Genomic DNA, 72,089 nt, shown 5'->3' with positions numbered 1-72,089 from the left:
GGAGAGGAGGCAGAGGCATAGGCGTGGGAGAAAGAGAGAACCAGAAAAAAAAAATGAGGGAAAACAAGAGGAGATAGGCGCGAAAAGGGAAGCGTGTGAGAGGGAAAGTGAAATGTATTAAACAAATCATTTTTTCTTTTACAATCTTGCTATAGTGAGCTACTAGAGCATTGATGGAGTATGTTTTTACAAACTTGATGCTAAAATTTAGCATTTATAGCATTTAACATTCTTAATGAGAATGCTCTTACAGATTATAAGGCTCACATATAGTCACAATATTTGTACTTTGTGGGTAGCTTGCTTCATGGAGGGAAGAGCCTCATACGGGATGGGTAGCTTATTTGAGGTGTTTTTTATTTTATTATTAAAGGTTAATATTTTTTATTCATTATAGTTTAAAATTATTACATTTTTCAATCACAAAAATATCCAAGGATGTGATTGAATTTATGCCCAAATATTATTTCACCCACATTTCGAAGTCGCAATATTTTTCTACTTTTTTTTTGTTTGTTTATTTATATATTAGTATGTAGTCTTGTGCATATGCACGAATACAATTAAAAATAATCACAATTACATAGTTCAAATTATACGTGGTATTAGTTTACACTTTTTTTAAACCATTGATTTCTAATATATGTAATGATTTCTTATTTTATATATATACATATTTATATTATGGGATTTGTGAAGAGACTAAAATTATCTTATAAGAAATTCTCATGAAATTTCTTTTGCAAAATTTGTGTGGGCCTCCTATACCTAAATTAAAACCACCCAAAAAAGATATATAGTAAAAAGATAACAACAAATAATAATTCAACCTATAAACTAATCACATACATACAAAGAAAATACACAAATAAGTAAATTGCAAAAATGTACTAAAAAAATACTGAAAATTTCATAAAGAAAGAAATCCTTAAAAGACTTTGAAGATGAATTTCTATTACATTAATATTGTAAAATAGATAGAAGCAAACCCAACAAAAGAAAAAAGATATTAACAAAAAAAATTCATAAGTCTTCAAGCCTTGAAACCCACACAATAAAATAATCATAAAATTTGAGGCAATTACCCACAAAAATTTCATGATCTTATTGCTTTTTTTTTTCTTTTTTTCTTTTTTTTTTCTTTTTTTTGTGGAGAAACTTCATGAAAGATAGGAAATTTATTGACAAAAATCAAGATAACATAAAACAAAACCTTAATTTAATTATCATTTTGTTGAAACATAAGATGTTCAATGGCCTAGAAATCAAATAAGTAAATAACATGTACACAACAATATAGAGAAAATAGATAGAAATTGCATAAAATTACTAATTGCAAAAATAATCCTTGTTTGGTATAATCTACAACTTTCTTCCCATGAAGTACCTTCCTTCTCTTTATCAGAAGTTGATCATGGTTAGCATTAAAAACTATCATATTTTTATAGCAAATGATCATAGGAAGTTTTGAGTGTAACATGTACATGATAATTGATAAGCAGTTTTCATTATTATTTAGGGGAAATTACACTTTATCACCCTAAACTATGCATCAGATTACACTTTACACCCTAAACTATCCAAATAAACACTTAAAACCCTAAACTATCATACTTTGCACCCCTATGTTACTTTTACTGTTATTTCTCAAAAAAAAAAAAAAAAATGTTACTTTTACTATTATGTTTGATGGAATCCTACTGCACATGACAAGTATATACTTCTTGCTTAAGTGGAACAAACTTAAAAGATTGAAACACTCATCTTCAAAATCAATTAAAACAAAAGCCAATTTTTTCTACACCTCTGTCTTGTGTGTGTGCCTCTCCTAAATTCATATTCTTCTCTAAACCTCAGTTCCCACCTAACCCACCTCATCCATCGTCATGTCCCTCTCTCTGTCTTGCGTGGGTGGGACAATCCATTATATTTTTTCCCTTGTACTTGTATCGTGACAAAAGAAATTTAATGTAGAAAAACTTAAAAACTTGTTAAAGAAATGATTTTTGACAACCAAAATGTATTTTTAAAATAGAAAAGGCATTAAATAAGATTAAATCATTGCAAATCAGTATGCCAGACTGCCAGTAGCCAATTTTATCCACTGACCTTAAGAGAAAGGGAAAAAAACAACTTATAAAGTTAGATACTTGTAATTGTTGGTGGGACTTGAGGTTTTGAGAAGAATCTGAATTTGGGGAGAGGCATGCACGGGAGATAGAGAGATGTGGAAAAAATTGGCTCTTGTTTTAATTGATTTTGAAGATGGGTGTTTTAGTCTTTTAAGTTTGTTCCACCTAAGCAAGAAGCATGTGCTTGTCATGTGTAGTAAGATTCCGTCAAACATAACAGCAAAAGTAACACCAGGGTGCAAAGTGTAATATATATGATAGTTTAGGGTGCAATGTGTGCATTTGGATAATTTAGGGTGCAAAGTGTAATCAGGTGCATAGTTTAGGGTGGTAAAGTATAATTTTCCCTATTATTTAATATTGAAAAAGAATGTGAGTGAAAGATGTAAGTGAGTGGGATTTTAAAAAGTTTTGGATTTTAAAATGGAGCACAACTTTAGATATGTAATGAAAGTGAGTAGGAAGTAGGGATGTCAATGTTTGACCTAACTCGTGAACACGACTCGAACCCGACACGGGTTTTTGCGGGTTAGGGTTAGGCCATAATGGGTTTGGGTCATAAATGGGTCGACCCGAAAGCGACACAATAAGAAACATGTCATTAGCGGGTCAACCCGCATAACTCGTAATAAACACGTTTGACACGCCAATTTATTTGTGTCAACCTGAAATGACCCATTTAACACAACCCGTTTAACTCGTATAACAAATAAATATTATTTTATTTTAGATTTGTCAAAGACCTTTTATATCCAACATATATTTTAAATTTAAAAAGAAAAGTAAGTAATTACAAAAATTTACAAGGGATATAATTGGAAATTGAAACTTTACAAATCCTAGACCTCTAAACCCTACAAGCCCTAAATCTCTAAACCTTCTTACAAATATCTAATTTTAATTTTTATTTTTATTTTAACTGTACTACTCACACCCAATTCTCAAACTCAAAATCTCAAACTGGTTATTGCTCTCTCTCTCTCTCTCTCTCTCTCTCTCTCTCTCTCTCTCATGTCTTTAGTGAGTTTTAAAATTAAAGAAAACCGTTTTCTTGGTGTTTCAAAATTCTGCAGTAATTTTTTCTGCATAATGTTTTTGTTCTATAAACTTTAGACCCATGTGCCGTTATTAATATATAAGATATATTAATTGTTGATTAAGGCCACGGTTGTAGCTTTTGTCTTGTGCCAAGTGATTTTTTTGGTGTTTGTATTAGTGTTGGACACCGTCTGCATATCTTGCAAGTGAGTTTATCAAGATAGTTTAAAAACTAGATCTAATGGGTATTGCTTTTAAAACTATTGAGGCATGATCATGTTTTGTAACTACTAATACTTAGATATTTTTTTTGGCATAGAACTTGCACAAGTGAAATTGGATGAGCTTGTCGAAGATGTTATGAATATGGACATCAACAAAGAATCTATGGATGATAATCGTAGTCATAATTAGGATTAGTCTATTGTTTGCTCCAATTCTTTCAATATTGATACTTAGCATTTGGTGAGTTCCAAGGATATTATATTTTTGTTGAACTATGTTATTCCATTTTTGTTAAACTATGTTATTTTGAATTTTGGGTTGAAATGTATGCACTTCTTTTAGAGTGTAAAGAACTTAATTTTAGATGAATGTTATATTTTTGTTGAACTATATTATTTTGAATGTGGGTTAAAGACTTGAAGTGTATGCATTGCTTTTGAGATGTAAAAAAAATTATTTCTAGATGGATGTTATATTTAATATTATGTAGGTTGAAATTGGTTGTGTTACATTCGTGTCAACTCAACACGACTCGTTTATTAAGCGTGCCAAATAGGTTGGGTCAGGTCAACCCACCTTATTAACGGGTCGAGTTAGGGTTGAAGGATCATGACACGATTATTAAATGGGTTGGGTTAGGGTTGAGCCATTTAGTCGAATACCCTTACCTCGACACGACATGAACCAAACACACTAACCCGAATTGACACCCCTAGTAGAAAGTAGGATAGATATAGATAGATAGATAATCAACAAAATAAATGAAAAATAATTTTTTTTTTTATATAAAAAAAGATGTAAACTTGTGTTTTTTAATCTATATCTATCCTAAAAGAAAAAAAAAATCATTTCAATTTTCTAACTAAAAAAAAAAAAGTTCCTATATTTAAAAAAATAAAATAAAACCACGTTATTTAAAATAAAAAAAAAATCTTATCCCATATTTCCATGTAGTTTTTTTTTTTTATTTGTTATTTTTAAAAGATTGTCCCATGTAGTTAAAAGAATATCTAGTTATGCACTACTCTTTTTTTCATTTATCTAGTGGTGGAATTTTTTTTTTAATTTATCTAAAATTTAAGGTTTATTTTTTATTTTTTATTTAGAGTCCACAGCTTAAATGGCTTGAAAACCTCTTAAGGTGTGTTTGTTTAGAGGTGGAATAGGGTGGATGAAAAACTTTGGAGAGAAAATGGGAAGAAAAACTTTTTGGGAGTGTGTTTGGTTGGGTGAGAAGGAAGGAAAATAAATGGCAGGGCTCGGGTGTTTTCTTCCTAGGCCCATCAAAAAGTTTTCTCTCAAAAATGGAGAGAAAAATGAAGGGACAAAATGGGGCTACTTAATGGACAAAAATGCCCATGTGCACTTGCATATGGACAATTCGTCCAATTCCTTTCTTTTTGTTTTGTTTTTTTTTTTGTGCTTTCGTTGGCAGTTGCCTCTTCCCGCTTTCTTTTTTTTTTTTTTTTTTTTTTTTTTTTTTTTTTTTCTTGTGCTGTGGGTGTGATAGTTGTTTTGTTTTTCTTTCCTTTTTTTTTTTTTTTTTTTTTTTTTTTTTTTTGGGTTTAACTAGACATGATATATTTTTTTGGGACATGATTTTTATTTTTTAATAAATTGGGTGATTGCTTCTTCTTTTTTTTCTTTTTTCTTTTTTGGTTGTTTGTCACTTTTTTGTTTTAATTGACCATCATTTTTTAATAAGGGTGTATGAGTAAATTTATTCAAACTCACATTTTCCATCCCTCCACTTTTCCACTTCCAACCAAATAAAAATGAGAAAAATTAAAATCTTTTCCATCCTTCCACCAAACGAACTCTTAAATAGTAGTATAGAGTATAGATTAGGGTAAATTACAAAATTGGTAGTGCTTATATAGCTGATGTTACAACAAATAGGTCTAAAATCAATCGTGGTGGAGGGGTTAAAGACCTTAGGGATAAGGGTTTTAATAGTGGCATTCCTCATCCAATAATTTAGCTGAAGAGAAGAAAGAGTGTACAACTTATGTAGGGGTGTGCATGAGTTGGGTTAAGGATATTTTTCGACCCAACCCACAATGGTGGGTTAAAAAAAATCTAACTCAACTCAACCCATTACAAGAGTCCAACCCACCCCACACGGATTGAGTTGGGTTGGGTTGAACCCATGGGTTGGACGGTTTTTTATTTTTATATTACTATTATTATTAAATTGAGTAGAAATATATATATATATATCCCACTTGCCACCTAAGTTGATGTCAAAATATACATGAACTAGTATTATAACTCAATTATAAACAAAATATATTCATTTGAGTTGATAAACAAAATATACATGAACTAATATCCCAACTCAGTTATAAACAAATAGAAGTGGAGTGTGAGGCGGTAGAGAGAGAAACAAGATTGTTAGGGTTTGTGAGGTAATTGGATTTTATATAAGAAGAGCTAAATATAGGAAAATATTAAATAAAAAATTATTAATTATATAATATTTTTTAAAATATATATATTAAATATATATAATTTAAAATTTAAATATATAGGTAAGTTGGGTTGGGTTAGGTGGGTTTGTGATTGTTATGACTCGAACCCAACCTGATCCACTATTAAAAAAAAATTCATAACCCAACCCAACCTCTAAACACTGACACAACCCGGTGGGTTGGATTGGGTTGAGTTGGTTTTCGCGGGTTGGTTGCACATCCCTAAACTTATGAATTGTTTTTTACTAGAGTAGTTCTCCTTCCCCTGCACCCTTCTTATTGGATGGGTTTTTATATAAAAATTTGATGTCTTTCTTGTAGATTGTTGTTGAGTTTTATATGTTTATGTTGGTTATTGTTGATACTCATTTTTGCAACACATTTCTTACGAGCCCGATTTGGCCGAGCCTAACTTTCTTATGGTCTAATTCATATACTCCCTCCGTCCCACTTTTTTTATCTAGTTTGAAAAATCAAACTTTTTAAGGGAACATCATTTATTGTTTTGTCTACCTTTTAAAAATGTATAAGTTTCCAAAACTACCCTCGAAAAAATTTATAAAAAAACTGAATTAGTAAATTAATAGGGGTATAATAGGAATATTAGTAAATTAATGACTTTTATTTTTAAAAATATGACAATATTTTAGGACATCTTAAAATAGAATAGGGGACAAAAAAGTAGTACGGAGTGAGTATTATATTATATTTTATTTTTTTAAGCATGGCCCAAGCTCATGTGATATATTGGGTAAATTGAGGAAGTGTGGTTTGAAGAGCAATGGGTTGGTTTCTTTCAAACTTTTTGCATGAGCCCAGCTCATGCGCTCTACCAAAAGTGAGTAAGGGACACTAATAGCACTTCAAGCTCATAAAAGAGGTCTTGTACCCGAAATTTTCATCAAAAGTAAGCTTTGGTGGGTTTATTTAATATGAAGTGGGAAATTTCTGGTGCCTTTCTTTTAAGCCCTGTTCCATGCTTCTGCTGTAGGTGGATGTCATAAAATAAATGCTATATAGTTGTATATATGGGTAGTAGCCTCCAACACGTTAAGCCATATATATGGGTAGTAGTCTCCAACACGTTAAGCCATATGGTTTCAGTAGCTCGCCAAATTGATTGTTTTCACCTGAACTGATACGGTTTGTTGTGATAGAAACAATATCACTTTTATTTGTATCTAGCTAACACCATTTTATTATGCATAAATGACAATATTACAGCTATAAAAGAAAGTCATAAAAATGTTGTCTAAACATATTTGTACATGTTCAGTCTCTTTCTATACAGTTTAATTATCAAGTTGCTTATTCCATGCAAATGGTGTAATTGTAAGGTTGAATTTATTCAACCATCTAATTGGCTTTATTCCGTGCCAAATTTGCTTGTAATTCAGCATTTAGTAACCTTGTATTTAGGTGGGTTTGATGTAAGGGTAGTGAGTGAGATAGAGTGAAGATTGCTCAAGAGTGTGCAAGAAAACAGAGACTCGCGGCTGGGACTCGCGGGTGACTCGCGGCTGCAAGCCGCCAGACGTAGCACACGTGCCAAGCATGCTGGAAGGTGAACATTCATGCAAGCTGGAGCACTACAGGACAAAATAGGACAACTGGCCATACGGTTATCTCGCGACTGGATCTCGCGACTTAGTCAAGCCGCGAGGTCAAGCCGCGAGCCATCCCTGTTTTGTAAAACCTGACGTTTCACATTCCTCTCCCACTCCAGTATAAATACCCCTTTTACCCACGATTGTGAGAGAGCTTCCAGAGAGAATTTTGAGAGAGAAACCCTAAAGAAAAACAAGATTGATTCACCCACAATCTATACATTAGATCTCTTCAATTCCTCAACTCTCTTCCTCTCCATTGTCAAATCCTTGAGAGGCATTATACCAACCTGGTTCTCACCATCATCATCACTGTGAGACAGTGTTTGGATCTCTGGAAGCAGTTAGGAAGGAACCAATCTTCATTGGTTGATGCTACGGTCTAGTAGCAGAATCCGGGAAAGCTAGAAAAGAAAAAGGTTCGGCGCAACCTCGTTGGAGCAAGAAGCTTGGAGGGCTTAGGTGCACTGGGTAGATTAGGCTTGGAGGGTCTATTGCTGTCCATGTATCCCAACTGTATTTTCTAGTGGATTGTTTACCGCTTGGAGGGCGACGGAGAGGTTTTACACCGAGGGCTTCGGTTTCCTCTTCGATAACACATCGCGTGTTGTCTTTGTGTTTGCATCTTCCTTCCTCTCTATCTTTGCCTTTTTATTATCTGCTGTGGATTGTATTTTGTTTTGGCTTAGATAGTTTTTAACCAATTTCATATTGTAGCATATGTTAAGTTTCCGCACACTAGTTGTTTGACATATTGCTTTAATTGGTTAAGTTGTAATTTGGGGGTCTAAACGTTCAAAGGTGTTTATACACGTTTTTGAACTTTCAATTGGTATCAGAGCAGGTACACTGTTATTGGTTTCATTACCATTGTGTGATCCTTGACTCCTTTTTGAGATGGATAGGTCTCAATCCCTAAATGCACCTCCATATTTTAATGGTAGTAATTATGCTTTTTGGAAGGTTCGCATGAGAGCTTTTCTGTGTTCTATTGATGAATCTATTTGGGATGCTGTTGAGATTGGTTGGACCAGACCTGAGGCAGCCAAATCCACATGGGATAAGGCAGCACTTGCTGCATCTAATGCTAACAGTAAAGCACTCAATGCTATTTTCTGTGGTGTGTCTCCAGACGAATTTCACAGGATTTCTCATATTACCGTTGCCAAAGAAGCATGAGAGATTTTGGAAACCACCTATGAAGGCACGAAGAAAGTGAAAGATACCAAGTTGCAAATGCTGACCACTTGGTTTGAGGAGCTCAAAATGAGTGAGGATGAGTCTTTTGACTCTTTCTATGGGAAGCTAAATGAGGTGGTTGTCAGTAAGTTCAACTTGGGGGAGAAAACGGAGGATTCAAAAATTGTAAGGAAGATCCTTCGATTATTGCCGGAAAGTTTTCGTGCTAAAGTAACAGCGATTGAAGAGAGCAAGGACCTTGATGACATCAAAGTACAGGAGCTGGTTGGTTCTCTGCAGACTTATGAGATGTCGCTGCCCAATCAACGGAAGAGTAAATCTCTTACTCTAAAGACCATTAATGAGAAGGTGGAAGATCAAGACTCATCGGGAGAAGATGTAGTTGACAAAGATATTGCATACCTTGTCAAAAATTTCAGAAAGTTCTTGAAATTCAAAAATAATGGCAAATTTGATGATAAAAGAAAATTCCAAAGTTCTGGAAGGGAGAAAAGGGAATTCAAAAAGAAAGATGGAAAAGAATCCCAATCCCAACCCACACAAGGTGTCACTTGTTTCAAATGTAACGGGCATGGACACTTTAAGAAGGAATGTCCGAATTATTTGAAATCGAAATGTAAAGTGTATGCCACGACTTTGAGTGACTCGGATTCGTCTGACTCAGAATCTGAAGAGAGCTGTGATGGAGAGGGGAACTATTCAGCTTTTATGACTATTGCTCATGTTGAGTCTTCAGATGAGTTGAATCTGCTTGTACGAGACCTTGGAGAACATAGTGATGATGAATCACTAGGAATTGTTGAAGAATCAGATACTGAAGAAGATGAAAGCATAGCAAATCTTCAAGAGAATTATAACTCACTCTTGGAGAAGTCGGGTGAGTACACAAGGGTGGCCAAGGCTGCTGTGAGAAAAATGAAGAAGGCTGAGGAGGACTACAAAAGTCTCCTAATCCGATATAGGGAGGCCAAATGTGAGATAGAAACACTGACTGGTGAGTTGTCCGAAACTTACACAAAAGTGAGATTTCTTGAGAATGAGGTTGTGCAAGCAAATGCTAAAGTAGAGAGGGTCACCACCAAGAAGTTAGATGATATTATCTCATCTCATCTCAAAAGAGTTTTTCAGACAAATCCGGATTGGGATATACCGGAGGAGGTAGTTCATCTGGAAATGTCACTAAAGAAGTGAAGTTTATAAAGGCCAAAGATCCAGTTGTAGCTGACCTTACTGATGAGAAGCTCAAGGTGGAGGAGAAGAAGAATGTGGTGAACCAACGGATGTTGAATCCCCGTAATCAATCTGTGGGCAGGTCTGAATCTCGTGCCAAGTCACGCCCACGACCACAAAGAGGTCCTAGAGCAACTTTTGTGTGTCATTATTACGGACTTCAAGGGCATACTCGACCAAATTGCCAAAAGCTAAGAGCAAAGAATAGTGCAACTCCTCAAAGGTCAGGAGGACCTAGAAATGATAGAAGAAATCGGGTAGGTGATCAATCTAGAGATCAGAATGGTGATCCCGGAATGATGAACGTGATGAAGATGATTGGTGCATTCACCAACTGCCTGGAAAGCTTCTCACGAAGGTTTGAAAGCCCTAACTCTCGTACCCAATCCTATAAGGAAATCACCCCAAACGCAAGTGACGTGTGGGTGAAAAAGAGTACTCATGCATAAGCATTACAACATGTCCATGCATTAATACTTCCTATGCTTTGTGACGATGTTTGGTTGTTTGCGTGTTGTTTTTGCTGTTGGTTGTTTGCTTGTCTACTTGTGCATATTTCTAATTTTGTTTTAACAATCTTTTTGCTTTTTGTGTCAAAAATCCAAAAATCACATAAAAAATTAGAAAATCAAAAAGCTTGATTGACTTTGTTGAGTTTTTGTCTCAAAACTTGTTTTGCCTTGTACCTTTGTGCTAATGGCTTTGTGCATTTTCGAGCATTGCTTGTTTTCATGCACTCATATCACTATGGGAAAAATCTTGAAATCTATGTGATTGTGGTAAATAGATCTTCAAACTTGTCATGAATGATTAGTGAATGGTTATGTTGATCTTGAGACATGTATAGACTTGTGTCTATATATCTTCCCACTATTTATTTATGTTTTTGCTAAAAAGAGCTCACCAAATGTAAATTTCCAAATGAAAAGAGATATTGAGCTGCAAAAGCCTGTCGCACATTCTAGTATTCGACTAGGAAAAAGGGTAAGCGACTTTATATTAAAGAAAATGTTTATTCAAAAAGCCAAAGGCTTGTTCATTAAAGTGAAATGTCAAATATCACTCTCACAATGAGAGGTGATTGCCTCAAAAGATCAAAAAGGTCAAATGTTATGATTAAAAGTGGAATCAAATGTAAAGCTCCAAGTTAAGTTATCAAGTTATGTGGGAGGTCATATATACATATTTCTATAATTGAGATGGGTCACATGATCTAGTGCTAATTGTGTATGTCTTGGCTGAATTGATCATTGAAGCTTCACATTAGACTAAGGACTATCTCATTGTTGATATCCACACACAACACACAAGTTTATGTTCAATAAATGCCATATTCATTTGTGTGATTGTACTTGATGAAATGTGTTTTCACATGCTCAATCTTTGTTAATTCAAGCACAAAAAGATTTTTGAGTGTTTTAGGTGTTTTTGGAAAGTATTTTGTTTGAAAAATCTGAAAATTTCAAAGTTTCAGTTTTGCCCTGTTTTGGCAATTAAGTCGCGGGTATGTCAAGTCGCGAGCCTCAGTCGCGTCTTCGCGGGTCATTTTTGGCAACTTGTTCACGAGTGGAAGGTCCAGTCGCGAGGGTTACTCAGAGATTTTCGTGGCTCATTTCGCGACTCACTCGCGGGTAGACCTTCCAGTCGCGAAAAACACTTGAGTGTTTTGGCGGTTTGAACTGGCGACTGTGTGGCAACTTAATCAAGTCGCGAAAAACACGTGTTTGGCAGAAATAGGAGCAGTTTTTAAATCTTTTTCAGTTTTCCCTCGAACATTTGTGACTGTTCATCTTCTCTCTCCCAAACACTCCGTGCTCCCATTTCCAATCTCCATTGTTGCATATCTTCTGCTCAAATTCTTCAAGTCTCAGGTATGGGTTTTCAGTTTTGAACTCATTTCTACTTGATTTTGTGTTTTTCCCTTTGATTTTTCGCATCTGTTTATGTTTTAGAGATAGGTTTGTGTTTCGGATATTGCTCTTTGTTCATGCTTAGCTTGCAGATGCTGTTGCTAGAATTTGATTTGATCTTAGTTGTTTCCTGTTTGCTCTTCATCCTGTGCTTAGCTAAGTGTTTCTTTTATTATCTGAACTTGAGCTGTTGAGCTGTTTCAAAATGTTCCGTTTGAGGTTGTGAGTTTTACTGTGCTGAATGTGCATGCTCTATTGTGTAAATCCATTGGGAGCATCTGTTAGTTTCACAATGCTGTTTGTGAGTAATATCATTTTCCTTTATCTGTCTCATTGTCATATATCTGCCTTTAGGATAGTTTCTATATCTGATGATTTTATATGTGTTTCCTATCTTAGGCTTGTTTATCCATGTGATTGATCTAAGTAGCTTATTGTTTAAGTGTTCAAGTTCATTTGTATGGCTGAAATCTCTTTGCTAATTACATGGTACTGACTAGTTCTGCACATATATTGCTCTATGCTGTTGTGGCCTCTTCTGATTGTTCACAGATGGCTCCCTCACCTCTGAAAAAGAAAACTCCTGCAAAGAAGGCTGACAAAAGATTGAAAATGGATTCTAAACTGTTTAGGTCAGTTCATCACTTTGAGAGATACAAGGATATCTTCTTGTAAGCAGGAATTATTCAAGAAAGATTTGTAGATTTGGAGGACTTAAGACAATCCTTTATCCCCAGCTGTTTTGAAGGAAGAGGATGGGAAAAGCTTTTGAGTGATTTCCCTGTAGTGTGTGAACCCCTGATTAGGGAATTTTATTCAAATGCTGTGATAAAGGAGAATGAGTTAAGTTGCTGGGTTAGAGGTAAAGAATTCATTTTGGATGCACATGTCATAGATGATGTGCTAGGGCTTGAAGGATTAGAAGATGAGGAATTTATCAATTACAAGGATAGGAGTGTTTCTATTGAAACAGTTCAACAAAGGATAGGTGGGCAGAGAGAAGGGAAATGTTTGAATACCACTGCCTTTCCAGTGGACATGAGGTGTCTAACAATAATCATGATGTTTAACCTCTATCCCATAAAGAAGTTGACTACAATCAACTGTGCTAGAGCAATTTTTCTGATGGATCTCAAAGAAAAGAATTTCATTGACATAAGTTCCCACATATATGACACCATTGTGGATGAGACAAGAACAACCTCTAGGCCAAAATTGATCTTTCCCAGTTTGCTAATGAGGATTTTTAGAAGGAAGGGTGTTCCAATCCCTCAAGACATCAGTCCCATGTCCACACCCTCTGTAATTAACAAGCTTACCTGCAAAAGGATAAGTGTTAGGCTTCTAGGAGAAGAAGATGAAGATGATGAAGGAGAGGGTGTCCCAATGGAGACTGAAGCAGAGGCAGCAGGGCATGCATCAACCTCAACACCCAGGAGGAGTGGCAAAAGGACTAGAGCATCAACTTCTTCAGATACACCTCTAGATGCTTTCCAAATCATTTTGGAACGACTTGATGGGATCAGAGAAGTCCAGACTGAGCACTCTGAGAGGATGAGAGCCATGCAAGACCAGATTGATGTTTTGTCTGCAAAACTTGACAGCTTCACCACTCAGCATGAACAGTGACCCTTTGGCCATTCCGGTCAAAAAGGGGGAGATGACATTGATGATGAGAAGCAGAAAAGCAACTCTTAAGGGGGAGTAATGTGTTAAGGGGGAGTTGTCAAAGTTGTCAAAATCAGAGACTTTGTTTATATATGCTTATGTTTTGGGTATTTAATGTTTTTATGGGTTTGATACACTGTTTTTTTGGTGTATAGTTGTTTCTAACTCTTAACCTATACTCTTGGTTTAAACTTTAATATTTTTTGATGATGTTATTCAGGAAGTTTTGTGTTTGTACCCATGTGCTTTTGTAAGCTTTTAGGGTTAATGTTTTATGCATAGTTTGTAGGCTTTATGGTTTGTACCTTACTTATTGCAGCCTTTATGCTTTGTTGAAATTAGTACTTTAATCTAAATGTCTTGCATTTTGGTTTATGTACTGTCAATCTTGTGCCCTTGTAGGATTGTTCCTAGATGCATATTCCTTGAGTACTATGCACTGGTTGAGTGTTGTACATACAAGTGTCTTGCCTTGTGCTTGTTAACTTGTATGTCCTTGTGTTCATTCCAAGTGTGAATGAGCACTGTGATCACTACCTTGTGGTGTTCATTTGGTTGATCAAGCCATGGTTTGTTTCTTAACTCCATCTTTGCTTGATCACATATTGCCTGTTTCATATGCATTTTATAATTTTTTGCTTACAATGATCATGGTGTATTGTTGTGTTTCAGGAGTATTATGTTCATATGATTCAAGTGCTTCACAGCTTCTAGAGTTAGGTGTGAGTGAGTTTTGTTCAACTGTTCCCAACTCACATGTTAAGTCTAGAGTCTGTTTTAGGGTTTTGTCACGAAATAGCCAAAGGGGGAGATTGTAAGGTTGAATTTATTCAACCATCTAATTGGCTTTATTCCGTGCCAAATTTGCTTATAATTCAGCATTTAGTAACCCTGTATTTAGGTGGGTTTGATGTAAGGGTAGTGAGTGAGATAGAGTAAAGATTGCTCAAGAGTGTGCAAGAAAACAGAGACTCGCGGGTGACTCGCGACTGCAAGCCGCCAGACGCAGCACACGTGCCAAGCATGCTGGAAGGTGAACAATCATGCAAGCTGGAGCACTACAGGACAACTGGCCATACGGTTATCTCGCGACTGGATCTCGCGACTTAGTCAAGCCACGAGGTCAAGCCGCGAGCCACCCCTGTTTTGTAAAACCTGACGTTTCACATTCCTCTCCCACTCCAGTATAAATACCCCTTTTACCCACGATTGTGAGAGAGCTTCCAGAGAGAATTTTGAGAGAGAAACCCTAAAGAAAAACAAGATTGATTCACCCACAATCTATACATTAGAGTCTCTTCAAATTCCTCAACTCTCTTCCTCTCCATTGTCAAATCCTTGAGAGGCATTATACCAAACCTGGTTCTCACCATCATCATCACTGTGAGACAGCTGTTTGGATCTTTGGGAAGCAGTTAGGAAGGAACCAATCTTCATTGGTTGATGCTACGGTCTAGTAGCAGAATCCGGGAAGCTAGAAAAGAAAAAGGTTCGGCGCAACCTCGTTGGAGCAAGAAGCTTGGAGGGCTTAGGTGCACTGGGTAGATTAGGCTTGGAGGGTCTATTGCTGTCCATGTATCCCAACTGTATTTTCTAGTGGATTGTTTACCGCTTGGAGGGCGGCGGAGAGGTTTTACGCCGAGAGCTTCGGTTTCCTCTTCGATAACACATCGCGTGTTGTCTTTGTGTTTGCATCTTCATTCCTCTCTATCTTTGCCTTTTTATTATCTGCTGTGGATTGTATTTTGTTTTGGCTTAGATAGTTTTTAACCAATTTCATATTATAGCATATGTTAAGTTTCCACACACTAGTTGTTTGACATATTGCTTGAATTGGTTAAGTTGTAATTTGGGGGTCTAAACGTTCAAAGGTGTTTATACACGTTTTTGAACTTTCATTGGCCAATGATGTTATCACCACAAAGAAAGCTTGTCCCCACGACAAATTGAATTTTCGTTGAGACTGCTTGTCATCCTCAAAAATCACAAATGGCGACATGGGTTCTGTTCCTTAGTCATATTGAATTTGCTGATTCACGTACACATCCACTTGAAGGGTATAGAGTATAGACTAGTCTCTCCCACCTTTATAAGGGTTTATCACCTTTCTTTCCTCTACTTTAAAGGCACAATTTGCTGCGCTCTCACTGGTGAGCGTACCTGCAGCACACAAACGAAGATATTCTACTTTCAACTTTAAATCTAGTATTAGTTAGTTGTTTCTTGTCATTTCTTATCCTTCTCCTTTCTTTTTCATCATTTCCTGTCCCCCCAAAAGCCTATATACTTTAGGAAATCAATTACGAAGCTTCCTCTCACGTATAGCTTTGCAAATTCTTTGTGGTTTACTAATAAAGGCTTACAAACTAATATAATAATATAAAAATAAATGTAATTCACATTATATTAATACTAACATAAATTATTTGTCCTATTTTTTGTATTCTATTTTTTACTCTACCAACCCAGGTATGACGTGTTTGAATTCAATATAAGTTAAAATCTGAACCCTCATTTCTTTTGGAATATTTTCCCAATTTATACGAAGGGGTATCTTCCATACTTTTAATAATGAGTTGTGAATAAGGTGTTGATCGGCACATTAGTTTCCTAAATCGTGACTCTGATCGCTAAGAAGTTACGATTTTGGTTCATGGGCAAGCATCTATTTAAATCAATTATTCAAGCATTCCCTTGACTTTTTGAGTTACTTTTCAAGTGTTCGACTAAATCTTTTAGTGCTGTGGAGTCAAATGCTAGAAAATTCATTTCTACTAAATAATGCTCCCAAGAAAAAAGAAACTCAATACAATTGTTCCAAGCATTCCTTTAATTGGATTATTGGCTAAAGCAAAATTTGTAACACAGTAGGGCATTCAATTAGTAAGCTAACTCAGGGTAATTTATCGAATTATGAGGTTATCAATCAATTAGCCCTAGTTTTAGGGTTTTTTGAGCTTATTCCTATTTTAAATTATTTTAAGAGATAATTTGGTCCTTCTAGCATTTTTGGACTCTTTCTTAATTGTGTTCTCTCACCATTAAAGCCCTCTTTTAGTTAATTAAAATAAATATATTTCTAAAAAAAAATTAATGGTAAATTACAGTCTACTTCCTTGAGATTTGGAGGAATGACCCTCCACTCAAAACTTTAAGGGAAACAATGCTCCCTTTCATTGAGATTTGAGGATATTAACATAGTGTTTTTGTTAACAACATTAACATAATAATCCAATTCAAAAAAAGATTTTCTTGACTAAACCTTAACCACGGTTTGGTGACAAAGGAAAAATATGTAACCAAAAATAAATTCTCACTAATGATGTTAAGGTTTAGTAAAGGGAATCTTTATAAAATTGATAAACACTTTATTAATTTTATTAACAGAAGGACTAATATATTGATTTCCTCAAATCTCAAGGAAGGAGAGTGTCATTTCCCTTAAAGTTAGAGGTGGACTTACAAACCTCAAGAGAGAAGGGAATGTAATTTACCCAAAAAATTAATATTACCCACAAATTTTTTTCAATGTCTGCATGTCTACAAACTAAAATTCAAACCAATAAGATTTATCTTTTAATTAAAAAAAACTAGTCACTAACCCGTGCGATGCACGGAAAAACTATTAACACTGAAAAAAAAAAAGATCCAACAATGAGTAAATAGAAATTTTGAAAAAAAAAAATTAATTGAAATTAATCCAAACAAATAATTAATCAACCAAAAACATAGCTTTTAATAAGAAAACTAAAAATCACATGAACCTAAATAAAAAGCATTTGAGGTGAAGAATTAAGATCAACCTACTGAGATGCAAATACCAAAAACCCCAAGACTTAAAACTTTAAAATTTATAGAATCCCCAAATTCTTCTTCAGAACTAAACCAAATTTAACAAATTTATATATAACATACCAAATAAAAATTTATTGTTCCTTAGGCTGGAAGACATAGGTTGCATCTTTGATTTTTTTTCCAAAAAAATAACGATGCCTTATCTGCCATATACAATATATAAAAAAAAAAAAAAAAAAAAAAAAAAAAAAAAAAGTAGAAACTTCAACCCAAAAACCAAACCCACGATTATCAACGTGAGTCTCTTTTTTTTCAACGTTAGTCTTTTTTTTTTTTTTTTTTTTTTTTTGAGTCCTATCATAATTTTTGTTTTTATATAGATTATCAATGTTTGAGTTTGAGTTTAAATTAGACTTATTAGAGAGTTAGAGTTTCACTCCTTGTTAAGTTTTGATTAAACAAAAATAATCTTATTTAAAAAAAAAAATGATAATGATGAGTTTGAATTTAAGTTCGACTTATTAGAGAGATAGAGTTTCACTCCTGGTTAAGTTTAAACTAAAAATAATAATTTTATTTAAATATTTTGTTGACGTGGAAAATTGTGAGAGTTTCAGAGGTTTCGGTTTCTATCCATGCATATCTAAAGATCATTGATCAACCAATCATATTTAAGCTTTCATAAAACGCTGATCTTAAAAATATTTTCCAAAATATTTTGCATGTAGCTAGAAAAAACCAATTAATTCATTGTTAATTCTTTAATGCGCACTTGTGATGTGCATTTTAAGGTCAAGGTCATTTAAAGAATTTTCGCTTATGTAAATTTCCACTACCCTTATTGCTAAAAATGTTGTAAAAGTAAAATACAATGGTTAAGAAATGGAGTGACTATAAATGGCCCCCATTGATAGAACTTACAAAGCAAGTGGACACCAATGCCACAAGACGATACCACATTTTATACTAGTATGATGATTATTATATTTAGAAGTAGATAGATCTAGTGAATGGTAACCATTCAAGGAGTTGGTCCGGTTTGAATGATCGATAACCACTTAAGGTATTAGTTCGGTTTGAACGATAACCACTTAAAATGTTGGTTTGAAAAATTCTATAAAAATTTCAAATGAGCCTTGCCCAATATTTCTAAAGAATGAGCCTAGCCTTAAAAAAAAAAAAAATTCTAGCAAATCTCAAAGAATCCTCGCCCAATTTTTCTTAAGAATTTTAAAAATTGGGTTTTAAAAATATAGAAATTTCAAATAGGCATTGCCCAATATTTCCAAGGAATTTTGGGGTTTTTAAAATTTGGAAATTTAAAATGGGCCTTGCCCAATATTTCCAAGGAATTATGAAAATTGTGTTTTAAAATTTGGAAATTTCAAATGGGCTTAGCCTAATATTTCCAAAAAAAATTAAAATTGGGATTAAAATTTAAAAATTATGGAGATTTAAACTTTTATAATATCATGGTGTCAAAAGGATTCCTTGTGGGATTAAGCTAAAGGATGCCTCGTGGGACTTAATCTAAGCGATACATCGTGGTACTTAATCTAATGGATGTCTCATGGAACTTCATCTAAGAGGAGCCTCGTGAACTTAATCTAATGGATGTTTCATGGGACTTAATCTAAGGGGGGGGGGGGGGGGGGGGGGTTTATTCAATATATATATATATATATATTGGGGTGTGTGAATAAAATAGAAAACATTAAGGTCATTAGAAAATTACATTTAGCTCTTGTGTTGTACATGCGAGATTCCACTACCAACAAAGATACCTCATTAGCTAGATTGCTGGCCTTAATAATGGGTTTAATCCTTAGTCATATATGATATTTGCTGCTTTGCTATAATCCACTTAGAGGAGAGACCAATCCACCACCACAGGGTCTATCACTTTTTTTGGCTTCTATGCAAGGTCCAGCATTAACTACCACTTGTTTTCTTCTTTCTTTCATTATTAATTTCATGTGGAATGTTAGGACATATGTGAATCATGTTAAAAACATATGTCAATATTTTATATAATTGACTAATCCTTTGACAAAACGTATTTTACTTGTAATTGGGTAGATCTAGGATGAATTTAATACTTCAAGAAAAACAAGGTTTCAAGTTTAAGTGTTAAAGCCATGCAAGTTTGTCCAAGAAACAAGTGAAGAAATGCTAGATTTTAAAGCTCGATAGCTAGCTCGACAACTAGCATCTATCGAGGTTTAAAAACTATTTCAGCCCATGGCTCGATAACTAGCTCGATAGATGGCTATCTATCAAGGTTAATGAAACTCAGTTTTTTAGAGTTGATTTTCATCCAATCCATGAGTATGTGTTTAGGCTTTCTTTTCTCACAACCCTAAACATATATAAGGATTATTTTAAAGGCCGTCTAGGACGCGCAAGTGTGAAGCAAAGTTTTGTTCATGCAAATTGTGACCTGAGACAGAATTTTCCCTAGTTCATCTTGCTCTTGAAGGAGCTTCTTGATCTTCATCGTGTGATGAACTAAAGAACTTTGCAGCCAACATCCTTCTTAAGTTGGTGATTAAGTTGTGTACTGAGATCCGTGCATCTATTGGTTAGTCACGTACTGAGAGCCGTGCATTGAAATGAGATATTGTTACTACAGAATAAGTTCAATTAGGTATTGGGGTAAGGGTTCAACTGTAGGTTGGTATAAGGTATTGGGATTCCTTTACTTGTAACTGCTTGTTTTGATAATAGTGGATTCTCGGGAGTGGTGACCTTAAAATCATCCGATGGGGTTTTTGCCAAATAGATTTTCCCCATTCGCAAACAAACCACCGTGTCAATTTAATTTTCACTGCACTTTAGTTAATTGGTGATTTGTTTGTGCTACCATGTGCTTTGCATGTTAATTAACTTAATTAATTTACTTGGCTAAATTAATTGGTTAATTTATCATAAGGGATCAATACATTCTTGGCCTATCATGGAAGATACTAGTTGATTTGCTTGATTGCCCTTACATCCCAAGTTACATCACATTTGTTAATAATGATGCTTTCTCCTCCAATACTCCTTTTTATAGACTCAAATATAGCTTGCTAGCTAGCTTCATTCAATTTTCATCATTAAATTTTCGTGTGGTTCTTAGTGAGATTAAGCATGGTTGAGTCTTATTCCAATCACTAGAAATTCCCAAAAATCCAAACAAATAAGAATGGAGCACGATTGTTGTTATTATTATTTTGGTGAATTTTGTTATTTTAGCCTCTAAAAGTTTCATATCTCAATATTCTAATTGTCTCAAAAGATAATATCTCGTTTCTTGGGCCTTCCACCAGCAACCAAAAAGAGAACTATCTAATTAAAAGGTTATCAATTCAGTGATTAAAACAAAAATTTTATTTTCCTTCTTTTGAGGAAAAGGTAAGTAATTGAATCAAAAGTTAAATGAGGAAAACAAAAAAAAAAGAGCATGATTCATAAAACCTTTTAGGTGCAGTGAGTTTATACAATTTAAATACTCGATATATTTAAATTATTGAATCATGTAAATTTGTATTGCATATAGTTTTTTATTCTTTCTTTATGTGTCTCAAAGATGAAGAAAAATAGTCAATGGTAGTTCTTGTGTATGCAAAAGAGAAATTTTTTAAAATTCAATAAAAATTAATATTTTAATGAAATGTAGTATTGTGGGTTCTGATTTTTTTTACAGTGCCCAGGCCCAAATAGAAACAAGGATCTTGGGCCTTATACTTGTTGTTTGGTGGACTGGGCTTGGTTCATTGCAATTATATTGGGCTGATTATGAGCCAAGTTGTGCACAAAAACATAGGTCCTACAACGCATACATATCCATACATAAAAAAATATATACATACGCATTTTACAATAAGGAACAGTAAAGGAATAGTGAAAAAGGTAAATAAGACATTAGGGATCCTCAAAAAATAGAATGATATTTCATGGTTTTAAGTTTTGGTACATTAGGTTTTTCTCCACAGGGATATGTCATAAGGTCCAAATAAGTTCAAAAGTCACAGACTTAGATAGCTCTTTTTAGGCTTTTAAGACTTGTGAGGTTTGAATCCCCTTGAATCCAAGTACATCCTCTAGTGCTTGTCTCAAGATCCCTTACGGTGTTTTTCCTTTTTTCTCCTTTCTTGAATTCTAAAGGAGTTTTTCAAAGGATCTTTTGGCTCTGATTCACTATTACTGAATGGTTTTTATTGTTGGCTTCATCCTTTTTTGTAGTGCCTTCCTAGGGTTTTTGGTGTACCATTGATTCCCTCTATTTGTTACCCTGGGTACCAGAACCAATGTTGTGTCAACATTGGTGGCTAATCCCTTCCTTATTTTCCCATTATTTTCCCCTTTTGAGGTCCCCCCCCCCCCCAAAAAAAGTCCCTAGTTGACCTTCCTCTTTTGAGATGTTCTAAGGGCTGACTTTCAATTCTCCTTTTTCCAAAGCTTCTAGATGCTACTTTTCAGACCAACATTTTGGCTGCTTCACTCTTTGTCATTTTCTCTAAATGGGCAGATTCCTCTCTATCAAGCTGAAAGATCCCCAACCACCTTCCTTCACAGTCCATCTACTTGCGTTCCCCGAGGTACCAAACTTCTTTTCATGAAGTGTTGATTCCTAAGTCACCAGCCCTTTTTATGAACCATGGGCAGCTAATGGGACATATCCATCCTCATTCTTTGTGTTCATAGGCATGCTCCCTTGAGCTGTTCCATTCCCAGTCGATCTTCTTTTGCACACCCTGAGGATCCTAGGTTTCTAGGAATCCCCAAGTATCTTGGTTCAGCTCCCTTTCTGAGCTCCCCAGCAAATTTCTTTCTCAATGGCTTGGCTGAGCTTCCTTTCTCCTTTTTATTTATTTTCTAAGGCCCAAAACTTATCCATTCATGGGTTTGGACTTCTTCCTACTTATTTTAAGTAGTCCTTAGTTGGCGGGTTTGGGCCTTGCTCCTTCTTTGAAAGCCCAAATGGTTCTTAAATTTCAATTTTGTATTGTTTTTGGGCCTTGATACAATGCTTGTGATATTTTGGATCTCAACAAGTATAAAATAGATAATCTGATATGTGGTATTTTAAAAAGTGAATGTGTAAAATATATAATAAAAAAAAAAAGGTTCTTTTATTAAAACAGACAAAAAACTTTGCACAAATTTATGTGAATTCTCTAATGTATGAAATAAATCTTGGCGGTAAATTTTCATTACAAAAACATATATGTGTGTGTGTGTGTGTGACACCATTCTTTTAACTCATTAATCAACATTAATCCTCTCAACGGCTAGTGAGGGAAGCATTAAATGCTATTTGACATAAAGACATGCCTAGGCTAGGAGCAAGGAGACATCTTGGCTATTAGTCACCTCAACCGTAGCGAGTAACAACTCATTGACCTTTTCAGTTGATCAAGCGTAGAAAAGCAACTAGCAAAGGCCATCACTTCACTCCTAGGAAATGATCCTAAGCATTGTTTATAAAGAATAAAAACTTAGGAAGCCTTGTAGCAGTGCTTTGGGCTCTCATAAAAGGTGTAGGACCCACCTTTTTTGTGAGAGCTCGAAGCATTGCTCCTAAAATACCTAAGAATTTCCTATTTATAAATAACTCACTAATTCCACTAGTTAGGGGGTTGAGCATTCAATACTCTCAAAACTACTAAACTTCTATCATGCAAGCACACTATTTATTTGCCTTTACTGATCTTTGACTAAACCTTTGGAGAGTACAAGGTCAACCACTCTGATTGGCCTTGGACATAATAAGTAGGGTTGTTTTCTTGTCTACAATTGGAACACTCATGGCCTGCCCTAGTGCCAAAATTTGGTCTAACCAAGCCCTAAATAGTAATTTCCTATGTTACTAAAAAATAAATACCCACATACAAAAGTGTTTTTTTTTTTTTGGATAAAGGAGCAAACATTAGACAAAAGGTAAGGAAAGTGCTACAAACAGAGTTAGCCTAGATTAGGCCTATTGAGTTGTATAAAGTGCATAGGGAAGCTTGCAACACTGGTAGCTATATCTAAAACCTAAGCAATCACTACCCTAGGTACAACCAAAAATTGAGTGATCATGCCCTGCTGGTGAAAGTTGTTGAGATCCATAACAAAAGCTTGGTCCTGCCAAGTAGATTTCTTGAGATTGCTGCACTTGTCTAGCAAATACTTATCAATGTTGATGATGACTGCTCTGTGAAAATTTCCATTGCTTTGCTCAAAGCCTCTACCATAGCTTCCTACATTGTAAGGTGCATAGATAGTCATCCACTGCTGGCTCCTCCTCTAAACAACAAAACTCCTTCCCTGTTTCTAACTTCAAATGCATAACCACACCTTTTATTTCTTCTATTCTTATAGGCTGCCACCTTGATAAGAATTTGCCAGTAGGGGTGTCCACGGGTCGGTCCGGGTCAGGTTTGTGCCCAACCCGAGATCGACTTGACAGAATCGGGTTGAGAAAATCCTGATTCGCCGCCGACTGGCGAAGGAGTCAGATCGGCTTGGTCGGTTTTGCGTCGAGAACACGATCGGTTTGGTTGGAACCGTCCATGGCGAAAAATCCAGTCAAAATAGTTGATTTCAGGCGAAAAAACGACAAATCTGGCAGAGATCTAATCGGATCTAGTGAGATCTCGCTAGATCCGGTGAGATTTCACTAGATTTGGACGAAATATCAATAGATTTACTTGATAAGTCGTCGAAATATGAAAATTTGTTGCCAGAATCTGAAAATTTGAAGTCGGAATCTGGAAATTTGAGGCCGGAATCTGGAAAATCTCGTCGGAATCTGGAAAATCTTGCCAGAATCTGGAAAATCCCACCGGATTTTGGAAATTTCTGTCGGATTCTGGAATTTTTTGGCTTGAAATTCTTAGTACATTGGTCGGATTGGGTTTTGGGAGGAAAATCGAGACCGACCCGCCGAAGTCGGTTTTTGGAACAAATGACCCGTCGTCGACCGGTGACTTGATCGGGTCGGCCGGTTTTCGGGTCGGATCCGGTCGGAATCTTCGGGTGGGTCGGTTTGTCGGATTGGATGGACAGCCCTATTTGCCAGCTTTGATTACAACCAGGTGTCCTTAGCTTGAATTTTTTGTTTTCCTTGTGAGTCTAGGCCTGATTGAAAGCCTCCTTGTACCTGCAAATGAGAGTTTGAGATGTTAGTACAACCTCAAGAGGGTTAGGAACCTGCCCCTTAGGGAGAACGATATTTCTGTTGTTCCATAACATCCATAGTATGGTGAACAGTGCTTGCAGCAACTCCATCTTAGCTTTACCTATGAGTGAGTTTGTGGTAATGTATCCCAATAGCCTTAAAGTAACATAATGCATTGCTGTAGTTCTAATACCAAGGTTTGAACCATGCCAGACAACTCTAGCAAAGGTACACTTCAGAAAAAGATGAGTGCTAGACTCTTCATCTGCATCACAAAGCATACATCTAGTAGATGTTTGAATACCTCTTCTGTTAACGGTTGTAAAAACCGGTACACTATCATGCAAAATTCTCCAAATGAAGGTGAGGATCCTTATAGGCAATTTTACCCTCCATATTAGCTTCCATATTCCTTCGGGAATTGGAGTATTGTTAAGGCCTTCACTAACTTCCCTAGTTTGGTCTTTATGGATTAATGAGCAAGCCTGTTTAACTTTATACTCCTTCGAGCTAGAATGCTTCCACACCAACTTATCTAGATTGCTCTCAGTTTTTGTGATGGGGTGTTTAAAATTTCTTTACAGGTAGGATAAGGGTATAAACTCCTAATTAAGTCACACTTCCAAGATTTTGAATTTAAGTCAACAAAGTCTACCATTGTACTATTGAGGAGATTAACATCTCTTAATTTATGGGCAGAGATTTAAATCTAGTCAGGGTGAGTGAGTGGTATTTACTGTCCTGACCCTACAATCCACCTACCTTGCTACAAATCTGCACATTTAGATTTGGTAATACTCCTCCAAGTCCATGAGTGATGGGGTTCAGGTTTGCTCTCTTTTAAGGTGTTTCTAGGGTAGTATTTAGCTTTATAGGTCCTTGCTAGCAGAGAATTTAGACTATTCTGAATCCTCCAAAACTGCTTGGCTAACGTTGCCTGATTTAAAGTGCTAAATTTCCTAAACCTTGACCCACCTTTTTCCTTTGCATTATAGATTCTATCCCAACTCACTAGATGTAACTTCCTACTATTAGAGTCATGACCCCACCATAAATTCCTAATGGTAGCATCCATTTTATCACAAAGAGATTCCATAGAATTATACTTCTAAGCTGCCTTAGAGAATCCTTGTTATTTTGGGAGAAGAAGAAGGAATGGGGAAATAGGGTCATCCTACTAATGAGTGAAAGAGGTTCCATTCCTACTAATTGAGTATGGGGAAATAGAGTCATCCTGTCTGATTCCCCTAGCTGGAGTGAAAGGTTGAGTGGGGCTACCATTGAGTAGGAGGGAGTATTCAATTGAAGAAACACACATCATAATCCATTGAATCCAAGAATCAGTAAAATTCATTGATGTTAACACAACTTTAAGAAACTCCTAACTTACCCTATCATAGGCTTTACATATATCAATCTTTAGAGCTCCATATCCTTTCTTTCTGCCCCTCTTCTTCTTCATAGAGTCAATGATTTCATGGGCAAGTAAAATGTTGTCAGTAATACTCCTCCCTTCTATGAAAGCATTTTGGAAATGAGAGATCAACTTGTCCATTAGGGGTTTTAATCTGGAGACCATTATCTTAGAAATGATCTTATAAGTGACATTGCAAAGACTTATTGTTCAAAAGTGAGAGAATTCCTTAGGGATAGGGATTTTGGGTACAAGTGTAATGAAAGTTTTGTTAAGGGATTTTAGGAGTGTACCAGAGTGGAAGAAGGTATGAAGAGTGCCAAGGAAGTCTTGTTTGACAATATTCCAATATGCTTGGTAGAAGAATGCTGGAATTCCATCAGGACTAGGAGATTTATAAGAACCTAATTGGAAAACAACCAACTCAATTTTAGCATCAGTGATTAGGTAGTTTAGTTGCATTTGCAGATCTTGACTTAGGCTCCGTTTGTTTTGGCTGAAAATGAAATTCGGAAATCATTTTTCGGAAAATAACGTGTTTGGTTGGTATGGTAAATTCGGTCAAACTGAAAATATTTTCAGTTTGACCGAAAATTAAGCCAAAAACGACGGAAATCATTTTCAGCCCATATTTTCACTTCAAACGTTTTCCTCCTCTCTCTCACACGCACTCCTCTCTCACACACGCACTGCCTCTCTCAAAGCTTGACTGCTCCGACCCACACACCGAGCCAAATGGAATGATCCACACCAACGCACCACGATCATGATCGCGATCGACGCTTTGCGCGATCGCGATCGCGTCGATCGGCGTCGATCGCGATCTCACCGATCTCGCGCGAAGCGTCGATCACGATCGAGATCGGCGAGATTGCAATCGCGATCTCACGATCGAGATCGACGAGATTGCGATCGCGATCTCGCCGATCGAGATTGCGCCGATTGCGATCGCGATCGCGATCTCGCTGATTGAGATTGCGCCGATCGCGATCGCGATCGTGATCTCACCGAGAAAATGTGATATTTTCTGGGTTTTATTTGTGTTTTTAGGAATGAATGACATTATGTGTTTGTTTGGTAACTGAGAAAATGTGAGCAACAAGTAGAAAATGTGTTTTCTATGGTATTTTCAAGAACACAACCAAACATCAGAAAATATTTTCCGAAAATTTTTTTGAAATGCAACCAAACACATGAAAACATTTTCTTTTCCGGAAAATATCATTTCCAGAAAATATCTATTTTCCGAAAATACTTTTACACGAACCAAACGCAGCCTTAGTTTGGGGATAGGTAAGGACTTTAACTCCTCAAGTATAGATTGTGTAGTTCTAGAGTTTGTTTCAGTAAACCTGTGCTTGAAATGATTCACTAGGACTCTCCCAATTTCATCAATATTCTCACTCAGATTACCATTCTCACACTTAAGACTTAGAATCCTATTTCTAGCCCTCCTTTGTTTAGTTATAATCTAAAAATACCTAGTATTCCTATCCGCCTTAACAATCCATTCACACCTAGCCTTTTGAGCCCACATAATTTCTTCCTTGGTAATTAAATTTTCAATATCCTCCCTTAGCTCTTTTTCCTTCTTAACATCTCTAATCATTTCAGTGGAATCCAGTAGAGCTCGTAGCATTAACTTTTTGCCTTTAATTTCCTTCGCAATTCTTCCAAACACCTTCCTCTTCCAATCAATGAACAATTTCTTAACATTGAGGATCTTATTTTGTAATTTGAAAGCCCTAAATCCTTAAGTGTTAGACTTCCAAGCTTCCTGAACTACAGATTCACACTCCTTATGAGTGGTCCACATTTTTTCAAATCTAAAAGGTCTTCTCTTAAAGGGATGTTGTATTTCAAAATCTAAGAGAATAGCCCCATGGTCTAATCTTAAAATGGGTTGATTATGAAGGGCATATTGCGGATATGAGTGAATCCAATCCACTGATGTAAAAGCCTTGTCTAATCTCTCCATCACAAAAGATTCATCTTCTCTTTTGTTCATCCAAGTATATTTTTGGCCCTTGGCCTCAAGTTCACAAAGCCCCAATTCATTTAGAGTTTGTAGAAAGATATCAACACCCATGATTTTCCTATCTAAGAATGCAAATTTATCCTCCTTAGATAGAATTTGATTAAAATCTCCTATACACAACTAGTTTGTTCTTGCTAAATGTTTAAGATGTTTGAGCTCAAGCAAAACTTTCTCCCTTTTAGACAATTCAGGCTGACCATAAATAAAAGTAATTGATAGAGGGGTACCTTTATGGTCCAACAAGTCTGTATGAATTAGGTGTTTTGAGATGTGCAAGATAGTTAGCTTCTAATCTAGTAGCCAACCAAGCAGCAAACCTCCACTAAGTCCCACCCAAGGGACTTCCCAACTTTTCCAAAAACCAGATTTCTTCAAAATACCAGCTCCTTTATCTCTGTCTTGCTTAGTCTTAATTGGAAACACAATAGATGGCTTATACTCTTGGGCCTTTTTTTGACACTATTGAACTGTAAAGGGGTTATCCAGCCCTCTACAGTTCCAACTCAATATTCTCATGGTTGTTGGGGAAGCTGTTGAAGGCCAGCTTCCCAACACCCTTCATTTGGATCTTCATGGACTAATGAAGTAGATAGCACTGTCAGAAATTCCTGAGGGGGAATATATACAGAGTTATAAATTTCTTTGTCAACCCCTCCCCCCCCACAAAGTCTTTGCTTTATGTTCCTCCCAAAATTTTCAACTTCCTTTCTAATTCTCTTTCTAGAACTGTTTGAGGGGCTTTTGGCATTTAGGATTGAGGTGGATAATCCAGTAGGGTTTAGGAGCGGGTTTTGTAATGTAGAACTTGCTGGGCTTTGTACTAGGGGAGGCCCAAGGCCTAGAGAGAGTTCCATAGACGTGAGGTCATTTTCCTTACCTACATTTTGGGTCAATGAGTTGGCAGGGGAGGTTGCATGTTGGTTCAAGGCTTGGGCCTCAAATTCTTGGCCCATCTGGAGATTGGTTATAAATTTTGGCTCACTGCTCCCATGTTGTTCCTCCACATTCTATGAGGGAACTAGCCTCGGCCCATTACTGGAGCTCCCCATTTCAAAATTGAATCTCCCGCGATTGACCCTTTGAATCAAGGAGTCTTTGAATGAGTTGGGAGATTCTAGTATATGACCCTTCCTCCATGTATTACCTTGTAAAATCTCAGGCTTTTCCTCATTTAAACAATCCAAGTTGAACATAACAACAGTTGTATCACTTTCAGTGTTTGAAGCTTCAGCATAAGGTGAGTGGCACTGTCCATTAGTGATGTATGGACCATTCCTTTCTATCCATGCCCACTTTAGGTTTGAATTTTCAGGTGGAATCCAAGGTGGTCTAGCGAAAAAGTTGGGAAACTTTGATGCATGTCCAGTTTGATTTTGTTGCATTGTAGTGTAGGGTGCATGAAGGTTAGGTTCAGAAGATTGGGTTGTCAATAGGTTACTTGAGAGTGAATATGTTGAGGCTACCAAGTTTGCAGGAGTGGGTGGTATTGTTCTAGTATTTAGGTTCAATAGGTTGATGGCAGCATTAAATGTTGATTCATGGTTATAATTTGGGAAGCTACCGATGTGGTGTTGATTGTTTGGATGGATGTTCTTGTTTATAGCAGAGGGGGTTAGAAGGTCTGGGAGCTGGTTCCTGAGGTGTGCTTGGTGAGCTTAGGGTACTGGGTACAGGGTGTCCAAGGAAGGTCTCTCCAACACTTGTTTGTCCTTGATTCTGGTTTAGTTGTCCAAACCTGACTTGGGTTGTCCACCTCCTTCTGTGGAATGCTCTCAGTTCATTAATGAATTGTGGTTGCAATGCATCAAACCTGTACTGCACTTGGTGTAGATCCTAGATCCTTACTCTTTGTCTATACAACATCCTTTCCACATCATCCATACTATGAGTGCATTGCTTGTGTGTGTGACCAATCAGTCCACATCTTGTGCAAAGCTTGTGAACTCTTTCGTATCTACACTGAATCCATAGACTTGATCCCTCATCTATTCTAAGCATGAAACCAGCAATGACAGGTAGCCAAGGATCCACTCTCACCTTAATACGCATAAACCTAATGTTCTTAGGTATTGTATCCTCCCATTTAACCCTTTCAACTATTCCTATTAATTGACCCATGTATTATGCTAGTTCAGGGTATTGATATTCAAGAGGTAACCCATGTAATTGAACCCAAACTGAGATATAGTTTAATTGAAGTTTATTGATAACCAGGTTGGGCCTCCACTTCTCCAATACAAATAAGGCACCCTCAACAGACCAAGGTCCCTCATTACAGATATGATTGAGGCCCTCTATGTGTTCAAAATGAACTATATAAAAATATGATTCTCAACCCACAACAATAACCTTACCTCTGATTCTCAATGTAGCATTGATAATGGCCTGTAGGTACCTCACTGAAAACTTTCTATAATCTAGGAGGAAGCCAATAGCACAACGCTCCCAAAAATCTTTCTGGACAACTACATCATTTGCATCAAGTCTAATGTGAGGCTCGTGCCTAGCAAAGGGGGTTTCTTCCTCATCACTCAAGATCAGATCTGATTCCATCTCTTCCGCTGCCAAATCAGCACTATAATCTATATCATTGCTATCAGTCCAGCCATACTCCCTCGAGACTATGTTATCATCCATTGATCAATAGGGTCTGTGAGTGTGAAGCATGCACTCACTAGGAAAAGGTAACAGAGCACAGTGACAACCAAGGGTCTGCTAGATTAGATAGCGAACAACGAAGAAAAGGGAGAATATAGGAAAAGAAAAAACAAAGTAAAAGGATTGGATGGTGATTGGGGAAGCAAGGAGAAAACAGAGGAAAGGGGGAAAGAGAACAAAATAGAAGTAGTAGAAGACACGAATAAAGAAAGGGAGCAAAAAGAGAGGATAAAAGGACGGTAGAGGAAAATGTATGTTTGGCCTGAAGTAGAGAAACTAAGGACCAAAGGTCAACAAAAGGATTCAAAAACAAGAAAAAAATGACACGCAACAAACATGCATAAGAGTAAAAGATGGAGAGCAATGATGGATCTCTATAGAAAGGAGCAACAAATAATGAGAAAAGATGGCTACACCTACCTTTCCTAGGGAGACACACACTTACTAAAGAGATGTAGGAAACACTAGTTACCAAAAGGATGAAAAGGAACTACTAGAAAGTACTCACAGCCTACTACAGAGGCGTTGATGGGAACTCAACGAAATAGCTCTCAAGAGAGAGAGAGAACTACTATCAAAAATACAAAAGTGTATTTGATTTGCAAAGCCATGCGTAATGTAGAAAGTTTGTTTTCAAGTCTGTAGGCAAAGCTATATAAAGTGTTTGTTTTATGATTTGGAGTACTTTGTGAAATTTCATTCAATAAATAATTGGGTAAAATATCAAAACCACCATTGGCTAATATCATATCCTACCAAGAATTTTCAAAAAAATCCAATTTGCTCCCTAAGCATAAACAATAGTTAGCATTGTTTGAATGTTCCCTGCTTCTCTAATTTCTCTACTTCCTTTCAACAGTTTGTTTTGGTTGCATTTGTCTCACAATGATTGCATTATAAAAATTATATGCACAAAAGAGTGTCTAGGTAGTCAATGCTAGATAAATAGCAACCAAAGATGGAAAAATAAAAAATAAATAAAAAAAGAAGAAGAATGAGGAGCATAGAACTTTTCAAATGGCGTTAAGTGACATTTGTGCATATGGAAAAAATTGTATATTTTTGGTATAACTTGTCATTAACACAAGCCTCAAGGATAGTTATTGAATGGCTCATCAATATATATATATATATATATATATGAGAGAGAGAGAGAGAGAGAGAGAGAGACCGAAACAAATATAATAGTCAACCATCTGTGTAGATTTGGAAAAATTGGGCTCGAACTTGTTAACTTAACTTGAACCCAAAATTTTTACTTGGAGTAAAAACAAGTGGACTTATACCTGACCTTGGGTAATCTATTTGATCCACGACTCGACGTGTTTTTAATTTTTTTTAACTAAAAAAATCAAACCAAATAAGTTAGCAAATCACTCAAAATTAATTATAAAACATGTAAAAGTAACATAACATGATAGATTAACCATCCAAAGGCAACAACATTGAATCAAATAGCAGCCACTAGAAATTTTTCTTTATAGATTGACCATGGGGTGATTAAATTTAGAGAAAGTGAGCTTAGAACATAAATTTTGAAATCATCAAGTAGCCTATATTGAAACAACATCTCTATATTATTTGGTGTGATAAAAGGTTCAAAACATTGATCTAAATCCCAAATTTCTTTAATGGAACTCACAAGATCATTGCCATTGTTACTCTTATTTGCCATAAGTAAACAGACATCTCTTTCATCATCTCCACGCCAAACAAAGTTGGTATCTGAGAGGGTGAGAGTCAAAGGAATGTGCACGTTATCACCCAAGAATGCCACCAAATATAATTGTGATTTGTGAATTTGTTTCGTTTGGATTTTAATTTTTCTTTGATTGTTGGGGTTTAAAGGTTTGGTTTTGAAGTATGTTCGGTTTAAAGTTTTGGAATGACAAAAATGTATGATTGGTTTCTTATCTGGGTTTAAGTGTGCACGCAACCTGTTTGATTTTGGAGCCATATGAAACACATGGTATATTATGTTATGCTTGCTAGCACTTGTGATGTGGATAATACTGTAATAACTTATGGCAATGTATCTTTACTATTGAGAGAACAAATATCACGACTTTGCAGATTGATTTTGAGAGTTTTGAGTTTTAGAGAGGTTATCGTTGCCCTTTCTTATTTCAAATCCATTCTCTTTAATTATTTATCCCGATGAAAGAGCAAGAAAGAATTTTTCAGGAAAAACAGGTAATTGCACTTGCTGGACCAAGGGCATGTTTCCTGTTTTCACAGTCCCTAGTGTCTGAGCTGCTATGGTTAATAGTCTTTAATGTTATGTACAGAAGTACATGGTATCTCAGAGCTTTTATATGGTTCCTATGTTATAAAAAGGAAGATATTTTTGTCCAAAAAAAAAAAGACTCATTTACTTTGTATAAAGAGGAAAAAAAGTTTGGCTCCAAACATGTTTGGAGCTTTTTTGCTCCAACCTACTATATGGCAATTGAAGAAGTCATTCATGTGTAGTTTTAGTCGCATTATTTTATTAATAAGTCATGTGACTTGCTTAAATAATACACGTGGATAGTTTTATAATTTGCCATGTAATGAGTTTGAAAAGATAGCTTGAAACATGTTTAGAGCAAAACTTTGTCCAAAGAGAAAATACTATTATTGAAGCCCTATACCTACTAATTTTAAGTTAGGTAGGGGTGTCTTGTCTAGAAAATCAACTCTATTTTGTTTAGCCATGTATTTAGGACATTTTACCTCCTTAAGGAAAGTTCTGATGCTTTGAATCCCATTTCAGACTCTCACATGGCTAATGACCTTCTATTAGCCATATCTGAAACATTGATTTATAACTAGTTACAACAACAACAACAAGAAAAGCCTTAAGCAAAACTTTGGAGTGGACTATGGACCCTTAATAGACTAATCATAGTCAACCACATGTATTCTTCTCCATCATTCTATCATATCCAAACTCATAGTCTATGTTACTTCCTTAATATCATGTCCATTTTTTACTACTTCTAATTATGTTATTTTAGGCCTCCTTTACTTTTTGTTCTCTTGACTTGAACCAAACTACTCTTCCTCTCTAGTGCTTTAATTACTTTCCTTACACATGACCAGTCCATATTGAGTGATCTCCCATATCTTTTCATTAATAATAGCCACTTCTGTCTTTAAACAATTTTCTTCATTTTTTCTCCCATCTTTACTTGGATTTCCACTTATTCATCTTAACATTTTCATTTTAGTTACACTCATTTATGAACATGTTTCTTGTTAACACAGTAGTCAGTATTGTATTGATTTATAACTAGTCAGTTACCCCAAAAGACTAGAATGTAACAATGAACTATAAATATCTCTGCTGTTTGTAGGTGGGATGTTCATTTAGTGATTTGCACCCTGTTGAGGTCTAAAAAGGGTCATAATGAAATAAGCCCAAAACAGAAGAACAAGTCAAGCCCAAAAGAAAAAAAAATTCAGGCTAAGCCCAAAGTGATAGGTACGGATGACCCATGAGGGATAAAAGGAAGGCCCAGAGGATCCTGAAGCCCAGAAAAAGGAAGAAGCATCTAAAAAAGAGACCACGACAAAATATAAAGAAGCAAGGATGCTCAAATCCCTTCAAGCACAAATAAAAAGGAAGACTGGGACAGATCGATAGAAAGAAGATAGAAGAAGAAAAACAAGAAATAAAAGAAAAAAACGCGAGCGACCTCTCATGGCACAGACAGAAAAGGGGCCTCGGGGAATCAGGACAGGGAAGAAGAATGGTAACAAATGACTTTCAAAAATGGCAGAACAGGATTCCGCCCAAATAGGAAAGAAAGGGAAAAGAGGAAGACGCCAGAAATGGGGATGCCGAGAAGGGCATACCTCAGCACGTCCCAAAGAGGATGGCCAACCAGAAGCTTTCGAAGGAATCAAAACCAAGAGAAAGAAAGAATGAGAGAAAACGGAAAAGGGACTTACCGAGACGATGGGGACAGAACATGCTCTGTTTGCATAAGAACAAAACAGGGGAACCAACGGTTCCCCGGGACGCCCAGAAAACTCCATTATAAAAGGAGGGGATGGGTTGTGAAGAAGGCAGCGAGAAAAAAAAGAAAGAAACACAAGAAAGAAGAAATTCTCAAGGAAGAACCATCAGAAAAATCTATGCAGAAAGAAAAATACTAAGGGAAGAACAAATACTGCTTCCCGATATCCTGTAAAGGCCACTATTGCACATACTCGGATTCAACGAGAATCAAACTTTGCAAGTTTTGAAGGCTGAAATAGCCATTCAAGACTGCAATTTTTGAGCTTGATTGGACCTTGTATCACGTCCTAGTGAGCTTTCTGTAATCAAACAGATAACTTATTAATGAAACACTGCTTCATAATTCCCAGGATCTCCACAGCACCTTTTTTTTTTCGTCTTGCTAATCCTGTTTTCTTTCCTTCTGAGCTTACGTCGTTAATTTTTGGCACTCTCCGATATCCTTGTTTGTCATTTTTCTTTGTATGTTGTCAAGAGTATTCTCTGCATTTACTTGATTCTTAAACAGCTTGTTAGCTGCGGTGAATCAAGGCCCGGTCCACCAAATCCTTCCTTTTCATTCAGGCCCGGGATCCTTGGGCTTGAGTATCCCGAAAAAGGCACTCTCACACACCCTAATGAGATTTTAATATATACTAAATGCCTTTTGCTGTCAGGTTCTTGTCAAGGAAAGATATCAAGGTCATTGCAGAGTCCGGATGTCCAAGCATAGACAGGAAAGTTGTTAACTCAGGGAAGCGTCTGAGAGCACATGTTGGCATTGATGAAGGAAATGTATGTCCTGAATTTTCCCAATATTTACCTCTAAGTTGATTAACTTGATAAGACAATGAACTCTACCTCAAATTACCTCTAAGAAGGAAGATGAGGTCATAAGTTCAAGACTCAAAGGTGCACGTGTAACTAACTGCTTACAAATTTAAAAAAAAAAAAAAAAAAAAAAGGAAAGAAGATTACCTGGATAAAATCAATATAGTGTTACTTGACAAAACTAATAATATTTTCTTAATCAAAATATTTGTATCCAACTTAACTTTCTACAAGAGAGCTCAGTAGGCACTTTTTGCATTAATATTAATGAGAAGGCATATGTGAAGGCACGTCAAGAGGAAGGTGGACGCACCGTGGATGTTATGCGTTTCTTGTTAACATATGGGCTTGATCCGATCACTGGTATGGTGGATAACAAGCCATGTTTAAGCAAATTGGTTAAAGCATCAGTGAGAAGGCTGCTGAAAAAAATGGTAGAGTATAGCACAAAGGAACTTGACTCCAATCTCCCAAAGGCCACACCGTTAAAAAGGGTTGCATCAGCACAAGGCTGCTCCAGTCTGCGAGAAAAAGGCCACATAAACGTGCCAATGAAGCGAGGGGACTGGCTTTGTCCCAAGTAATTCCACTGCCAGTCTTTACGTATTTAAAATACTGAATCTTGCTGTATTTTTGTCACGATATGTTACCCTTTCCTCTTATTTTTCATTTGTAGATGTGAATTCCTTAATTTTGCCAAAAATATTAGTGCTTGCGCTGTGATGGTTTATTCCAAGAAAGACTAAGGCAACTACGTGAGGATCAAGATCATCTTCCATTAAAGAAGGGGAATTGGATATGTGACAAGTAATGGCTTTTCAGATCATTTAACTTTGTACTAGTTATAGTTCTGTGTCTAACTGAGACTTGGAATTTTGACAGGTGCAATTTCTTAAATTTTGCAAAGAATACAAGATGTTTGCAATGCAAAGAGAAACCTCCAAAGCGGCAACTTAATCCGGGGGAGTGGGAATGTGACTCATAAGATCTCTTCCTAATTCATCTCTTCTTCATTCTTTGAACTCAATGATATCCTTAAAAGTTGTTCTAAATTTGGTAAGGCTTCCGTTATTGTATAGGTGTAACTATATCAACTTCAGAAAAAACATGGTGTGCTTGAAATGTGACTACAGACGACCAAAAGCATTGAATACTTCAGACGCTTCTGCTCAACCTCCACATGATACAGGGGGTTACCATAACAAGAGTGGCATGAGGTTTGTCAAAGTTAAGACTGAAATTAATGATCAACCATCTGTTGGACAAAATAGACATCGAGATAGATGTTCAAATATGTGGAGATATGTGGAGGATAATAGTGAAGTTTATGATGGCTCAAGCTCATGGAATGAGGATTCTGGATTTGTGGATTTCCCCATTGCAGGGGGAAAGAGTGATTTGTCTCAAAATGCACAAAGGAGAGAAAAATGGAAGTCGGAGATGCTAGAGAGGAGCAAAAGCACTGTAAGGACAAGGCCAGAACTTGATGAATTTAGGTCTACAGGATTTCCGAGAATGTTGGATTTTACTGAATCTACAGATGATGAAGAGATGGCCGAATGGTTTGGGCAAGTAAAGACTGAAACAAAAGGGAATATTCCTGTACCTGATTAATTGCAAGATTGGTTGAAGATGAAAGAATTGATTCGAAATCTTGGAATACTTGTTCATTGTTTTTTGAAGAATTAAAGTATTCCTTACGCTCTCTTTGCTTCAGAAATTTTGTTTCTGTAAACTTTTGCCTTAGTAGAAACAAGAAGGAAAGAAAATATGACAAGACATGAAGAAAATATGAAACATTATTGAGCTCTCCTATCTAGACATTGCAATTTGTGAAACTTTGAAGTGTGACTTTTTTTATTTTGGAAACCAAACTGAAACTTCAATTCAAACCAGCCAAATGAAGTTACACAGAAACAGAGCACAAGCTACAAAACAGAGCATAGCAAAAGGAGGTACACAGCAACAACCTAGACCACAAACCTAGACTTCGTTTAACTTGTTCCTTCAAATCCAGCCACATCTTCAATCCAATAAGGAATGATTGAAGTCCAGACATGTTCCTCGGCAGAGTGACTTTATTTATTGGGTTGTAAACAATGAGTTTTTAATTAATATTAAATTTACCATAAAGAGCTCATACGCATCTTTACACAGCATTGACGTTCATATTGTTCGCTGTCTATGTTTACAGCTTATAGTAATTTGATAAAGATTTGCCATCCACCTCTGTTTTGTAGAACCTTGTCATGAAGTCTGTCACGGTGAACTGCCTATAGAGAGCTGGTTTCTCTGATGATATTAGCTCTGGCAGCGGCCCACACAGGTCATCCCTATTGCCTACATTAAAGAAAACTGCAACTGAGACTCGTGGTTCATGGGAAGAGTTGGCCAAGACTCTATGCTCTGCACTTCTGTATACTTCATTGGATATGATCTGAAACGAATGGAATTAAAGTAATTAAAAAACTGGAGCAGTTATTTAATAATAGTCGTTTTCTTAGGTTCAATATGTGTTTTTGCTCATAGGCTAGCTTATTTTTTAAGTCAACTTTTGTAAAACTATGTTTTTATTATTATAATTTTTTACTTTCATACAGCTGCTGACAAATAACCAATCAATTTAAGTCACACTAATAAGAAGTGTTTGTTGTGGTTCACAAGAATAAAACTGGTTCACCTGAAGCAAATCTCCAACGTTTATAATAAGAGCTCCAGGAACAGGTTTAACATCCACCCAATCCTCACCATACTTAACCTGCAACCCACCAACATTGTCCTGCTGCAACACAGTCAAAACATCTGCATCCGTATGATATACAGTCCCAACCGTCAGATCAGGTTGTGGGCACTTGGGGTAGTAGTGACCCGCCATTGTTCTACCTTCCAAACATGTCATTTCCTTCAACCTCGATGTCTCTACTCCAAGCCCTTCACACATCAGCCCTGATAAAACCTCTCCTAGCCGTTTGATCTCTCGGTCCCACTCAATCACCTCATTTCTACATATCTCAGGGATTTGATCATGATCTGCCATCTTGGGACCCATTCTAAGGTAAAGGGAGTCCCTAGTAGTACAAATATAACAATTTTCGAATTTTATTACAATTACAAAAATTCTAACTATGAGATAATGTTTCTCAAAGGCATCATATATTTTTCAAAGAATATATTTCATACTATTCATGTTTTCGAGAACTGATAACATTAGTAAATAAAAAATGTTTTCCATGTTGAACACAAAATGATGGAAAATGCTTTATGCTTTTTTAAAATATAAAACATTTTTAAGATAAATCATGGCTTTGATTGCATTTGGCATTGGTTTAAAAAGCCATTTTATTTTACTATTTAACTTATTTTTATTATTATTTATGAATCTTACTATACTTTTTGTATTATTCATGGATTTCACTATATTATTTTAGTTAACTTTTACTTTTATTTAATTTAAAGTACTTTCAAATAAAAAGTTTACAGTTTCAACTAATTAAGCTGTATCTAAATGGACACGAAGTGTCTATCGACCTTACTCCTTTCAACTCTTCTATGCCTCACTACAACCTCCTCTAAATTGATGAGGTTAAATTATTTTACTTTTAAAATGATAAGATTTAATTTATTACTTTTAAAAATGTAAGGCTTAAGTTGTTACACTCCATTAAAGCATAAACTATAATACATAGGATTTAATATGTAATTTAAACCATTTATTTTGCGTGTTGCAAGTTGCAATGCAACAATACAATAGAAGAAAATTATATATTTCTATAATATTTTAATAGGAAAAAATTTTAAAAGGATAAACCAATATTTTTTTTTTTTAATTTAAAGGTCTGTATACGTACCTCCAACTTGCAGCTTTGGAGTTGTACAAATCCACGTTAGAAATGTAAGATACGCCTGTTCCTGGCCCTCTAGTGTAGAACCGCGCCTTAATCTCGGTTGGTTCCTCGTGGAACCCTTTGATTGATTCAATCGTACGGTCCAGAACTCCCAGGGGCACACCATGATTGATAATCTGGAAGAACCCGAAACTTGAACAGGCTTGTCTGATTTGGTCAACGATGAGGGAGCGGTTGTGGTGAGAGTCAACGCCAGAAAGGTCGATTGTGGGGATGACGAGGTCGGGTCGGGTTTTGGATCCGGGTTTGAGTTGGGACAGAACATCGGGTGGGTGAACGAAGAAACGAGGGATGGTGGTTATGCCGGAGTCGACAAGGCCTTTAACTCCGATCTTTGATTCGTCGAACTGCTTTACTTCTTTTACTCTGTCGTATTCTTCGTCGTTAACGTTGGTTGCCATGACTTCTCTCTCTCTTTTTCTTTCCAGTAGTTGCGTGTTGTGTTTTTTTTCTTCTTATGTTATTTCTTTTATGAGGAGGAGAGAGGTGGTTTTTTAAAAGAAACCAAAACAAGGAAACATGCAAGGAAACAATTGAAAATATTGTGGTCTTTTTTGGGTTGGTGAGGTCGTACGACACCAGACCAATCTCACAATTTTCAACCTCACATAATCACACTATTTGGACTTTGTGGGTAGCTTGAGTCATGGAGGGAAGAGTCATACGTGGACTTTGGGATGGGTAGCTTTGATTTCAGTTTAAAATGTAATTTAAAATTATTATATTTTTCAATCACAAAAAGTCAAAAACATCATAATTGTGAAAGGATTTAGAGTATTTGCAGTAGTAGAGTTAAAAAACTATAATGCTATTTTAGCTCCACCAATATATCAAAAAAGGCTTGCAGCAGTGGAGGTAAACTTATAAATTTTATATGATTTGCTACAGTGCACATCTATTTATAGATGTGCACTGTAGCAGACATCTAAAAAAAAAAAAATTATTCCAAATCCGATTAAAATAATACAACTCACTTTTTTTTTTTTTTCATTTCTTTTATTCTATCTCACCGTGCACTCTCATCATCACTCTCAAGCTCTCATCTCTCTCACCTCTCAAGCCCTCATCTCACTCATCAAGCTCTCATCTCTCTCATCTCCCAGCCCACGCCGTCGCCGTCCTAGCCCAGCCCACACCGTCGCTGTCCCAGCCGTCCCAGCCCACACCGTCGCCGTCCCAGCCCACGCCGTTGCCGTCCCATGCCATCCCAACCCACGCCGTCTGTCAAGCTCTCATCTCTCTCATCTCCCAGCCGACGCTGTCACCATCCCAACCGTCCCAGCCCACGCCGTCGTCGTTCCAACCCACGCCTCAACCCACGCCGTCCCAGCCAATCCACTTCAGGTCAGTGCTCTCTCTTCTTTTATAGTGAATTTTTTCATCTAGATGTTTGTTGTTTTGGCTTAATTTTTCTGGGTTTAGTGTTATTTTGTGGTGAAAAATGGTGTTGTTGCTATGTTGTTTTGGGCAAATGGTGTTATGTTTTTTGCTGTTTTTGCTGGGTATAACATCTAAATGGAGGAATGTATTGAAAAATTTCTGTTTGCAGGAATTTGTTGTGTGGTTTCTGTGGTCTCTGTAATTTGTGCAGGGAAGTTTACATGTTTTGTCGTCTCTGTAATTTGTTGTGTTGCACAAAACCACAGATTTACATTTGGGAATTTTCTGTGTGCAGGGAAGTTTACATTTGTTGTGTTGATATAAATGTCTCTGTAAATGTAAGTTTGTTGTGTAATTTGTCTCTGTAATTTGTAATATAAATGTCTATAAATGTCTCTGTAATTTGTCTATAAATGTAATATAAATGTCTATAACTGTAATATAAATGTCTTTGTAATATAAATGTAAGTTTGTTATGTAATTTGTCTCTGTAAATGTCTCTGTAATTTGTTGTGTTGATATAAATGTTAGTTTGGGAATTTTCTGTGTGCAGGGAAGTTTATATATATTTTTTCTAATTTTATGGAGTCACGTAGGGACACAAAGTTACGTAGAGATCTAACATTTATCACGAGTATCATGAACGGGGATATAGAAATTGACTCACAATTTTTGGGAACATCTCAAAATACTCCTGTGTCAGTTTTTGATTCTCCACCTCCACCTTCACCACAAGTTGAAAATGCCTCTTCTACAAAAGGAAAATGGGGCTCTAACTTTAGTGTAGAGAAAGATAAACTCTTAGTGGCAGCATGGCTCAATACTAGTGTTGATGCCATAAACAGTAATGAACAAACACAAAATACCTTTCGTCAAAAAGTTTGGGAATATTTCATGCAGTACAATACATCTGGTACCACACGTACTATTATCTCCTTGCTAAGTCATTGGTGAATGATTAGTGAAAAGACAAATAAGTTTTCTGGGTGTATGGCTCAAGTTAATGCACTTCATCAAAGTGGTATAACCGAAGAAGATAAGGTATAAATTATATTGCAATAGTGTTTAACATGTCCATTCACCAATAGTTTGAAGATATTAATCATGTTATATTTGTTTTAAATTATATTTGTGTTAACATGACCTTATTGAACATTTATGGCAATTGCAAGGTGAGTCGTAGGAACTTTCTTTTTTGTATGTTGAGAAGCATGAGTCATAGAAACTTGTGCGAGTGTGTGAGTTTTATTGTAATTTGGTTTGAGTTATGTATGTGAGCAAATCTATGGACTACATTGTTCTTGCTATAATATGTGTTCTATTTTATATGTTTTCTTATAAAGTTCCTCCATTTCATAGTTCACATTGTTCCAAGGTTGCTTCCGAACAATTGAAACGTGAAAGTTCAAAAACGTGTACAAAAACACCTTTGAACGTTTAGACCCCCAAATAACAACTTAATCAATTCAAGCAATATGTCAAACAACTAGTGTGCGGAAACTTAACATATGCTATCAAACGAAATTGATTAAATACTATCTAAGCCATAACAAAATAAAATCCACAGCAGATAATTTAAAGGCAAAGATAGAGGAAGGAAGATGCAAACACAAAGACAACACGCGATGTGTTATCGAAGAGGAAACCGAAGTCCTCGGCGAAAAACCTCTCCGCCGCCCTCCAAGCAGTAATCAATCCACTAGAAAATATAGTTGGGATACAAGGACAGCAATAGACCCTCCAAGCCTAATCTACCCAGTGCACCTAAGCCCTCCAAGCTTCTTGCTCCAACGAGGTTGCGCCGAACCTTTTTCTTTTCTAGCTTCCCGGATTCCGCTACTAGACCGTAGCATCAACCAATGAAGATTGGTTCCTTCCTAACTGCTTCCCAGAAATCCAAACAGCAGTCTCACAATGATGATGATGGTGAGAACCTGGTTTGGTATAAAGCCTCTCAAGGATTTGACAATGGAGAGGAAGAGAGTTGAGGAATTTGAAGAGATTCTAAGGTAAAGATTGTGGGTGAAACAATCTGGCTTTTCTTTAGGGTTTCTCTCTCAAAATTCTCTCTGGAAGCTCTCTTTCAATCGTGGGTAATAGGGGTATTTATACTTGGAGTGAAGAGGAATGTGAAACGTCAGAATTCTACAAAACAGGGGTGGCTCGCGGCTTGACCTCGCGGCTTGACTAAGTCGCGAGATCCAGTCGCGAGATAACCGTATGGCCAGTTGTCCTGTTTTGTCCTGTAGTGCTCCAGCTAGCAGACTGTTCACCTTCCAGCATGCTTGGCACGTGAGGTTGCTTCTGGCGGCTTGAAGCCGCGAGTCACCCGCGAGACCTAGCCGCGACACTCTGTTTTCTTGCACACTCTTGAGCAAACTTCACTCTATCTCACTCACTACCCTTACATCAAACCCACCTAAATACAGGGTTACTAAATGCTGAATTACAAGCAAATTTGGCACGGAATAAAGCCAATAAGATGGTTGAATAAATTCAACCTTACAATCTCCCCCTTTGGCTATTCCGTGACAAAACCCTAAAACAGACTCTAGACTTAACATGTGAGTTGGGAACAGTTGAACAAAAACTCACTCACACCTAACTCTAGAAGCTGTGAAGCACTTGAATCATATGAACATAATACTCCTGAAACACAACAATACACCATGATCATTGTAAGCAGAAAATTATAAAATGCATATGAAACAGGCAATATGTGATCAAGCAAAGATGGAGTTATGAAACAAACCATGGCTTGATCAACCAAGTGAACACCACAAGGTAGTGATCACAGTACTCATTCACACTTGGAATGAACACAAGGACATACAAGTTAACAAGCACAAGGCAAGACACTTGTATGTTCAACACTCAACCAATGCATAACACACAAGGTATATGCATCTAGGAACAATCCTACAAGGGCACAAGAGTGACAGTACATAAACCAAAATGCATAACATTTAGATTAAAGTACTGATTTCAACATAGTATAAAGGCTGCACTAGGCAAGGCACAAACCATAAAGCCTACAAACTATGCAAAAGACATAAACCCTAAAAGCTTACATAAGCACATGAGTACAAAACACAAACAGCCTGAATAACATCATCAAAATATATTGAAGTTTAAACCAAGAGTATATGATAAGAGTTAGAAACAACTATACACCAAAACACAGTGTATCAAACCCATATAAACATAAACTAGTACCCAACAAGTATAAATCTAAAAAACCATAAGTTTAGAGGATAAGACTTAGAGTTTAGAAACAATACACCAAAAACATAGTGTATCAAACCCATAAAAACATTAAATAGTACCCAACAAGCATAAACCTAAAAACCATAAGTTTAGAGGATAAGACTAAAAACAAAAGTATGAAAAAAGTATGTGTGTATGTGTGTACTCCCCCTATCACTATGCACACTTCCCTTTGGACTTTTCTCCCCCTTACTGAAAGCTCTCCCCCTTTTTGTCACGAATAGCTAAAGGCTCTCGTCCAACTTTCATTGAATATCATCTAGCTGATTCTCCATAGTCTCGAGACGCATTTGAACATGGTTGTTTGTGGAGTAGAGAAGTGCCACAAGCTCATCAACGCGTTTCTGAATATGCTCAAGTACACTGCCAGCTCTATCAGTATGAGGAGCAGTCGGTGCTTGCGGAATAGGAGCTGGTGAAGCTTCAGGAACAGCACGTGATGTAGATGTGGTATGTGCTGGTGTCTCTGAGTCAGGGGCAGACGGAGTGACTGGAGAGATGTGAGCACTCCTTGGTGATTTAGAGGAGTGACTTCTGCTAGCTTGAAGAGTGAGCAAGGAAATGGGACGTTGACGAGTCAACATTTTTCCATCTGCAGGAGGAGTAATGCCTTCACGAAGAATGAGCTTCATGATGAGACTGCAAAATGGAATAACTCCTCGTGCTGCAGATCGACATGCGGTCTTCCTCAAGATGTAGTAGATGTGAGCACATATGTCAATGGGAGCTCCTGTAATAAGGTCACAAAGAAATAGAGCTCTCCCAAGATTGATGAATGAATGTAGTGTTGGACAATGGGTAGAGATTGGTGAACATGATCAACTTCAGTGTGGTCAGCTCGGGTGCAAACTTTGCGGTGCTGATGGAGGTTCCTGCACTGGATACTTCATGATCGTATCCTAGGATTTGCAAAATTTCTCCAACTTCCGGATTTCGTTCATCGTAAGGAGTAATATTAACATTCCGAGGTCTGGTGATGCTGAGAAGGTCTGCGATGGAGTTTGGGGTAACACTGAACTCTGTTCCTCTGACCCAGAAAACGAGTTCAGGTCCAAGATCAGTTGCATTGGAAAAGCATTCTTTGACCAGCTCATCCATTGGGTCATCAAAGTTCCCGAACAAGTTTGCCCAATCTCGGTTCTCAAAGATTCGAGGGATGAAAGTGGTCCCTAAGGTATTAAACTCTACCACTCGTTCCACTATAGTGGTCGACTTGTCAAACACGTTTGAGTAGACGTGTGAGTTAAGAGGAAGTCTGAATCTATCCTCATTGGGGTCTTGAGAGGCCTGAGATGATAATCGAGTCCTTTTGGCAACTAGTGTTGCTGGTTCGTCAGCAATAATGTCTTTACCCCTGGAAGATCGACGAGACATCTGCAAGATAACATTCCCACAGCAAAGAACCAAACACCAATACCACACAAGACCAATGTCAACATGATTCAGTGTAAACAGAATATCAATATACAAACACAAATTGAAGATAGTGCAGACCCAATCAAACTACCAACAATATACAGGAGCACAAAATGATAGGAGCAGCAATATGGTGAAAGTGCACCAAGACATAGAAGGACAAAAACAACTAACACTTGTCGCTGAGACAGGTTATCAAGACCATGATATGCAAACAAATACAGCATTCGAACATTTAGAGCAGATAACATAAAATACTCCACCAGAGATATGAACAAGGAAAAATATTTCAACATGAAGAACCCAATAATCCATACTAGAGAACAAGGTTGAGATACAAACACCCAAAAAGGGTTCAGTAACCAATATCATTATCAGAAACAATGCTTAAGCAAGTGAAATGAGTAAGTCAAATAGACAACAAACTCATTTAACAAAAGATTTTCAGACTCAATAATAGGCAAATATCAGAACAATGAACATCACATTTTGACTGTTCAACATGAGAATAGATGAGAACAAAATCAAACAAGACCCGCCATACCCATTTCATAAGAGAGAAGTATTTCGTACACAATATCAACCCAAACAGCAGCAAGAAAAACCAGGAAAAGAGAAAATGAGATTGAGAAAGCATAAACCCTTACCTTTTCTTGATGATTTGGATAAGAAATGAAGCACCAATGAGGGTTGAATATGGATTCACAGAGTTTTTGGAAAGGAGGAAGTTTAGAGAGAAGATGAACAGTCATAAAAGTTCGAGGGAAAACTGAAAAAGGTTTAAAAACTGCTCCTGTTTCTGCAAAACACGCGTTTTTCGCGACTGGAATAAGTCGCCACACAGTCGCCAGCTCAAGCCGCCAAAACACACAAGACCAAAAATTTGAAAAATTTTTCTAAGTGTTTTTCGCGACTTGAAGTTCTACCCGCGAGTGAGTCGCGAGCTGAGCCGCGAAAATCTCTGAGTAACCTTGCGACTGGACCTTCCACTCGCGAACAAGTCGCCAAAAATTACCCGCGGAGACGCGACTGAGTCTCGCGACTTGACATACCCGCGACTGAGCCGCCAAAACAGGGCAAAACTGGATTTTTGAAATTTTCAGATTTTTCAAGCAAAATACTTTCCAAAAACACCTAAAATACTCAAAAATCTTTTTGTGCTTGAATTAACAAAGATTGAGCATGTGAAAACACATTTCATCAAGTACAATCACACAAATGAATATGGCATTTATTGAACATAAACTTGTGTGTTGTGTGTGGATATCAACAATGAGATAGTCCTTCGTCTAATGTGAAGTTTCAATAATCAATTCAACCAAGGCATACACAATTAGCACTAGATCATGTGACCCATCTCAATTATAGAAATATGTATATATGACCTCCCACATAAACTTGATAACATGATTTGGAGCTTTACATTTGACTCTACTTTCAATCATAACATTTGATCTTTTAGATCTTTTGAGTCAATCACCTCTCATTGTGAGAGTGATATTTGATATTTCACTTTAATGAATAAGCCTTTGGCTTTTTGAATAAACATTCACTTCAATATAAGGTCGCTTACCCTTTTTCCTAGTCAAATACTAGAATGTGCGACAGGCTTTTGCAGCTCAATATCTCTTTTCATTTGGAGATTTACATTTGGTGAGCTCTTTTTAACAAAACAAAAATAAAGAGTGGGAAGATATATAGACACAAGTCTATGCAAGTCTCAAGATCAACAAAACCATTCACTAATCATTCATGACAAGTTTGAAGATCTATTTACAACAATCACAAAGATTTCAAGATTTTTCCCACAGAGATATATGTGCATGAAAACAAGTAATGTTCGAAAATGCACAAAACCATTAGCACAAAGGTACAAGGCAAAAGAAGTTTTGAGACAAAAGCTCAACAAAGTCAATCAAGCTTTTTGATTTTCTAATTTTTATGTGGTTTTTGGATTTTTGACACAATAAACAAAAAGATTGATATGACAAAATTAAACAAATTCACAAGTAGACAAGCAAACGATCAAAACAGCAAAAATAGCAAGCAAAACAAACAAACATAGTCACAAAGCATAGGAAGTATTAATGCATGGACATGTTGTAATACTTATGCATGAGTACCCTTATTCACCCTCACGTCACTTGCGTTTGGGGTGATTTCCTTATAGGATTGGGTACGGGAGTTAGGGCTTTCAAACCTTCGTGAGAAGCTCTCCAAGCAGTTGGTGAATGCACCAATCATCTTCATCACGTTCATCATTCCGGGATCACCATTCTGATCTCTAGATTGATCTCCAGCCCAAATTCTCCTATCATTTCTAGGTCCTCCTGACCTTTGAGGAGTTGCACTATTCTTTGTTCTCAACTTTTGGCAATTCGGTCGAGTATGCCCTTGAAGTCCGCAATAGTGGCACACATAAGTTCCTCTAGGACCTCTTTGTGGTCGAAGACGTGACTTGGCACGAGATTCAGATCTGTCTGTAAACTGATTGCGAGGATTTAACATCCGTTGGTTCACCAAATTCTTCTTCTCCTCCATCTCGAGCTTCTCACCAGTAAGGTTAGCTACAACTGGAGCTTCAGCCTTTACAAACTTCACTCCTTTACTAACATTTCCAGACGAACTACCTCCTCCGGTATATCCCAATCCGGATTTGTCTGAGAAGCTCTTTTGAGATGAAATAACATCATCTAGCTTCTTGGTGGTAACCCTCTCTACTTTAGCATTAGCTTGCACAACCTCACTCTCAAGAAACCTTACTTTTGTGTAAGCTTCGGACAACTCTCCATTCAGAGTTTCTATCTCACACTTGGCCTCCCTATATCGGATTAGGAGACTTTTGTAGTCCTCCTCAGCCTTCTTCATTTTTCTCACAGCAGCCTTGGCCACCTTTGTGTATTCCCCGGACTTCTCCAAAAGTAAGTTATAATTCTCCTGAAGATTCGCGTTGCTTCCATCTTCTTCAGCATCCGATTCTTCAACAATTCCTAGTGATTCATCATCACTATGTTCTCCAAGGTCTTGCACAAGCAGATTCAGTTCATCTGACGACTCAACATGAGCAATAGTCATAAAAGCTGAATAGTTCCCCTCTCCATCACAGCTCTCTTCAGACTCTGAGTCAGACGAATCCGAGTCACTCAAGGTCGTGGCATACACTTTACCTTTCGATTTCAAATAATTCGGACATTCCTTTTTGAAGTGTCCATGCCCGTTACATTCGAAACAAGTGACACCTTGTGTAGGTTGGGATTCTTTTCCATCTTTCCTTTTGAATTCCCTTTTCTCCCTTCCAGAACTTTGGAATTTTCTTTTATCATCAAATTTCCCATTATTTTTGAATTTCAAAAACTTTTTGAAATTTTTGACAAGGTATGCAACATCTTTGTCAACCACATCTTCTCCCGATGAGTCTTGATCTTCCACCTTCTCATTAATGGTCTTTAGAGCAAGAGATTTACTCTTCCGTTGATTGGGCAGTGACATCTCATAAGTCTGCAGAGAACCCACCAGCTCTTGCACTTTGATGTCATCGAGGTCCTTGCTCTCTTCAATTGCTGTCACTTTAGCTCGAAAACTTTCCGGCAATGATCGAAGGATCTTTCTTACAATCTTCGAGTCCTCCGTTTTCTCCCCCAAGTTGAACTTGCTGACAACCACTTCATTTAACTTGCCATAGAAAGAGTCAAAAGACTCATCCTCACTCATTTTGAGCTCCTCAAACCGAGTGGTCAGCATTTGTAACTTGGTGTCTTTCACTTTCTTCGTGCCTTCATAGGTTGTTTCTAAAATCTCCCATGCTTCTTTGGCCACGGTAATATGAGAAATCCTGTGAAATTCATCTGGAGACACACCACAGAAAATAGCATTGAGTGCTTTACTGTTAGCATTAGATGCAGCAAGTGCTGCCTTATCCCATGTGGATTTTGCTGCCTCTGGTTTGGTCCAACCAATCTCAACAGCATCCCAAACGGATTCATCAATAGAACACAGAAAAGCTCTCATTCGAACCTTCCAAAAAGCATAATTACTACCATCAAAATATGGAGGTGCATTTAGGGATTGAGACCTATCCATATCAAAAGGGAGTCAAGGATCACACAATGGTAATGAAACCAATATCAGTGTACCCGCTCTGATACCAATTGAAAGTTCAAAAACGTGTACAAAAACACCTTTGAACGTTTAGACCCCCAAATAACAACTTAATCAATTCAAGCAATATGTCAAACAACTAGTGTGCGGAAACTTAACATATGCTATCAAACGAAATTGATTAAATACTATCTAAGCCATAACAAAATAAAATCCACAGCAGATAATTTAAAGGCAAAGATAGAGGAAGGAAGATGCAAACACAAAGACAACACACGATGTGTTATCGAAGAGGAAACCGAAGTCCTCGGCGAAAAACCTCTCCGCCGCCCTCCAAGCAGTAATCAATCCACTAGAAAATATAGTTGGGATACAAAGACAGCAATAGACCCTCCAAGCCTAATCTACCCAGTGCACCTAAGCCCTCCAAGCTTCTTGCTCCAACGAGGTTGCGCCGAACCTTTTTCTTTTCTAGCTTCCCGGATTCCGCTACTAGACCGTAGCATCAACCAATGAAGATTGGTTCCTTCCTAACTGCTTCCCAGAAATCCAAATAGCAGTCTCACAATGATGATGATGGTGAGAACCTGGTTTGGTATAAAACCTCTCAAGGATTTGACAATGGAGAGGAAGAGAGTTGAGGAATTTGAAGAGATTCTAAGGTAGAGATTGTGGGTGAAACAATCTGATTTTTCTTTAGGGTTTCTCTCTCAAAATTCTCTCTAGAAGCTCTCTTTCAATCGTGGGTAATAGGGGTATTTATACTGGAGTGGAGAGGAATGTGAAACGTCAGAATTCTACAAAACAGGGGTGGCTCGCGGCTTGACCTCGCGGCTTGACTAAGTCGCGAGATCCAGTTGCGAGATAACCGTATGGCCAGTTATCCTGTTTTGTCCTATAGTGCTCCAGCTAGCAGACTGTTCACCTTCCAGCATGCTTGGCACGTGAGGTTGCTTCTAGCGGCTTGAAGCCGCGAGTCACCCGCGAGACCCAGCCGCGACACTCTGTTTTCTTGCACACTCTTGAGCAAACTTCACTCTATCTCACTCACTACCCTTACATCAAACCCACCTAAATACAGGGTTACTAAATGCTGAATTACAAGCAAATTTGGCACGGAATAAAGCCAATAAGATGGTTGAATAAATTCAACCTTACAAAACGATAATAGGCTATCATGATAATCGAGAAATTGTTTTAGTGCCCGTTTGGATTTAGCGTTTTCCGCTGAATCCTAGGCTGCATTTTCTGATTTTTTTTTTTTTCCCAGCCGCACTATTTGACCAAGTCAATCGTGAACAGTGCACTCATGCACTGTTCACGGACCCATCAATTCCACTTTTCAGCAACTTTTTCATTAAAAATGGGTTCCACGACACTATTCACACATTTAAAATTTATTTTGCTACAGTGTTTTCAGTTTCAGCAAAAATAAGCTCAATCCAAACGGACCTTTAGTAAAAAAAAAAATGTGCACTGTTCACGGACCCATAAATTCCACTTTTCAGTAATTTTTTCATTAAAAATGGGTCCCACAACACTATTCACACATTTAAAATTTATTTTGTTATAGTGTTTTCAGTTTCAATAAAAATAAGCTCAATCCAAACGGACTTTTAGTAAAAAAAAAATGTATGAGTATAATTTGGGGTTAAAAAAATCACTTGTTAACACTAGATGATTATTTGCTATCATGTGGCGGCGGCGGCGGTGGAAGAGTCAGTGGCGCTGGCAGTGGTGGTGGCGGTGGTGGCAGCGGCGGTAAAAGAGTCATCGATGGCAGCAGCAGCGGTGGCGGTGGCGGTTGAAGGTGGTTGTGATTGTTGTTTATTGTATATGATATATTATTTTATTATAGTAGATATATTATTTTATCGTAATAAATATATTATTTTATTGTGATGTTTATATTATTTTATTGTGTTAAAAGCTAAAATAGATCTATTGCTACAACATGTATGTAGGTAAAACAGATAAAGTAACTTTTGGTGGGGCTAAAAAGCTAAATTTTTAGCTCTACTGCTGTGGATGCTCTTATGCTCAAATATTATTTCACCCACAATTTGAAGTTGCAATATTTTCTACTTTTTGTTTTATTTATTTATATATTAGTGTGTAGTCTCGTGCTTATACATGAATGCAATTAATAATAATCACAATTACATGGTTCAAATTATACATGGTATTAACTTACACTTTTTAAACCATATATTTCTAATATATGTAATGATTTCTCATTATATATATATATATATATATATTTAAATGATTTAATATTTAATTGGTTTTAAACTCTTCAATTTATGCACCCAATAATTAACTTGCAATAAAAATTAAAAACTTAGATAATCACGTGATGGAAAATTGGACTCCAATTTAGAACTTAATTGGAATTGGACTTTTTGATTTTTATACTCAATAATTTATTTGACACGAACTTTAAAATTAAATAGGAAATATGGCGCAAAATTGCGAATCTAATTAAAATCTAATTGGATTTTTTCTAAGCTTTCCTTTATATATATATATATATATATATATATAGATTATTGGATTTGTGAAGATAGAAAAATTATCTTATAAGAAATTATGATGAAATTTCTTTCTCAAAATTTGTGTGGGCCTCCCATACCTAAATTAAAACTACCCAAAAAGATGTATAGTAAAAAGATAACAACAAATAATAATTCAAGTTGTAAACTAATCACATACATACAAAGAAAATATACAAATAAGTAAATTGCAAAAATGTACTAAAAAAATACTGAAAATTGCGTAAGGAAAGAAAGCCTTAAAAGTCTTTGAAGATGAATTTCTATTATATTAATATTGTAAAATAGAAAGAACCTGTAAGGTTGAATTTATTCAACCATCTAATTGGCTTTATTCTGTGCCAAATTTGCTTGTAATTCAGCATTTAGTAACCATGTATTTAGGTGGGTTTGATGTAAGGGTAGTGAGTGAGATAGAGTGAAGTTTGCTCAAGAGTGTGCAAGAAAACAGAGACTCGCGGCTGGGACTTGCAGGTGACTCGTGACTGCAAGCCGCCAGACGCAGCACACGTGCCAAGCATGCTAGAAGATGAACAGTCATGCTAGCTGGAGCACTATAGGACAAAACAGGACAACTGGCCATACGGTTAACTCGCGACTGGATCTCGCGACTTGGTCAAGCCGCGAGGTCAAGCCGCAAGCCACCCCTGTTTTGTAAAATCCTGACGTTTCACATTCCTCTCCCACTCCAGTATAAATACCCCTTTTACCCACGATTGAAAGAGAGCTTCCAGAGAGAATTTTGAGAGAGAAACCCTAAAGAAAAACAAGATTGATTCACCCATAATCTATACCTTAGAGTCTCTCCAAATTCCTTAACTCTCTTCCTCTCCATTGTCAAATCCTTGAGAGGCATTATACCAAACCTGGTTCTCATCATCATCATCACTGTGAGACAGTTGTTTGGATTTCTGGGAAGCAGTTAGGAAGGAACCAATCTTCATTGGTTGATGCTACGGTCAAGTAGCGGAATCCGGGAAGCTAGAAAATAAAAAGGTTCGGCGCAACCTCGTTGGAGCAAGAAGCTTGGAGGGCTTAGGTGCACTGGGTAGATTAGGCTTGGAGGGTCTATTGCAGTCCTTGTATCCCAACTGTATTTTCTAGTGGATTGTTTACCGCTTGGAGGGCGGCGGAGAGGTTTTACGCCGAGGGCTTCGGTTTCCTCTTCGATAACACATCGCGTGTTATCTTTGTGTTTGCATCTTCCTTCCTCTCTATCTTTGCCTTTTTATTATCTGCTGTGGATTTTATTTTGTTATGGCTTAGATAGTTTTTAACCAATTTTATATTATTGCATATGTTAAGTTTCCGCACACTAGTTGTTTGACATATTGCTTGAATTGGTTAAGTTGTATTTTGGGGGTCTAAACGTTCAAAGGTGTTTTTACACGTTTTTGAACTTTCAATTGGTATCAGAGCGGGTACACTACTATTGGTTTCACTACCATTGTGTGATCCTTGACTCCCTTTTGAGATGGATAGGTCTCAATCCCTAAATGCACCTCCATATTTTGATGGTAGTAATTATGCTTTTTGGAAGGTTCGCATGAGAGCTTTTCTGTGTTCTATTGATGAATCTGTTTGGGATGCTGTTAAGATTGGTTGGACCAGACCTGAGGCAGCCAAATCCACTTGGGATAAGGCAGTACTTGCTGCATCTAATACTAACAGTAAAGCACTCAATGCTATTTTCTGTGGTGTGTCTCCAGATGAATTTCACAGGATTTCTCATATTACCGTTGCCAAAGAAGCATGGGAGATTTTGGAAACCACCTACGAAGGCACGAAGAAAGTGAAGGACACCAAGTTACAAATGCTGACCACCCGGTTTGAGGAGCTCAAAATGAGTGAGGATGAGTCTTTTGACTCTTTCTATGGGAAGCTAAATGAGGTGGTTGTCAGTAAGTTCAACTTGGGGGAGAAAACGGAGGATTCAAAGATTGTAAGGAAGATCCTTCGATCATTGCCGGAAAGTTTTCGTGCTAAAGTGACAGCAATTGAAGAGAGCAAGGATCTTGATGACATCAAAGTACAGGAGCTGGTGGGTTCTCTGTAGACTTATGAGATGTCGCTGCCCAATCAACGGAAGAGTAAATCTCTTGCTCTAAAGACCATTAATGAGAAGGTGGAAGATCAAGACTCATCGGGAGAAGATGTGGTTGACAAAGATGTTGCATACCTTGTTAAAAATTTCAGAAAGTTTTTGAAATTCAAAAATAATGGCAAATTTGATGATAAAAGAAAATTCCAAAGTTCTGGAAGGGAGAAAAGGGATTTCAAAAAGAAAGATGGAAAAGAATCCCGACCCACACAAGGTGTCACTTGTTTCGAATGTAACGGGCATGAACACTTTAAGAAGGAATGTCCGAATTATTTGAAATCAAAAGGTAAAGTGTATGCCACGACATTGAGTGACTCGGATTCATCTGACTCAGAATCAGAAGAAAGCTGTGATGGAGAGGGGAACTATTTAGCTTTTATGACTATTGCTCATGTTGAGTCTTCTGATGAGTTGAATCTGCTTGTACAAGACCTTGGAGAACATAGTGATGATGAATCACTAGGAATTGTTGAAGAATCAGATGCTGAAGAAGATGAAAGCACAGCAAATCTTCAAGAGAATTATAACATACTCTTGGAGAAGTCGGGTGAGTACACAAGGGTGGTCAAGGCTGCTGTAAGAAAAATGAAGAAGGCTGAGGAGGACTACAAAAGTCTCCTAATCCGATATAGGGAGGCCAAATGTGAGATAGAAACATTGAATGGTGAGTTGTCCGAAGCTTACACAAAAGTGAGATTTCTTGAGAATGAGGTTGTGCAAGCAAATGCTAAAATAGAGAGGGTCACCACCAAGAAGCTAGATGATGTTATCTCATCTCAAAAGAGCTTTTCAGACAAATCCGGATTGTGATATACCGGAGGAAGTAGTTCATCTGGAAATATCACTAAAGAAGTGAAGTTTGTAAAGGCCAAAGATCCAGTTGTAGCTGACCTTACTGGTGAGAAGCTCGAGGTGGAGGAGAAGAAGAATGTGGTGAACCAACGGATGCTGAATCCCTATAATCAATCTGTGGGCAGGTCTGAATCTCGTGCCAAGTCATGCCCACGACCACAAAGAGGTCCTAAAGCGACTTATGTGTGTCATTATTGCAGACTTCAAGGGCATACTCGACCAAATTGCCAAAAGCTGAGAGCAAAGAACAGTGCAACTCCTCAAAGGTCAGGAGGACCTAGAAATGATAGAAGAATTTGGGCAGGTGATCAATCTGGAGATCAGAATGGTGATCCCGGAATGATGAACGTGATGAAGATGATTGGTGCATTCACCAACTGCTTGGAAAGCTTCTCACGAAGGTTTGAAAGCCCTAACTCCCGTACCCAATCCTATAAGGAAATCACCCCAAACGCAAGTGACGTGTGGGTGAAAAAGGGTACTCATGCATAAGCATTAGAACATGTCCATGCATTAATACTTCCTATGCTTTGTGACAATGTTTGTTTGTTTTGCTTGCTGTTTTTGCTATTGGTTGTTTGCTTGTCTTCTTGTGCATATTTTTTTTATTTTTTTTGTCTTATCAATCTTTTTGCTTCTTGTGTCAAAAATCCAAAAATCACATAAAAATTAGAAAATCAAAAAGCTTGATTGACTTTGTTGAGTTTTTGTCTCAAAACTTGTTTTGCCTTGTACCTTTGTACTAATGGATTTGTGCATTTTCGAGCATTGCTTGTTTTCATGCACTCATATCACTGTGGGAAAAATCTTGAAATCTATGTGATTGTTGTAAATAGATTTTCAAACTTGTCATGAATGATTAGTGAATGGTTATGTTGATCTTGAGATATGCATAGACTTGTGTCTATATATCTTTCCACTATTTATTTTTGTTTTGCTAAAAAGAGCTCACCAAATGTAAATCTCCAAATGAAAAGAGATATTGAGCTGCAAAAACCTGTCGCACATTCTAGTATTTGACTAGGAAAAAGGGTAAGCGACCTTATATTAAAGTGAATGTTTATTCAAAAAGCCAAAGGCTTATTCATTAAAGTGAAATATCAAATATCACTCTCACAATGAGAGGTGATTGACTCAAAAGATCAAAAAGATCAAATGTTATGATTGAAAGTGGAGTCAAATGTAAAGCTCCAAATTATGTTATCAAGTTTTGTGGGAGGTCATATATACATACTTCTATAATTGAGATGAGTCACATGATCTAGTGCTAATTGTGTATGTCTTGGTTGAATTGATCATTGAAGTTTCACATTAGACTAAGGACTATCTCATTGTTGATATCCACACACAACACACAAGTTTATGTTCAATAAATGTCATATTCATTTGTGTGATTGTACTTGATAATATGTGTTTTCACATGCTCAATCTTTGTTAAATCAAGTACAAAAAGATTTTTGAGTGTTTTAGGTGTTTTTGGAAAGTATTTTGTTTGAAAAATCTTAAAATTTCAAAAACCCAGTTTTGCCCTGTTTTGGCGGCTCAGTCGCGGGTATGTCAAGTCGCGAGCCTCAGTCGCTCTTCGCTGGTCATTTTTGGCGACTTGTTCACGAGTGGACGGTCCAGTCGCGAGGTTCACTCAGAAATTTTCGCGGCTCAGCTCGCGACTCACTCGCGGGTAGACCTTCCAGTCGCGAAAAACACTTAGAAATTTTTTTCAAATTCTTGTTCTTGAGTGTTTTGGCGGCTTGAGCTGGCGACTATGTGGCGACTTAATCAAGTCGCGAAAATCGCGTGTTTGGCAGAAACAGGAGCAGTTTTTAAATCTTTTTCAGTTTTCCCTCGAACTTTTGTGACTGTTCATCTCCTCTCTAAACTATCTCCCTCCCAAACACTCCGTGTTCTCATCTCAAATCTCCATTGTTGCATATTTACTGCTCAAATCCTTCAAGTCTCAGGTATGGGTTTTCAGTTTTGAACTCATTTCTACTTGATTTTGTGTTTTTTTCCCTTTGATTTTTCGCATCTGTTTGTGTTTTGGAAATGGGTTTGTGTTTCGGATTTTGCTCCTTGTTCTTGCTTAGCTTGCGAATGCTGCTGCTAGAATTTAATTTGATCTTAGTTGTTTCCTTATTGCTCTTCATCCTGTGCTTAGCTTAGTGTGTCTTTTCTTTTATCTGAACTTGAGCAAATTGTTTCAAATTGTTCCAAATTGTTCCGTTTGAGGTTGTGAGTTTTTACAGTGATGAATGTGCATGCTCTATTGTGTAAATCCATTGGGTGCATCTGTTAGTTTCACAATGCTGTTTATGAGCCTTATCATTTTCCATTATCTGTCTCATTGTCATATATCTGTATTTAGGATAGTTTCTATATCTGATGATTTTATATGTGTTTCCTATCTTAGGCTTGTTTATCCATGTGTTTTTTTTTTAAGTAGCTTATGATTTAAGTGTTCAAAGTTTATTTGTTTGGCTGAAATCTCTTTGTTAAACTACATGGTACTGACTAGTTCTGCACATATATTACTCTATACTGTTGTGGCCTCTTCTGATTGTTCACAGATGGCTCCCTCACCTCCTAAGAAGAAAACTCCTGCAAAGAAGGCTGACAAAAGATTGAAAATGGATCCTAAACTGTTTAGGTCAGTTCATCACTTTGAGAGATACAAGGATAACTTCTTGAAAGCAGGAATTATTCAAGAAAGATTTGTAGATTTGGAGGACTTGAGACAAACCTTTATCCCCAATTGTTTTGAAGGAAGAGGATGGGAAAAGCTTCTGAGTGATTTCCCTGTAGTGTGTGAACCCCTGATTAGGGAATTTTACTCAAATGTTGTGATAAAGGAGAATGAGTTAAGTTGCTGGGTTAGAGGTAAGGAATTCATTTTGGATGCACATGTCATAGATGATGCATTAGGCCTTGAAGGATTAGAAGATGAGGAATTTATCAACTACAAGGATAGGAGTGTTTCTATTGAAACAGTTCAACAAAGGATAGGTGGGCAGAGAGAAGGGAAATGTTTGAATACCACTGCCTTTCCAGTGGACATGAGGTGTCTAACAATCATCATGATGTTTAACCTCTATCTCATTAAAAAGTTGACTACAATCAATTGTGCTAGAGCAATCTTTCTGATGGATCTCAAAGAAAAGAATTTCATAGACATAAGTTCCCACATATACGACACCATTGTGGATGAGACAAGAACAACCTCTAGGCCAAAATTGATCTTTCCCAGTTTGCTGATGAGGATTTTTAGAAGGAAGGGTGTTCCAATCCCTCAAGACATCAGTCCCATGTCCACACCTTCTGCAATTAACAAGCTTACCTGCAAAAGGATAAGTGTTAGGCTTCCAGGAGAAGAAGATGAAGGTGATGAAGGAGAAGGTGTCCCAATGGATACTGAAGCAGAGGCAGTAGGGCATGCATCAACCTCAACACCCAGGAGGAGTGGCAAAAGACCCAGAGCATCAACTTCTTCAGATACACCTCCAGATGCTTTCCAAATCATTCTGGAAAGACTTGATGGGATCAGAGAAATCCAGACTGAGCACTTTGAGAGGATGAGAGCCATGCAGGACCAGATTGATGTTTTGTCTGCAAAACTTGACAGCTTCACCACTCAGCCTGCACAGTGACCCTTTGGCCATTCCAGTCAAAAAGGGGGAGATGTTTCTGTTGATAATGACATTGATGATTGAGAAGCAGAAAAGCAGCTCTTAAGGGGGAGTAATGTGTTGAGGGGGAGTTGTCAAATTCAAAGACTTTGTTTATATATGTTTATGTTTTGAGTACTCTTAGTGTTTGTATGGGTTTGATACACTGTGTTTTTGGTGTATAGTTGTTTCTAACTCTTATCATATACTCTTGGTTTAAACTCTAATATATTTTGATGATGTTATTCAGGATGTTTTGTGTTTGTACCCATGTGCTTTTGTAAGCTTTTAGGGTTTATGTTTTATGCATAGTTTGTAGGCTTTATGGTATGTACCTTGCTTAATGCAGCCTTTATGCTATGTTGAAATCAGTACTTTAATCTAAATGTTCTGCATTTTGGTTTATGTACTGTCACTCTTGTGCCCTTGTAGGATTGTTCCTAGATGCATATACCTTGTGTGTTATGCATTGGTTGAGTATTGAGCATACAAGTGTCTTGCCTTGTGCTTGTTAACTTGTATGTCCTTGTGTTCATTCCAAGTGTGAATGAGCACTGTGATCACTACCTTGTGGTGTTCACTTGGTTGATCAAGCCATGGTTTGTTTCTTTACTCCATCTATGCTTGATCACATATTGCCTGTTTCATATGCATTTTATAATTTTCTGCTTACAATGATCATGGTGTATTGTTGTGTTTCAGGAGTATTATGTTCATATGATTCAAGTGCTTCACAGCTTCTAGAGTTAGGTGTGAGTGAGTTTTGTTCAACTGTTCCCAACTCACATGTTAAGTCTAGAGTCTGTTTTAGGGTTTTGTCACGGAATAGCCAAAGGGAGAGATTGTAAGGTTGAATTTATTCAACCATCTAATTGGCTTTATTCCGTGCCAAATTTGCCTGTAATTCAGCATTTAGTAACCCTGTATTTAGGTGGGTTTGATGTAAGGGTAGTGAGTGAGATAGAGTGAAGTTTGCTCAAGAGTGTGCAAGAAAACAGAGACTCGCGGCTGGGACTCGCGGGTGACTCGTGGCTGCAAGCCGCCAGACGCAGCACACGTGCCAAGCATGCTGGAAGATGAACAGTCATGCTAGCTGGAGCACTACAGGACAAAACAGGACAACTGGCCATACGGTTAACTCGCGACTGGATCTCGCGACTTGGTCAAGCCGCGAGGTCAAGCCGCAAGCCACCCCTGTTTTGTAAAATCTTGACGTTTCACATTCCTCTCCCACTCCAGTATAAATACCCCTTTTACCCACGATTGAAAGAGAGCTTCCAGAGAGAATTTTGAGAGAGAAACCCTAAAGAAAAACAAGATTGATTCACCCACAATCTATACCTTAGAGTCTCTCCAAATTCCTTAACTTTCTTCCTCTCCATTGTCAAATCCTTGAGAGGTATTATACCAAACCTGGTTCTCATCATCATCATCACTGTGAGACAGTTGTTTGGATTTCTGGGAAGCAGTTAGGAAGGAACCAATCTTCATTGGTTGATGCTATGGTCAAGTAGCGGAATCCGGGAAGTTAGAAAAGAAAAAGGTTCGGCGCAACCTCGTTGGAGCAAGAAGCTTAGAGGGCTTAGGTGCACTGGATAGATTAGGCTTGAAGGGTCTATTGTTGTCCTTGTATCCCAACTGTATTTTCTAGTGGATTGTTTACCGCTTGGAGGGCGGCGGAGAGGTTTTACGCCGAGGGCTTCGGTTTCCTCTTCGATAACACATCGCGTGTTGTCTTTGTGTTTGCATCTTCTTTCCTCTCTATCTTTGCCTTTTTATTATCTGCTGTGGATTTTATTTTGTTATGGCTTAGATAGTTTTTAACCAATTTCATATTATTGCATATGTTAAGTTTCCGCACACTAGTTGTTTGACATATTGCTTGAATTGGTTAAGTTGTATTTTGGGGGTCTAAACGTTCAAAGGTGTTTTTACACGTTTTTGAACTTTTAGAACCAAACCCAATAAAAAAAATAAAAAAATAAAAAAGGAAAGATGTTAACAAAAAAATTCATAAATCTTGAAGCCTTGAAAATCACACAATAAAATAGTCATAAAATTTGAGGCAATTACTCACAAAAATATATAGAAATTGCATAAAATTGCTAATTACAAAAATAATCCCTGTTTGATATAATCTACCACTTTCTTCTCATGAAGTACATTCCTTCTTCCTTCTCTTTATCAGAAGTTTATCGTGGTTAGCATTAAAAACTATCATATTTTTATAAAATTGATTGTAGGAAGTTTTTAGTGTAACACATACATGATGATTGATAAGCAGTTTTTATTATTATTTAGGAGAAATTATATTTTACCATCCTAAACTATGCACCAAATTACACTTTGCACCCTAAACTATTCAAATGCACACTTTACACCCTAAACTATCATACTTTGCACCCCAGTGTTACTTTTGCTGTTATGTTTGATGAAATCTTGTTGCACATGAGAAGCATGTGCTTCTTGCTTAGGTGGAACAAACTTAAAAGACTAAAACACTTATCTTCAAAATCAATTAAAACAAAAGCCAATTTTATCTACATCTCTTTGTCTCGTGTGCATCCCTCTCCCAAATTCATATTCTTCTCAAAACCTCAATTCCCACCTAACCCACCTCACTCATCGTCTTGTCCCTCTTTCTGTCTCGCATGGGTGGGACAATCCATTATATTTTTTTAGCAATGCTGTGGCACCAGCATTAGTCATATTTTTTCCCTTGTACTTGTCCCAAAATAGAAGAAATTTAATGTAGAAAAAACTCAAAAACACCATTGTTAAAGAAATGATTTCTGACAACTAGAATGTATTTTTAAAACTAAACAGGCATTAAGTAAGATTAAAATCATTGCAAATCAATATGCCAGTGGCCAATTTTATCCATTGACCTCAAGAGAAAGGGAAAAAAGAAACTTATAAAGTCAGATACTTGTAATTATTGGGCAGAACTTGAGGTTTTGAGAAGAATATGAATTTGGGGAGAGGCATGCACGCGAGATAGAGAGATATGGAAAAAATTGACTTTTGTTTTGATTGATTTTAAAGATGGGTATTTTAGTCTTTTAAGTTTGTTCAACCTAAGCAAAAAGCATATGCTTGTCATGTGTAGTAAGATTTCGTCAAACATAACAACAAAAGTAACACCGAAGTGCAAAATGTAATAAGTATGATATTTAGGGTGCAATGTGTACATTTGGATAGTTTAGGATGTAAAGTGTAATCAGGTACATAGTTTATGGTGGTAAAGTGTAATTTCCCATATTATTTAAAATTGAAAAAGAATGAGTGAAAGACGTAAGTGAGTGGGATTTTAAAAAGTTTTAGATTTTAATATGGAGCACAACTTTAGATATATATTGTAAGTGAGTGGGAAGTAGGATAGATATCGATAGATATATAATCAATAAAATAAAACATGAAAAAGAGTTCTTTTATTTTTATTTTTTTATTTTTTTTATTTAAAGAAAGATGTAAACCTGTGTTTTTTTAATCTATATCTATCCTAAAAGAAAAATAAATAAATAACATTCATTTCAATTTTCTAACTAAAAAAAAAATGTTCCTATATATATATATATATATTTTTTTTTTTTTTTTAAAAACCACTTTTTTTTTTTAAACATATCCTTATCCCATATTTCCATGTAGTTTCTATTTTTATTTGTTATTTTTAAAAGATTATCCCATGTAGTTAATAGAATATCTAGTTATGCACTACTCTTTTTTCATTTATCTAGTGGTAGAAAAAAAAAATTTGTTTCCTTTTTTTAATTTACCTATAATTTAGGATTTTTATTTAGAGACCACAGCTTAAATGGCTTGAAAACTCCTCAAACAGTAGTATATAGTATAGATTAAGGTAAATTACAAAGCTGGTAGTGCATATATAGATGATGTTACAACAAATAGGTCTAAAATCAATCATGGTGGAAGGCTTAGAGACCTTAGGGACAAAGGTTTTAATAGTGGCATTCCTCATCCAATAATTTAGTTGAAGAGAAGAAAGAGTGTACAACTTATGTAAGGGTGTGCATGGGTCAAGTTAAGGGGATTTTTCAACCCAACTCACCATAGTAGGTTAAAAAAAAATCCAACTCAACTCAACCCATCACAAGGGTCCAACCCAACCCACATGGATTGAGTTGGGTTGGGTTGAACTCATGGATTGGACAGTTTTTTATTTTTATATTACTATTATTACTAAATTGAGTAGAATATATATATATATATATATATATCTCACCTACTACTTGAGTTGATGTCAAAATATACATGAACTAGTATTCTAACTCAATTATAAACAACATATATCCAACTTTTTTTTTTTTTTTTTTTTTTTTTTTTTTTTTTTTTTTTTTTTTTTGAGAATGATATATCCAATTGAGTTGATAAACAAAATATACATGAACTAATATCCCGACTCAGTTATAAACAAATAGAAGTGGAGTGGGAGGCGACATAGAGAGAAATAAGATTGTTAAGGTTTGTGAGGTAATTGGATTTTATATAGGAAGAGCCGAATATGGGAAAATATTAAATAAAAATTATTAGTTATATAATATATCTTAAAAATATATAATTTAAAATTTAAATATATAGGTGAGTCGGGTCGGGTTAGGCGAGTTTGTGATTGTTATGAACCGAACCAAACCTAACCCACTATTAAAAAATTTTTATAACCTAACCCAACCCACCAACCCCAAAAAACTAACCAAAATCAGTGGGTTGGGTTGGGTTGAGTCAATTTTGGCCGGTTGGCAAGTGGTTGCACGCCTCTAAAGTTATGAATTGTTTTTTACTAGAGTCATTCTCCTTCTCCTGTACCCTTCTTATTGGATGGGTTTTTATATAAAAATTTGATGTCTTGCTTCTCGATTTGGCCGAGCCTGGATTTCTTATGGTCCTATTCATATATTATATTATATTTCATTCTTTTAAGCATGGCCCAAGCTCATGTAACGTATTGGGTAAATTAAGGAAGTGTGGTTTGAAAGGTAATGGGTCGGTTTCTTTCAGATTTTTTGCATGAGCTCAACCCATGCATTTTACCAAAAGTGAGCAAGGGACATTAGGAGCACCTCAGGCTCATAGAAGAGGTCTTGTACCTGAAATTTTCACTCTAAAAGAGTTTTTGTGTGGGCCTCCCATACCTAAATTAAAACCACCCAAAAAGATGTATAGTAAAAAGATAACAACAAATAATAATTCAAGCCGTAAAGTAATCACACACACACACACATATATATATATATATATATATTATCACTATCGTCTATACGTGCAGCTGTTCAAAAATTTCTGTAGGAGTTGGAGTGACTTATTTTATCTTTTTCTGTAATGTAATTTATTTTATCTATGGATGTATGTATCTTTCTGTGCCACTGTTATAATGAGAGAGAGAGAGAGAGAGAGCCCAGGTGGTGATCCCTCCCACTATTTCATCGACAAGGCCTTTAACTCCGATCTTGGATTCGTCGAACTGCGTTACTTCTTTCACTCTGTCGTATTCTTCGTCGTTAACGTTGGTTGCCATGACTTCTCTCTCTCTTTTTCTTTCCAGTTGTTGCGTGTTGTGTTTTTTTTCTTCTTATGTGATGTGTGCGTGTAAAGTCAAGCTTTTATGAGGAGGAGCGAGGTGGTAAAACAAAAGTTATGGCACCTGACCAACCTCACAATTTTCAGCGCTGTTTGAGGAATTATCTAGGGAGCCTGTACCTTGAGCATTCTCGTCAACGATGCTAAGTATTTTAATATTTACTATTTTAAAATCTTATTTTATCAATTTTAATATATCACTTTACAATTCACCAAACATCAAAATTCTATTATTTTATCACTTTATTTAAATATTCTGTTTTTATTCTTTCTTTATATTTTCAATTATCTATGATTAACTCCCATGTGAGTTGTACCCAGCAACAACCCTCAAAATAAAGCCTCTACATATGCATGTCACTCAAAATTTTTCATTTGCCAAGTCTGCATTACTACATGGATCACATACACAAGATCTTCCCATTACATTTTTCTCTAAATAGAAATCACATAGCTTTCTATTCTGATACCAAGTGATAATAGAATATTACTAGTACCGTAAAACAGAATTCAAACAGTTTAGATAACTAGTTTAAGTAGAAGTTGGGCCTCATCAACGGTCTAATTCAGACAATGCTTTGAACTTGAAGCATGCTGTCTTGAACCTGGCCTTGCCTTCAGATTTGAATGTTACTTTTAAGGTGTCTTTGGCAGCAAATTCTTCACCAAGTTATCTGTGAAAATTTATTTACAGTTAAAGATAAAACTAGAGTTGTTCATAGATATAAAGAAACAAGCACAAGTCTCATGTAATAATACTATAACGGTACAATGTTCAGGCAGAGAGTGGAATTCAGATCATAGTGAAATTTCTTGGTCTTAACTAGGCTATATCCACATAATGTTAAGGCAGTAATCTAACTATAAGCTGTGATTAGACAACAATTTGTGAGAGCTAACTGAGAAGCCAATTGAGTAAATCATGCAAAATAAGGTAGACAACACAAGGAGTGTAATTTTAGATCTTAGTGATAGTAAATGTTCTCATCTAGGCTATTCATTTGAGATTGTTCTAAAGTGAGAACTTAGCAATGTAGTTTAATAAAAGTTCACATACATAACTCATATGAAAAATACAATAAAAACTCACACACTTGAAGTTCCTACGACTTGCCATGTAATTGCCATAAATGATTGATAAGGTCCGATTGGAGTTGATAATGGATTTCTTGGTCTCTAATGCGTTGATGACTTTGGATGAATGCCATAAATCCATTTGCATGCTCAAGTGACACTTGTATAGGAGGATTATTCACTTCATCAATTTGTTCATAATCGAAGTCTACCGCTTCATTTTCATTTCACTCATCTTCAATAATCATGTTATGGAGAATTATGCACGCTTTCATGATTTTTTGGAGCATTTTAGGATAGAAAAATCATACAGATCCACGAACAATTGTGAATCGTGCCTGTAGTACTCCAAATGCACGCTTAACATCCTTCCTATACACCTCTTGGGCTTTTACAAATAATTTTTGTTTTCTCCTTGTGGAGTTGGAATTGTCTTCACAAATATTGCCCACTTTGGATATATTCCATCAGCAAAGTAATATCCCATGTTGTAGTTATTACCATTGATTGAGTAATTAACTGGAGGAGCACGTCCTTATGCTAGCTCAGAAAATATAGGTGATCGTTCTAACACATAAATATTATTATTTGATCCAGGTAATTAACCCAAAAAATGCATTCCATATCCAAAGGTCATATGATGCCACTGCTTCCAAAATAATAGTCGACTCACAAATATGACCACAATATTGACCTTTCCATGCACATGGACAATTTTTCCATTTCCAATGCATGCAATCAATTGAACCTAACATACCTGGAAATCCACGCCTTTTGCCATGGGCTAACAATCTAGCAATATCTTCATTATTTGGCTTCCTCAAATATTCCTCAAAGAAATTTCAACCATAGCAATAACAAATTTTTCCAAACTCTGTAAGGTAGTGGTTTCTCCAATCCGCACATACTCATCCATAAAATCACCCGTTACTCCATATGCAAGCATCCTAAGTCTAGTAGTGATCTTTTGAAAGGAAGATAACCCAAGCTTTTTGCCACCATTTCTTTTTTGGACAATGTACGGATCATGAGCTTCTACCTTAGAAATAATATTGAGAAAAAGAGAACGGCTCATCCGAAATCTCCTCCGAAATACTTACTTTGGATAGATTGGTGAGTCGGCAAAGTAGTCAAGGTAAAGCCTTTCATGGCCTGCCAAATGGTTACGTCTAATATAGGAACGATGTTTTCATGATGTTGAATCCATGACAACTTCTTTAATTATTTCATCCTCATCGGAGTCATCAAGAAGCAATTTGCGAAACAAAGAGCTACCCATGAATACTACCTTCAAGACAACAAATGAAGAGCAAATCATTGATAAGATAACAAATGTGTTTTGATGTAGTGTTGCCAATGGAAAAATTGTACTGTTTGGCATTCCCAAAGTCTTCACTGTAACAGTGGTGTGTGAAGTGGTCATCTAACTAGAAGTGAAAGAGTCATGTTTCATAAACATGATTTTAAGCAAGCAAAGAAGAGAGAGATAGAGTGAGCAATGACTAAGAATAGCATTAATGTCCCACAGATTACAATATTGAACGTTTGAATCCTGTATCAATTCCTTTAAATAATTATGCCCTTGAAAATGTGACGACTTCTTCATTTCCTTCTTTTAGTATCTACCATCTCATGCCTTTTACTATCAATGCAAAGAGAAAAGGAGAATAAAAGTTTAGAAGTGCAAAACTACACAAAGAAGTTACCATAATGGAATACTGAAGAAAAATTAACATAATATTTGGAAATGTTTTACCGCTGAAAAGAAAATTTTGTAATGTCCTTTATATTTTTCATTAACTTTGCAAATCAAAAGAAAGGAGTGCCTATTGGTCCAAAAGTAATTACAATTTAATCTTACACATCATTTCATAATTATGCAATGACAATGAAATTTTAAGAATATCTTTCGGTGACTTATGCAATGATTGTTATGGCCTTGTGATGCGCACACCAAACAGATGCAACTCTTACAGTTTACCAATGAGTTCAGGGGACATTTTGCAAGGGTGAAATGCTTGTAAATTGATTGGATTTGTAAATGCCAAAAGAAATGAAGGTACAGAAAAAGTAGCATGAAATTCAAGATAAGTTTATAGGGAGATACATCCTAATCTCAATTCTTAAATAGTGATTTCCAAGAAAATGTAACAAAAAAAAATCACTTGATAACAATCAAACTTAACACAACACTTGGGCAACTCAGGACAATCCCTTGTGAGAAACCTAAACTAGATGTGCGTTCCAAAGATACTCTCTTTCTTACCAAATCATCAACCAGGAGCCCATTCTATATGTTATTAAGAACTTAAAAAGATTCAATTTATTTTTAAGAAAGTATCTTGTCACTGTATGAGAAAATTACAAGACAACAACACTTTCTGAAAAAATGACTTCACCTATCTTATCATTGCCTATCTGAATTCTTTAGTAAATGCTACCTCAGTTTATGAATCATTTAACATGGTGAAGTATTTCTTCTCAATTTTGTTTTTCCCACCAAAGAAGATCCTATAGCTAGCTGGCAGCATTTCCTTTTATAATTACTCTGAAATAATGTAACAAGAGACACATGCACACCCTCATACACAACCAGTAAATGAACATTACAAAGTCATACACTTTCATAATTACTCTAAAATAAACTCCCATTCCAAATCTAAATTTATTGTCTTTGCCAACAACTTCATAAGTCCAATTAACTTTACAAAATACTATTATTTAAATGGCATCAAAATCTTAAAATCTCGATTAAAGAGAAGCAAGTAAATATCAAAGAACACAATAATCTAATACATTCCTTTTTTATATATATAATATAAAATAATAAAATACATCAACAATTTTCTAACGTAACAAAGTTGATCTAGGCTTCAACAAAATATATCAACCATTTTTCTAACATAATAAGGTTGCTCTAACACAACAAAATACATCAGCCATGTTTCTAACATAACAAGGTTGATCTAACTACTACCAAAATACATACATTCAACTACCAAACTATTTACTTGATGCTTGTCTTGCAAGGATTCCCTCTTGGAGTTGTTCATAAAAAAATTTTAGTGGTCCGGACATGCCACTTGTGTCCAAGGTCATAATTCTCTCATCCTCTATCATACTTTTGATATGAAGCTTTTCTCTTTCAATTCTAAGTCTTTCCTCCTCCATTTGAATCTTTTTCTCCTCAAATCGAACTCTATCCCTATCCTTCAACTCTTCCAATCGAATACTTTCCTTATCCCTCAACTCTTCCAATCGAACCATTTCCACTTTGATGCGGAGACTCTCTTTTTCTTGTTCTTGTAAATCCTCAATAACTTTCATTTTCTTTGCCAAGTATTCTCCAACATCTTTCCCACTGGCCTTTTTCTTTCAATTGGCCTTTTCGGCCTTCCTACCTATTGGTCTCTTGAAGTTGGTAGTATCATCAACTAAGGACACGTCATCCCTATCGGCAATAGATATTGAATCCTGAGTTGGAGGTAGCACTACTCTCGAGTATTACTTAGGTATGCTCCATTTTGGTTGGTTTTTTAACACATGCTAACAATGTTCAAATGGAAAGTCTTTTTTGACTTTTTCTATATACATAGCATTTGCATTTTCAATCTAAAAAAAAAAAAATTAAGAGAAAATGCAAATAATTAGTATCTTCAAACTATTGGTGAATATCTATTTTGAAACTACTGCAATATAATTATACCTTGTCCTGTTCGGTTGTACCACTATGAAGGGTTGCTTTAAGTGCAGTCATGAACCCACAAAATCTACTTGTCTCCCTATTAATCATTCCCCTTCGACTCGAAAGGGAGCCAACAGTCTATGTGCTGCCGGATGGGCTGTATTGGCAGAAGTATTGCCAAAATTTTCCCTAGAATCTTTCTTGTTTCAACTCATTACCATGCACAGCATCAATACTAGTATTGAGCCATGCCGAAACAAGGACATTATCCTCCTCTACACTAAAGTTGGTACCCCATTTCAGCAGTTTATTGGAGTTGGTGATCTCAACTTCAAGGGAAGAAATTAGGTTATTTTGGGATACACCCAACAAATGAGGGTTAATATCAATTTTCCCTTGTATGATACCAATATAAATCAACATGTTTTATTGTGGGTCCATAAGTAGATAATGTACAGTCAACTGAAGTTCAATATAAAATTAGAACCAATAAAAAGAGTAAATAATTAAAACTAGAGTAAATAAGTATGTGATAGCAGTCAATGAATGAACTATAACAAGAACAAGAACAAGAACAAGAACATGATATAATGCACAGATTACAACTAGATTGAAATGCTGAATTACAATACCATTTCAAAGCTCCATAATACACTATAATAAGAACCTTCAAGTTCAATTCAGCCAATTAAATCCCAACAAATCAAAGTTGCTACTACAGCTTCCAACTCTGGGAAAGCTTAAGAATGGGCTTGTTTAGAGTCATATCAAGTTACATAACTGTGGACAGAAGCAAGTACAAGATATTGCAACCTGAACCAACTAGTTAATATGATTTAATCAGATGCATAGCCTGCCACAAAACTATTATAAAGTCTGCTACCACAAAGGCCAGGTAAGCAGCCATAAGTGAAGCTATATATAACTGAAAACTGAGTAGAAATTGAGTGTGTTTGTGTTCCTAACTATCAATGAAGTCAGAGACACTTTCAACTCTGAAAATACAAGAAGAAGAATGCTTCCCAATATATCATCATGATAAATTCCACAAAAACATTTTAAAAAGAAACAATTAAAGATTCAGACTAAAATCATAGAAAGATTGATAAATATAACTAACCTGTTTGGAGTTGAATCGGCTATAAGTTTTGCCCCAATCAGTGATGAACTTGTGACAAACTTGTGACAACAATGCAAGACCCAATCGGTGATGAACTTGTGATAAACTTGTGATAGCAATGCAAAACCCACAAAATCCCTAACCCAAAAAAAAAAAAAAAACCCATTGTTTATACCATGGAGCTTCAATCTGACCCAAATGGAAGCCTAATCCCTTCCCTTAAATCTTCGGTTTTTAGATGAGAATATGGGTTTCAAGACTGGGTTTTTGGGTTTAGTCAGGGAAAGAAGAGTGGGTTCGGCAAGTTCGATCAGTGAGAGAAGAGTGGGTTCGGTATGGGTTCACTCAGAGGAAGAAGAGCAGAGGCTGTGTTTGTGATGGTGATTCGGTCAGAGGGAGTAGTGAAGCACAGATGGGTTTGGCGGCATGGGTTGAGGGAAGGGAAAGAGAGAACAAAAAAAAAAAAAAAAAAAAAAATGAGGGAAAACAAGAGGAGATAGGCGTGAAAAGGGAAGCGTGTAAGAGGGAAAGTGAAACGTATTAAACAAATCATTTTTTCTTTTACAATCTTGCTACAGTGGGCTGCTAAAGATTGCAGTCCACTGTAGCTAGATTGCAAAATTAATAGGATTTAAGAGCATTGATGGAGTATGTTTTTACAAACTTGATGCTAAAATTTAGCATTTATAGTATTTAGCATTCTTAATGAGAATGCTCTTAAAGATTATAAGGCTCACATATAGTCACAATATTTGGACTTTGTGGATAGCTTGCTTCACGGAGGGAAGAGGCTCATACGGGATGGGTAGCTTGTTTGAGGTGTTTTCTATTTTATTATTAAAGGTTAATATTTTTTATTCATTGTAAATTAAAATTATTACATTTTTCAATCACAAAAATATCCATGGCTGTGATTGGATTTATGCCCAAATATTATTTCACCCACAATTTGAAGTTGCAATATTTTCTACTTTTTGTTTTGTTTAGTTATATATTAGTGTGTAGCCCGGTGCATATGCACGAATACAATTAAAAATAATCACAATTACATGGTTCAAGTTATACGTGACATTAGTTTACACTTTTTTTAAACCATACATTTCTAATATATGCAATGATTTCTTTATATATATATATATATATATATATATATATATTATGGGATTTGTGAAGAGAGTAAAATTATCTTATAAGAAATTCTCATGAAATTTCTATTGCAAAATTTGTGTGGGCCTCCTATACCTAAATTAAAACCACCCAAAAAAGATATATAGTAAAAAGATAACAAAAAATAATAATTCAACCTGTAAACTAATCATATACATACAAAGAAAATACACAAATAAGTAAATTGCAAAAATGTACTAAAAAAATACTGAAAATTTCGTAGGGAAAGAAAGCCTTAAAATATTTTGAAGATGAGTTTCTATTACATTAATATTGTAAAATAGAAAGAAGCAAACCCAACAAAAGAAAAAAAAGATATTAACAAAAAAAAATTCATAAGTCTTCAAGCCTTGAAACCCACACAATAAAATAATCATAAAATTTGAGGCAATTACCCCCAAAAATTTCATGATCTTATTGCTTTTTTTTTGGGGGGGAGAAATTTCATGAAAGATAGGAAATTTATTAACAAAAATTAAGATAACATAAAACAAAAACTTAATTTAATTATCATTTTGTTGAAACATAAGATGTTCAGTGGCCTAGAAATCAAATAAGTAAATAACAAGTACACAACAATATAGAGCAAATATAAAGAAATTGCATAAAATTACTAATTGCAAAAATAATCCTTGTTTGGTATAATCTCCCACTTTCTTCTCATGAGGTACCTTCCTGCTCTTTATCAGAAGTTTATCGTGGTTAGCATTAAAAACTATCATATTTTTATAGCTAATGATTGTAGGAAGTTTTGAGTGTAACACGTACATGATAATTGATAAGCAGTTTTCATTATTATTTAGGAGAAATTACACTTTATCGCCCTAAACTATGCATCAGATTACACTTTGCATCCTAAACTACCC

The 72,089-nt window shown here is 36.3% G+C and overlaps 1 protein-coding gene and 1 pseudogene across 2 annotated transcripts; one reads left to right on the top strand and one right to left on the bottom strand.

The window, feature by feature from the left end:
• Positions 1–35,181: 35,181 nt before the first annotated feature.
• On the top strand, positions 35,182–36,966 carry LOC115980818 (annotated as a pseudogene).
• A 215-nt stretch (positions 36,967–37,181) lies between these two features.
• On the bottom strand, positions 37,182–64,160 carry LOC115978808 (1-aminocyclopropane-1-carboxylate oxidase homolog 4-like). 2 transcript variants are annotated; one of them, XM_031100681.1, is made up of 4 exons: positions 64,032–64,160; positions 39,201–39,574; positions 38,033–38,420; positions 37,182–37,789 (listed from the first exon to the last, which is right to left on the bottom strand). In XM_031100681.1, the coding sequence occupies exons 1-4, from the start codon at positions 64,113–64,115 to the stop codon at positions 37,541–37,543; spliced, it is 1,095 nt and encodes a 364-aa protein (XP_030956541.1). In that variant the 5' UTR covers positions 64,116–64,160; the 3' UTR covers positions 37,182–37,540. The 2 variants fall into 2 exon arrangements, with proteins under 2 accessions (XP_030956541.1, XP_030956539.1); XM_031100679.1 differs by lacking the exon at positions 64,032–64,160 and having other exon boundaries at positions 39,201–39,765.
• Between the last annotated feature and the right edge of the window lie 7,929 nt (positions 64,161–72,089).

The sequence above is a fragment of the Quercus lobata genome, chromosome 3 (genome assembly GCF_001633185.2).
Source record: "Quercus lobata isolate SW786 chromosome 3, ValleyOak3.0 Primary Assembly, whole genome shotgun sequence".
NCBI lineage: Eukaryota > Viridiplantae > Streptophyta > Magnoliopsida > Fagales > Fagaceae > Quercus > Quercus lobata.
Note: the sequence above shows the minus strand (reverse complement) of the source record. Positions and strands in the feature narration are given on the sequence as shown.

Excerpts from the sequence above, each read along its gene's own strand:
- LOC115978808 (XM_031100681.1), bottom strand. The coding sequence starts at position 64,115 with ATGGCAACCAACGTTAACGACGAAGAATACGACAGAGTGAAAGAAGTA. Across the intron at positions 38,421-39,200 it reads TCCAAAGCTGCAAGTTGGAG|GGACTCCCTTTACCTTAGAA; the intron begins GTACGTATACAG and ends TTGTACTACTAG. Across the intron at positions 37,790-38,032 it reads ACGTTGGAGATTTGCTTCAG|ATCATATCCAATGAAGTATA; the intron begins GTGAACCAGTTT and ends CATTCGTTTCAG.